Raw genomic sequence first — 60,948 nt, forward strand, 5'->3', positions numbered from 1 at the left:
CTCCGCTGACATCCGACGCTCCATAGACTAACATGGAGCGCCCGTTCAGGTCCGCCGTCAAAACTGACAGGCGGCCCTAAACGGTCCGATTGTGTGAAAGGGGCCTTAGTAAGGAACTGTTGTTAGTTCCGCCTTGGTTATGTATGATATTGCAGCTCTATTGTCTATCCAAATTAAAACGGATTTGTCCTTGATCTGAGAGAGCAAATGCTGTCGATGCAAGATAAGCCACCTGGATTTCCAGGATATTTGCGATGATGTCTGCCGCATTGAACGCCCATCTCTCTTGAACCAACATCTGGTTGCAATGTGCCTCCTAGCCTATTACATTGGCTTCTGTGGTAAATGTGGTCCAGAAGACATGCCTAAGGCCTCTTTCCATGGAGGTCTATGGAGCGTCGGATGTCAGTGGTGACATGTCCGCTGACATCCGACCCGCTCCGATCCGAAAAAGTGTAACGGAGAAAAAACCTACTTTTCCATCCGTTTTCGGATCGGACCGGGTGATGACGGACTCTACGGTCCGTCATCACCCGATCCCCATAGGGGAGAGCGGCACTCTGACAGGTCCAGTGTGCAGCGACGGATCTGTCATCTTCCTGCTCAGCGGAGCGATCTCCGCTGAGCAAGTGGATGTTCACGGGACAGATCATCACTGATCCGCCCCATGTGAAAGAGCCCTTAATGGACATGGCTTTACAGGCATCTCCCTCTTTGTCCACTAGTGCAGACCCCTGTGCATCAAACTTGTTTGATATATGGACAGGGATAGACGGTTTGCTCCATTGCTTCAGGAATTCTAGCTAAAAGGTGCCTGAGGTATCCACGTGTGCATGGAATCACCTGGATACAAAAAGACAAAAATCCCTATTAAGTTGAGTTATCTTGAGGCTGTTATGTAGGACCATGTCCTCACTCTCCTTACTTTCTGAATGATCACCCACTTTCTGAGATGGCAGGGACAATGTCCCTTTTGCGGTGTTGAATAAGGCACCTAAACTGGAGAAAAGATGACTTGTTTGATGATTTACCATCCAACAATCTTGATAGTGTAGGCAACAGCATCCACCTGTGTTCCACTAGCTGGGATGGATCTTTTGATAAAAGGAGGATATGTTCTGGTTAGTGATAAGAACTGAGACCCAGTTCTCATAAAGGAGCTTGGATAGTGATCCAAGCCCTCGTGAGGGCTCTGAGGGAAGTGCAGGGCCCGAAGCGGAGACTCTGGAATTGTAGATGGGTCTGGTCAACCGAAAATCTCAGATACTTCTGTAACAGTTGTAGTATGGGTGCGTGCAAGTAAGCATCCCTGAATCCCCGGGTACATCTAATTCTGCAGTTCTGGGGAATCAAGTCTGACTTTCCTCCTGTGACCTGGGAAATTGCTTTCTGTAACCTTTCTGCAAAGAGTAATTTACCATTAAAAAAAAAAAAGGGTATTTATACTTATTTTGTTTTGACAGAGTCAGCTGCCCGTAGTTCTGACCACAATGCCCATATGGCTATCACAAGTAGTGACATTAATCTTGCGAAGTAACGAATTGTATGCATCGCCGTTTTACTAGTAAAGTCTGCTGAGAGACATAATTCGTCCAAAGCCTTGACTATATTTTCCCTAGGAACATTTTGATGAATCACTGTTTCCAGGTTTTTGGTCCATGCCCACAGGGCTTTGGATACAGATACGGCAATTGCTGACTTCCAGGCATTTAACCACCATTTGGTAAGCTCCTTTAAGTTGGGCTCTATTCATCTGTCTAAAGGATCCTCAATTGAGGCTGAATTATCGATTGGTGAGATGAAATTCTTTGTTATACATACCACTGCTGCGTCTACCTCCAGCGGATCGCCTGGCATTGCAGAATCTCATTCTGTCCGTGGATAAAGTTTTCCTAGGCAACTGAGAGAAATAAACCATTATTTTTCCCTTTCCTCTTCAACAATGTCTCTGATATCATCCATCAGAGTAAGCCTATGTTTCCACTATTGCGACCTGAAAGTTGCACAATTTTGATGCGACTTGAAACAATGCCTGTGTATTCTTGAGGTCTATGGACCTCAAATCGCATCAAAGTGGGGCCAAAGTAGTGCAGGGACTACTCTAAAGTCGCTGCAACTTGAAATCGCACAGATAAACGGTACTCATTGGAGATCATGGGGTACGACTTGTCATGCGACTTTGCAGTCCCAAGTCGCATGACAAGTCGCACTAGTGGAAACCGAGCTTCTTTAGAAATGGGAAGTACATCTTTTGACAACTCAGATGTCGGCTTTCTCCCAGCCAATAGCTGGCTTTACAGGCTGGACATAGGGCTGAACTAGGAAAAAGTTGAACTCCGAGGGCTGAGCTATTCTGAGGTATCCTCAGATGGCCCCCCATCATCCAGATGTCTAGGAGGGATACTTGCTGTGTGGTGAAAGGATTCTCTTGAGCATGGGCCAGAAAGAGTCAACTTCTCTGGAGGAGATTGAGCTAATTGCTGCAATTGAACTGCTTTTGCTCCTTCCACTATGTAACCCCTGCCCATCTTTTGAGTAGGACAGCTTAAGGCTCGGTTCACACATGGGCGGCACGACTTGCAGGTCGCCTCAGCGAGGCGACCTGCAAACGACTGCCGGGGCGACTTGCGAGACGACTTCTGCATAGAAGTCTATGCAAGTCGCCCCAAGTCGCCCCCAAAGTAATATAGGAACCTTTTTCTAAGTCGGAGCGACTTGCGTCGCTCCGATTAGAACGGTTCCATAGCACAGAACGGGAGGCGACTTGTCAGGCGACTAGGTCGCCTGACAAGTCGCCCCAGTGTGAACCGAGCCTAACTGTTAACCCCTTTGACTCTCTGTCTGCTGCATAGACTCTAAAACAGCTTTTGCAGACCAATTGGCTGGTAATGAGAAGACCCCGCATGCTTGGTATTTAGGGATTTGAGAGTTGGTGAATGTGAAGAACTATGGGGGTTATTTACGAAAGGCAAATCCACCTTGCACTACAAGTATGGTTGCCACCTCATCCCTTTAAACCCAAACACATATGAATTACACAGGTTCTGTGGCTGATTAAGGTGGTAATTAAACTCTCTTGGTGCCTTATCTGCTTTTAATTAGCCTCAGAACCTGTGTAATTCAAAGGTGTTTGGGTTTAAAGGGATGAGGTAGCAACTCTAACTACAAGTGCAAAGTGCATTTGAAATTGCACTTGGAAGTACAGTCGCTGTAAATCTGAGGGGTAGATCTGCTGATTTTATTATCCAATCATGTGCAAGCTAAAATGCTGTTTTTTATTTTCCTTGCATGTTCCCCTCGGATATACAGCGACTGCACTTCCAAGTGCACTTTCAGTGCAATTTCAGGTGCACTTTGCACTTGTAGTTTGCACTTTGTAGTGCAAAGTGCATTTGCCTTTAGTAAATAAAATCTATGTCTTTTCACGGATGAACCCTCGCCGCTTGCATGGTATCCTGGTCTGGTTGGGGCCTTCATAGGTTTGTTTATGTCGACTTGATGTCCGCTTGGACTTCTTCTGGCGTACAAGGCTGAAATACATAAACGTACCAGCAGAAGTGCTCTCTTTTTTTTTTTTACTCACCTGGACGACGGTCCCTACATTAAATGTTGGAGAGGGTTTTGTTCTGGTGGCGTACTGCTTATTTTAGGCAACAGACAAAAAAAAGCAGCTAGAGAAAGATAAAGCAGTTAGCGACTGGTATTTCAGCTGGAGCAAGGAAACGGTATTCCTGAGTAAAGAAAAAAAAAAGAAATTACATTTACCGTTGGCAAAAAACAGGGTCCCCTCCAGGGGCTCCCCGCATAGGCAACCTCCTTAGATGACAACAGGCTGCCATGTGGAAAGCCCCCAGTAATAAACAATGGAGAGGGGAGGGGCATCTGTGGAAGATACAACCCTCTTAAAAATTATTTTGACAAGCAAGGGCAAAAAATGTAAAAATTTGCCCCTATTCAAGATGGCCACCGCGACCTCAGGCCAGACCAAGCATGCGCGGCCAGCGGCACTAGGACCTATGCAGCCTGCCCGACTCAGCCCAGCCCACCGAGCCAGCTCCTAACGTCCGCGCATGCGCAGAGCAGGCAGGAAGACGCTGAGGGACTCAGAAAAGCCGCCCACTATAGTAACCATGAATGAAGGTACAATATCACAAGGAGGGGAAGGTGGTGGGGGAGGAAGAAAGCGAAAAAGAGAGAGAAGAACGCAAAGAAAGGAAAGCAAGAGAGAATAGATAACAGGATGAAGAAATGGAAGGATAAGGCTAAGTGAAAAATAGATATAGCTGCTTTCTCTGCTGCAGGCTTGAGCAAATGCCAGTATATAAATGCAGATAGGAGCTCTTAGTTAAGAGACAACTGCTGTCCCAAAAGGCCCACAGAAGGGACTCCCTATCTTATTAGCGCATTTAGCTGCTCAATAATAGGGACTGCACCTGGGAGAGGCTTGAACCCAGCTGGAAGCTCCCGACTGCAGAGGTAAGGGACGTTCACCCACCATTCACTGTCTATGAGGGAAAAAAAAAAAAGGAGAATGCTGGGAGTGCACTAATCCTTTTCTTTTATGATATTCACGGGTCCTGAGGGAGGAGCCAAGGCGGAGCTTGTCACAGGTATGCTGCCTTGGAGGCACCAGGAAAAATAATTGCTTTCAATCTGTGCAAATACTAGCAGAATTTTCACATATTCCTTGTGGGAAATGCCACAAAAAAAAAGACTGCAACTCAAAGAATGGGAACATTATGCCACCTAGTGGACATATTGTGCTCCTAACTGTGGCAGATATGATAAACATTGTAAGGACCTGTGTTGATGGGCTTTTATTTGCTTCAAATAGATTTTGCATTCCCAGTCTATAGGAATGCAAAACCAGCTTAACCACTTGCCCTCTGGAAGATTTACCCCTCTTCACGACCAGGCCATTTTTTTGCTGTGCGACGCTGCATTACTTTAACTGACATTTATGTAACGCCGTACCCCAAAAAATTAATATCCTTTTTTTTCACACAAATAGAGCTTTCTTTTGGTGGTATTTGATCACCATTGGAATTTTTATTTGTTTATTTTGTATACTAGTAATGCAGGTGATCAGTGACTTATAACAGGAGTGCCATTATTACGGTGATCAGTGCTAATAATATGCACTGTCATTGTATTAATGACACTGAGCAGGAAGGGGTTAACATCTAGGGTGATCAAGGGGGTAAATATGTGCCTAACAAGTGTTTGTGTGTGTGTGCTGCTTTTACTGGGGATCTAGTTGTTTTCATCCTCTGCTTAGCTGTGTGGGCCATGCCAATTTTAAATGTAACAGCGGCTGCGGAGAAGAAGAACCCATGCACCCTGTCTCTGGGAGTGGGAAGTGGGTGTCTAGAAACACGTTTCATGTTACACCCTGAATACGAATGTAACAAGTTCCCAAAGGTGAACTTAGCCTTTAAACCCTAAGTTTTTTTTAGGCCAAAAACTTATTTGAAAAATCAGCGCAAATGACAATACTTACATTTATTGAGAGGTGTTCCTTGCACTGCCTGCTGCAGTTTTAGTTGAAATCTCAAGTTCTCTGCCTTATAGCTACAGTAGGGCTTCTATGAATGGAGAAGAGGGGATTTAGGGTGACTGTAGTCAGCACTCTTGATTAGTGCCTGTGACAAGGCTCTTGGTTGCATTAACTGACGTTGCAATGGAAGATTAGGGATGCAGTGATGTCAGGGGTGTCAGAGGACTTCGGACTTTAACTACCACAGCAGCCAACAGCATAGGAGACACTTTTCATTTATTGTAAGCGCTGATTCTTTTAAAAACATTTTTGACTAAATGTAGGCTTGAAAGCAAGTGAAATGAGGGTCAGAAGGAGGTCAACTGCAGCTCAAATGCACCTGTCAATTAATTCTGAATGTAACTGAAATTAATGTTACTGGACTATGCAGGACCCTTTTTTCTCCACAATATGGCAGAAGCTGGGACGCTTATTCTTGGGACTGAATTTAGACTGCAGAACACTGGGAAATGTAGTTTGGGCAGAGAGCAGAGCCGAGCCATTACCACTGCGGGGAAAATAACTACTGTACCCAAGTGTACCTAGGAGCAGGAGGAGCGGACAAGAGGGGGCTATAAAGGGGAAAGCCCAAGAAGCGTGAGGGAGGAGATGGTGATACCCGCCAACTGGAGAGTTGCTGCAGAGTGATAAGTGCTGTTCATAACTTGCTGGGGAAGAAGGAGCCGGCAGGCCGATTCCATGCTGAGCGCTGCTGGGTCATGACACAGACTGCTGGACTAAGCTAGACAAAGTCTGCACTGTCATCCAGTATCCCAATCACCGCCGCCCAGGCCTGCTATAGGAGCAAGTGAGGCCTCCCACTGTTATGGTCTACAGCATCTTTCCTGCGGGAGTAGCACTACAAGAATGATCTCAGAAGAGTGTAGTGTCAATATAGTGTAGTGTAAGTATAGTGTAGTGTGAATATAGTGTATCACTGTATAGTGTAGTGTGGGTTTAGTATAGTGTGGGTATAGTGTGTCAGTATAGTGTAGTGTAGTGTGAGTATAGTATGTGTAAAGTATAGTGTGAGTATAGTGTGTAGTGTGTGGGTATGGGTATAGTGTGTCAGTATAGTGTAGTGTGAGTATATTGTTAGTATAGTGTAGTGTAGTGTGAGAATAGTGTCAGTATAGTGTGTCAGTATAGTGTAATGTGAGTATAATGTCGGTATAGTGTAGTGTGAGTATATTGTAGTGTGAGTGTAGTGTGAATATAGTGTAGTGCGAGTATAGTGTGTCGGTATAGTATTGTGCAGTGTTATGCCGCGTACACACGGTCGGACTTTTCGTCTACAAAAGTCCGACGGACGCCGACGGACTAAAGCTGGCTGACAATCCGATCGTGTGTGGGCTTCCCCGGACTTTCAGCGGTCTTTTCCAGCCTCAAATCTGACGGACTTTAGATTTGAAACATGCTTCAAATCTTTACGTTGTAACTACGCCGGACCCAGAAATCCGCTCGTCTGTATGCTAGTCCGACAGACAAAAACCCACGCTAGGGCAGCTATTGGCTACTGGCTATCAACTTCCTTATTTTAGTCCGGTGTACGTCATCACGTACGAATCCGTCGGACTTTTGTGTGATCGTATGTAGGCAAGTCCGTTCGTAAGAAAGTCTGCCGCAAGTCCGCCAAAAGTCTGACAAAAGTCCGTCGAAAGTCTGTCGGACAGGCTGTCGGACTTTTGTAGCCGAAAAGTCCGACCGTGTGTACGCGGCATTAGTGTAGTGTGAGTATAGTGTGTCAGTATAGTATAGTGTAAGTATAGTGTGGTGTGAGTATAGTGTGGTGTGAGTACAGTGTGTCAGTGTAGTGTAGAGTGAGTATAGTATAGTGTAGTGTAGTGTGAGAATAGTATAGAGTGTAGTGTAGTGTTAGTGTAGTGTGAGTATAGTGTGTCAGTATAGTGTGGTGTGAGTATAGTGTAGTGTGATTATAGTATAGTGTAGTGTGAGTATAGTGTGTCAGTTTAGTGTAGTGTGAGTATAGTGTAGTGTTAGTGTAGTGTGAGTATAGTGTGTCAGTTTAGTGTAGTGTGAGTATAGTGTGTTGATATAGTGTAGTGTCAGTGTAGAGTGTTAGTGTAGTGCAGTCTTTAACACATCATTACATAAATGTAGTATTACATAAGTGTAGTGTAGTGTGAGAATAGTGTGTGAGTATAGTGTGTGGGTATAGTGTGTCAGTATAGTGCAGTGTGAGTATATTGTCAGTATAGTGTAGTGTGAGAATAGTGTGTCAGTATAGTGTAGTGTGTGTATAGTGTAGTGTGAGTATAATGTCGGTATAGTGTAGTGTGAGTATATTGTAGTGTGAGTGTAGTGTGAATATAGTGTAGTGCGAGTATAGTATGTCAGTATAGTGTAGTGTGAGTATTGTGTAGTGTTAGTGTAGTGTGAGTAAAGTGTTATGTGAGTATAGTGTGTCAGTGTAGTGTAGTGTGAGTATAGTGTAGTGTTAGTGTAGTGTGAGTATAGAGTGTCAGTATAGTGTAGTGTGAGTATAGTATAGAGTAGTGTGATTATAGTGTAGTGTGATTATAGTATAGTGTAGTGTGAGTATAGTGTGTCAGTTTAGTGTAGTGTGAGTATAGTGTGTAGAGTAGTGTGAGTATAGTGTAGTGTTAGTGTAGTGTGAGTATAGTGTGTCAGTGTAGTGTAGTGTGAGTATAGTGTAGTGTGAGTAGAGTGTGTCGGTATAGTGTAGTGTCAGTGTAGAGTGTTAGTGTAGTGCAGTCTTCAACACATCATTACATAAATAGTGTAGTGTGAGAATAGTGTGTGAGTATAGTGTAGTGTAAGTATAGTGTGTGAGTATAGTGTGTGGGTATAGTGTAGTGTAGTGTGAGAATAGTGTGTCAGTATAGTGCAGTGTGTGTTTATAGTGTGAGTATAATGTAGTGTGAGTATATTGTAGTGTGAGTGTAGTGTGAATATAGTGTAGTGCGAGTATAGTGTGTCAGTATAGTATAGTGTAGTGTGAGTATTGTGTAGTGTAGAATGAGTATAGTGTGTTAGTAGAATGAGTATAGTATGTCAATAGACGCAGCAGCAGGACACAGAGGCGCCCTGAGGAAGAGCGGCTCTCCAACGGGGCACTTGAGAGGAGGAGGAGGAGGAGGAGCGCCGCTGATTGACCCCAGAAGAGGATAGGAGCCACTCTGTGCAAAACCACCTGCACAGGGGAGGTAAGTATGACATGTTTGTTTAAAAAAAAAAAAAATGAAGGTTTAGTTATCCTTTAAAATGTTATTAAACCCAGGACCCTGCATTCACTATACCTGGTCTCCCACAGAACACAGAACATGGGAAAGGCAATTATTTTGCATCTGACTGTCCTCTGCTGATCACATGCACTCTCCCAAGAAAAAAAAACAAAACCTAACAATACACACCAAACTGAGCATGTGCAGCCTGACTCCATAGACCCTGTGTTATCAGGAAATTATCAGGGGACAGTAAAAGAAGGGGAGGATCAGACAAGACAGGATCAAACAGTCTTTTTACACATCACAGAGGATTAACCCCTTAGGTTCCACAGTGAGTATACCAAGCATGCTATACTGCATATACAGACTGATTTTACTGTTGTGGGTTTAGTAACACTTTAAACAAAACTTTTTGCGCTCATAGTTCAAGGTAATTTTCTAGCAAACACCGCGGATTTGAACATATTTAAAAAATGAAAACATTGAAGAAGTAGAAGTGCGGGTAGGCGTCTGTTGTTTTTCGCCGTGGTCGGTCAGCTAGAAACTTTTGTATAACGTGTGCAAAAATAATTTCAGAAGAAGAATATTTAGGTTGATTTTAGTTGACTGGCTCCGTCTGAGTTCATTCCAGGAATGGATAGTGGTGCTTCAAGCTGCACCTTCCACCTTCCTTCGTGTACCGCCACGTTCCCTTACCTTCCCTCATCCACCACCCTGCGCTGTGTAGTGTACACTGTACAGAGCGGAGCGGACGGGTTTACACGGCGCATGCGCGGAAGTCGCAGTGTGGGCAGAGGAGTCTGGCGGGGCTTTGGCTTCAGGACGTCGTACGTGCGCCGGAAGTGTGGCGGCCCATGCTGAGTGTGCATTGACCTTCCTGCTTTGATGTGAGGAGAGGGAGCAGAGCTCGGGATGATGCTGAGGGGGGTCCTGCTCAGCTGTAGCAGGGGGTCCGGGGTCAGGGTGAGTGAATGGGGGGGATGTACAGTGATCTGCATGTTATATTATTGTGTATATGGTATGCAGGGTGATGTCCAGGGATGAATACAATGTATGGAGCTTCTCCTATGTGCTGTCCTCTTCTCTGATAAAGCTGCACTCTGGACAGTCATTCTGTGAGAGTGTAAAGGTGATTTCTTACCATCAGGGCTCCTATAGACTTGTGATTGGGGTCCATATAAACATGGTTGAGGCGCACACCCCCTCCGGTAAAGTGATATTCAATTCAGACTTGCTGACAGGTCGGGTTTTTATGACAGGAGAGACCCTTTTGGTCTCTCATAAATGCTGCCTGTCAGCTGACCACATTTATGGCACCCGCTCTGTACTGCGATAACGTGACTCCGGTGTGCACGCTCAGCAGTGATGTCATAGCGATCCGGGACATTTAGGCAGCCAGAGAGAGCGAACGTGGAAGGAAGGAGATGGACTAAGGATGAGCTCCGGCGTGTTCGCACAGCCCACACGCAGAGCTCGCCAGGAAGTCGGCGCTGCGCTAATCACAGGCAGTGACACATTTCCTGATCTCTGGAGCCGCGCATCGGGAAATGTCTCACTGCCTGTGATTAGCGCTCCGCAGTGCTGACTTCTTGGCGGGCTCTGCACGTGGGCTGTGCGAACACGCCGGAGCTCATCCTTACTCAGGACTAAGGATGGGCTCAGGCGCGTTCGCAACTCCGTGCGCCCGCCAGGAAGCGGACACTGCGCAACGCTAATCACAGGCACTGAGACGTTTCCCGATCTGTGCAGCCGCCCGTGATTAGCGCGGCGGAGTGTCCGCTTCCTGGCGGGCGCGCAGAGTTGTGAACACGCCTGAGCCCATCCTTACCCGGGACCGGCTGGAGCAGTCACAGCACTGGGGGGGCTCTGTTTGACAGGTAAGTAATGTGTAGTGCATGCTCACAAATGTAACCACTTCAGCACCGCAAGGTTTTACCCCCCCCTTCCGTGACTAGGCCATTTTTTGCGATACGTCACCTGTATTACTTTAACTGACAATTGCGCAGTTGTGCGACGCTGTACCCAAATAAAATGTACGTCCTTTTTTTTTTTTCACACAAATAGACATTTCTTTTGGTGGTATTTGATCACCTCTGCAGTTGCAATATTTTTTACTTTCTGCTATAAAACATATCCAATAAAAAAATGTAAAAAATCGAATTTCTTCATCAGTTTAGGCCAACATGTATTTTGCTACATAATTTTTGGTTAATAAAAAAATCCAAATAAGCGTATATTGATTGGTTTACGCAAAAATTATCATTTCGACAAACTAGGCTAGGGATATGCAATTAGCGGACCTCCAGCTGTTGCAAAACTACAAGTCCCATCATGCCTCTGCCTTTGGGTGTCATGTTTGTGGCTGTCAGAGTCTTGCTATGCCTCATGGGACTTGTAGTTCTCCAACAGCTGGCAGTCCGCTAATTGCGTATCCCTGAACTAGGGGATAGATTTATGGACCTTTTTTATTATTTTTACTAGTAATGGCGGCGATCTGCGATTTTTAGCAGGACTGTGACATTGCGGTGGACAAATCAGACACTAAGTGACACTTTAGGGACCAGTGACACCAATAGAGTGATCGGTGCTAAAAAATGCACTGTCACTGTATAAATGACGCTGGCAGGTAAGGGGTTAACATCAGGGGTGATCAAAGGGTTAAATGTGTTCCCTGGGAGTGCTTTCTAACACTGAGGGATGGCTTAACTGAAGAAAGACAGAGATTTGTGTTCCTGCTTAGCAGAAACACAAGATCTCTGTCTTACTAACGGAACGTCGATCTGCCTTGTTTACGTAGGTAGACCATCGCTCTGCCTCTCTCCAAAGGATCGCCGGGTTTCCAGTGGCCACCGGGTCCGCCGGACCTGCTGATTGGCTCCCGCTGTGTCCAATCACAGCGGGAGCGGGGCTCTGGCTGCGCTCGTGCACCCCCATAGCCAAAGACAGCAATCACATACAGGTTCATGATTTTGCACTTAAGGGCCGCCCTGCCACAGTACTTGTACATGGGGCATTCCTTAAAGGGGCGTTCCACCCAAAAATGGAACTTCCGCTTTAAGTGAAGGTGACCCCCTGACATGCTACATTTGGCATGTCATTTTTTTGGGGGGGAGCCGGTACCCTCTTTTTAGAGGGATCCAGCTCCCACTTCCTCCTGGCTCACTGCGGCACCGGAAGGGAGATCACCCCCCCCCCCCTCCCTCTCGGTAATCATCTGGGACACATCACAGGTCCCAGATGATTGCCCGGCCAGTCATGGCGCGGCTCGCGCATGTGCAATGGGTGCCTGGCTGTGAGGCCACAGCCGGGCACCCACAGTGACAATGCCAGCGCCGAGAGGAGGGGGAGACGAGCAGGCTTCGTTCCCCCGCATCGCTGGACTCTGGGACAGGTAAATGTCCGATTATTAAAAGTCAGCAGCTGCAGTATTTGTAGCTGCTGACTTTTGTTTTATTTTTTCAAGCGGAACTCCGCTGTAAGTGGTTAAATTAGAACGTGTACTCCAGTTCGTTTTTGATGACGTTCCAGTACAGCCCAGTGTGGGAAGCATGTTCCTTTTTTTTTTTTTTTTTTTTTCTGGAACGCACTAGAACTGCAAGCACTGGTGTGAATGATGCCATTGAAAACCATATAGCCTACTTTCCATGCATTTTTGAAGCAGAAACTGTACTGGACTGCATGTGGTGTGAACTGGCCCTAAGGGATGTTTATTATTATTCAGGATTTATATAGCGTTAAGCTTTGACTCCTGTCAATTTTTCTTTGCTATCTGTCTGAAGTTGGAGAGATTTCCCTTCACTTCCTGTTCCATAGCTACAACAGGAAGTGAGAAGAAATCCCTAAAGAGTGAGAGAATCCCTGGTTGTCACCTCAAACTAATGTTCCTCATTAAAAGATGTCCCCTCTATTCCTATTCTGGTGACAACTAGGGATGAGCTCAGACATGTTTGGATCCAAGTCTGAACCTACCTGAGTGAGCCAGGAAGCTGTCATGGTTTATGATGAGGGGTCGATGGAGTGGGCTCCCAATCCCAGTGATCACATGACCAGGAAGCTCGTGTAACACCTCCAATGTTATAAAATTTTGAAGAAAAACTCTGACATATCTGGAGATGTAAATCTGTATTGCCAAATATGGAAGAGCTCTTCTTCATATCAGGATAATGAAGGTTTTTGTCCCATGTTCACAGTCTTTGCTTTTCTCACAGCTGCTGTCTTCCTTTTCAACTGAGCCTCTACTTCCACCCAACCTCATCCTGCCTCCGGGACTAAAAGATGGACCCACCAAAAGTAAGTGAGACAGATATGGCAATGTTTTACTTTTAAAGGAAGCCTGTCATGTGGGAAACGTGGAGTCTGCCATTGCTGGCCTCTTCTTCTCAATATGCTAGTTGCCCGGCTGTCATGCTGATACATTTCTTAATTACACAGACAACAGCTTTTGACTCTTCTCCAGCTATCCTGGTCTGCATACTGATCCTATGTCAGAAACTTCAGAAGGACTGAAGGTTGATTGGGGGGAGAATGACGAGTCTGTGTAACAACCAGGCAAATAGCATTTTCACAAGTATCTCAGAAAGCTAGTTTACCAGGTAAAGTGCTGTCTTGCCTTAAAGGGAGGTAATAAAAGTGATACTAAAGTCTTGTATTTTTTTTTTTTTTGTAAAACTAACAAACATGTTATACTTCTCTGTCCTGTGCAGTTGTTTTGCACAGAGCCGCCCCGATCTTCCTCTTCTTGGGCCCCCCCGCTAACACTCCTAGCCCCTCCCCTCCTGCCAAGTGCTCCCAGAGCAAGCAGCTTGCTCTGGGGGCAGCCGAGCTGTGTCCATTCAGACACAGAGCCGTGGCTCAGCCCCGCCCCCTCTGTCTCCTCATTGGCTCACTGACTTTGACAGCAGTGGGAGCCAATGGCAACCGCTGCTGTGTCTCAGTCAATCAGGAGGGAGTGTTTCCCCGGATAGCCGAGTCTCTTCTGCAACATCGCTGGATGGAGATGGGGCTCAGGAAAGTATTTGGGGGGGGGGTTGCTGCATACAGAAGTTTTTTTTTTTTTTTTACTATCTTAATGCATGGAATGTATTGAGATTAAACTGCTTCTGCCTTTTGAACCACTTAAAAGTGATTCTAAAAGAAAGAATAAAAAAAAACAATAACAAACAAGTTATACTTGCCTGCTCTGTGTAATGGTTTTGCACAGAGCAGCCCTGATCCTCCTATTTTTGGGTTCCCTGCTGGCGGTTCTGGCTCCTCCCCCTGCTGAGTGTCTCTTGCTAGGGGGGCACTCAAGCAGGCTCTCTCACTAGCCACGCTCTGTGTGTCCATTTACACACAGAGCGTGGCTCTGCCCCTCCCCTCGCTCTCTACCTTAATGACTCACTGACTGTCATTGAAAGCAGAAGGAGCCAATGGGGAGAGAGACCTAGGAGAGCTGCTCCTCTCAAGCACATCGCTGGATGGAGGGGGGGGGGAGGGTGAGCTGGGGAGCTAAACCCAGAAGGTTTTATAGCTTAATGCATAGAATAAACCAAACATAAAAAAAACCTTGTGCCTTTAAAACCACTTTAAAGTAGAACTCCAGCATTTTTTTTTGGTGTTCACTTCCCTGGGATGTCCTGACCCCCCCCCAAATCGTTTATTTTGTCTGCACAAGATCTCTATGTAGGACCTGTTGACATCCCTGGAAAACTTTTGCACGGCTCTGGCTTTGTTTCCACTTTCATCAATTTCCTGTCCAGGCCGCTGTTTTGTATACACCCCCCTGTAGTTCTTCATACTAAATGGAAGATGTAATTACTTACCTGATGCTGCCAGTGGGCCTTACTAGTGGCAGGTAATGCCCACATCCAGTGACCTGCCGCAACCTCCCGCAACATGAGTTTCTAGATCTTCTGGGATATGTAGTCCATACCCGGGTGTGTGCTTCACTGACATAAGGATGTTGAGTTCTGCTGCTCCCACCCTCGCTGAGAGAACTACGAGGGGAAGGAGGAGAACCAAGCTGTCACATGACCACAGAATGGAATAAATGTTTCCAGGGGCATGAGTCAGTGACTTGCTGACCAGATTTCGGCTTGAATACTTATTCATCTTACTCCTCGAAGTTGGAAAAAAATCCTAAGGTAAACTAATGTATAGAGTCCACCACAAGAAAGTTGTTGCTCAGAAGTGGGGTACAACAGCCTTGGCAGGCATGTAGAACATCAGGAATAATGTGTCCTCCAATGAAGAGTTTTTGGCTTTGCAACCTGGCTGCTTAACATCTGAGTTCCAGCCTTACGTTTACCTGCACGATTTCCTGGATCCAGTCCTGGAGTTCGCTGGATTCCTTGGATCATCTCTGGAGGTATTGCTGATCGGGCTATCCTTGCATGATTGACTTGTGTCGCTGACATTCGAGTCCACTACTTCCGGTAAGAGTGCATACCCCTCACCTTGGGTGGAGGACACATTATCCCTGATGTTCTACATGCCTGCCAAGGCCGTTGTACGACACTTCTGAGCAACAACTTTCTTGTGGTGGACTCTATACATCAGTTTACCTTAGGATTTTTTCCAACTTTGGGACTTCCCACTTGTGTTTTCTACCCCTTATATACGTGTATTTATACATATTTATTACATTGCTTCCCACCATATGTTTTCACTATTTATATGCAATATTTGGTACATTGTTATTGTTTATTGCTTTTCACTCTTTAGCGCTACATTTTTTACCAATCTTTATTGTATTCTTGTCACATTTCTATGTAGCAGCTGTCCTTTCCTTGTTCCACACTGTGTTAGCACAGTAATATCCTTTATTCTTGCTGCCCGCAATGCCAACTTCTTCTAGGTTGGTGAGGGGGAGATGTTCTGTAGTCTACCAATGAATAACTCAGGATGGGCAGACAACACTGCTTTAGTTTTTTAGCACAGTAGGGGCGTTGTGTTGTCAGCTGTTATCAAACAGGAAATTGGGAGTACACTGGATTTCTGGCCGATTATATTTTTAAAGTGACAAAACACAGAATAATTAACATATATTGCAGAGGCGTGCCAAATAGGGTTTTGTTCTCTATTTTGCTCAGACGTAGGGGAAGGACTTGTATGAAATAAATTAGTGCATTCCTCCAGTTTAAAGTGATTGTAAATGATCACCTTGTAAAACAACCCATTCAATTTGAAATAGAAATGAAAGGCAAAACATTAGTGCATAGATTAAAAAAATAAATAACCCTTTTTCCCTTTTTTATAAGTGATCACATTCCCTCTGTTCTCAGCTGCATAAGAGCTGGGGGGGGGGGGGAGAAGCAGCAGCACACTGAGCTTCCCAGCGAATGGCAGGGGCGTGTCAGGACAAGTTTGATCATTGGAGGAGAGAGCAGGCTGAGTTCCCAGCTTAGCTAGAGAACTGACCACGGTGTACTCACCTGCTTAGCGTGGTCAGTTTTTAATAGGAAAGCAGAGGGACTGGCAGGAACACCAGGGATGTCACCTAAAGGAAGCAATACAAAGAGAACAATACTTTCTCGTACGATTACATGGTACAGCAGGCGTATATCAGGAATATGAAATTTTGGGGTAACAAATGCTTTAACGAACTTTCCTTCATAATCTCACAGTTCACCGGCCTCCTGTGGATTTGTCTCAGCCCGTCGTGAGAACGTGCAAGATACCAGTGCCCTCCCACCTGTCACCCAAACCAGTCTGGTTGGAGTCTATAACTAACCAAGATCAGGAACCGCAAGGGCTGGTGCACCTCCACCCCGATGTGTTTGACATCCCTCCGAGGTCAGTTGTCTGTTTGCGCTATTTTCGGTTAAATTGTTCACTTCTAAAAAATCAGTGCATCCCGTCTTAGTGTGTCACTTGTATCTGCTTTGTTTTCTTCAGAATTGACATCCTTCACCAAGTCGTAATCTGGCAGAAAAACTACAAAAGGATTGTAAGCATTCCAGTTTGATTTATTTAATTCAAGGTTTTAGGCTAAATCTGTTTTAACCGCTTGCCGACTGTGCACTGCAGTTTTACTGCTACGGTGTAGGCTGGCTGCGTAGAAACGCTCACACTCACTCTGTAAAACCAAAAGTATTGGGACGCCTGCCTTTACACACACATGAACTTTAATGGCATCCCAGTCTTAGTCCGTAGGGTTCAATATTGAGTTGGCCCACCCTTTGCAGCTATAACAGCTTCAACTCTTCTGGGAAGGCTGCCCACAAGGTTTAGGAGTGTGTCTATGGAAATGTTTAACAATTCTTCCAGAAGCGCATTTGTGAGGTCAGGCACTGATGTGGACGAGAAGGCCTGGCTCGCAGTCTCCTCTCTAATTCTTCCCAAAGATGTTCTGTCAGGTTGAGGTCAGGACTCTGTGCAGGCCAGTCAAGTTCCTACACCCCAAACTCGCTCATCCTTGTATTTATGGACCTTGCTTTGTGCACTGGTCCAAATCATTTGGTAGAGGGGGGATTATGGTGTGGGGATGTTTTTCAGGGGTTGGGCTTGGTGCCTTAGTTCCAGTGAAGGAACTCTTAAGGTGTTAGCATAGCAAGACGGTTTGGACAATTTCATGCTCCCAACTTTGTGGGAACAGTTTGGGGATGGCCCCTTCCTGTTCCAACATGACTGCACACCAGTGCACAAAGCAAGGCTTATAAAGACATGGATGAGCGAGTTTGGGGTGAAGGAACTTGACTGGCCTGCACAGAGTCCTCACCTCAACCCGATAGAACACCTTTGGGATGAATTAGAGCAGAGACTGCAAGCCAGGCCTTTTCATCCAACATCAGTGCCTGACCAAACTTTTGGTAATACACACACACGCACACACACTCATGCTCAAAAGTTGCATACCTGGCAGGAATTTTCCACTGATCATGCCAAAAAACTGTCTTTTATTTAAGGATAGCAATCACATGAAGCCATTTATTATCACATAGTTTTTTGGATCCTTTTTAAATCATGATAACAGAAATCACCCAAATGGCAATCAAAGGTTAATTTCCCACATTTTGTGGCTTTTTTGATCACAGTTACTGTCTGTGTATAAATAGTCAGTTTGTTAGCTCTCACATGGAGGCACTAAGCAGGCTAGACACCGAGCCACGAGGAGGTAGAAAAGAACAGTCAAAAGACCTGCGTAACAAGGTAATGAAACTTTACAAAGATGGAAAAGGATATAAAAAGATATCCAAAGCCTTGAATATGCCAGTCAGTGCTGTTCAATCACTTAATAAGAAGTGGAAAATTTGGGGATCTCTTGATACCTACCCAAGGTCAGGTAGATCAAGAAAGATTTCAGCCACAACTGCCACAGTAACTGTTCGGGATACAAAGAAAAACCCAAAGGTAACCTCAGGAGACCTCCCAGTTAAGACATAAACACTTGCTAGGTACACAGTTAACCTTTTGATTACCCCAGATGTTAACTCCTTCCTGCCCAGTGTCATTAGTACAGTGACAGTGCATTTTATCAGCGCTGATCACTGTATCAGTGTCCCTGGTCTATAAGTTGGGGAGAGCAGCTGTCTCAGATTGGCAATTTCTTTACCCATTTGGGCTATCGTTGATGCGCCTGGATATTTGTTTGTTCTCGGGTATATTTAAAGCTCAATGTTTAGACGCAGAAAAAAAAACAAAAAAAAAAACTTCTGGTTTGCGTTTCTGATTGGAGCTTTCTGGCATAAAAAAACGCAAAACTCTCCTAAACACGTTTAAACTCTGTATCTCTACATGAGCATTTTTTTTCTGCCAAGGGAACTGGCATTTTTTTTTAAGCCCAGTGTGCATGGAGCCTTAGGCTCCTTCCAGACAGGGTGGGCACTTCCAGGAGTCTGCCTGATTAGTGGGGAATCCGTCTGCTGATCCCTACTGAGCAAGCGCAGGGCTGGTCTGTGCCCACTTCACATAGGCAGAATGGACACGGACACAGCCTGCTCTCTCTGTGGGTATTCAGATGTAAAGGGACCGCCTGTCCATTTGCACCCAACTGCCATCTGACCGACCGTTGAGGATCGGATGTCAGCAGGTGTAAATGGACACCGTCTGTTTACATCCACTGCTCCATAGAGGATAGTGGAGGGTCCAGTCAGGTCCTCCGGAAAAACTGACAGGTGGGTGTGATCGCTACAGCTGTATGAAAGGGGCCTTATTTGCTATGGAAGCTGAAACACTACACAGACAGGGCATCAATGAGCGATTGTTTGTTCTGAATTTTTTTGGTGTTGAATCTAGAGAACACCACTATGTAGCTCTTTTCTAGGATATTGTTTTCCCTGTCACTGTAAGTTTACTATAACATGCTTGACCTGCCTCTTTTTTTAAAACCTTTCTCCAGCATAAATTGGGGAAAAAATTCAGAACCTCTGTCAGTGTTTTATTGCAGTCTTTTTCCAACATTAGGAAATTTCTCATTTCTTTTTATGTATTTGACCGAACGGCTAAAGAGGGAAAATCTCCCCACTTCCTGTCTATTTGATAGATGTATTACTCAACATATTGCTCTCCATGTATGCTTACGCTTTTCCATCCATGCTGCCAGCAGCTGTATGAAGACATAAACCAGAACTGCCTCTGACTGGATGCATTCGCTGTTCGGCTGACAATTTCCACCTGGCCAATTTTTTTTTTTTTTTTTAACCACTTCCATACCGGGCCTATTCTGGCACTTCTCTCCTACAAATAAAAATCATCATTTTTTTTGCTAGAAAATTACTCAGAACCCCCAAACAATAAATAAATATATATATATATATATATATATATATATATATATATATATACACATATATATATATACACATATATATATATATATATATATATATATATATATATACACATACATACATATATATATATATATATATATATATATATATATATATATATATATGTGTGTTTGGGGGTTCTGAGTAATTTTCTAACAAAAAAATGATGCAGGCATCATTCAGATATTCCAATGACGTCTTCAGGCGGGAAGTGGTTACGTTTGTTGAAGTGGGTGGTGCCAACAAGGCCACCTATGGCTTTATTTGTGCAATTTTGTGCAAGAGAGCCGACCTGCCGCAGTAGAATGACGGCGGCTGGTCGGCTAGTGGTTAAATAGGCTGTTAAGGAAAGTGAAAGTTTCCAGTTTAGGAGGGCTGACCTCAGATTTGTTATAGTACAATAGTATAATAGTCATAGTGCCTGTACTGTATAAAACCCAGTAATACACCGTCTCACCCTGCTCTGCACATGTTCAGTTTATTTTGTATTTTTAGGCACTGTGACGAATTTGTAGACGCCAATCTACTGACAGCCTTAAGATTTACTGCTGCTCAGTGGCTCTGGGCTTCAGCAGAATGGCAGCCTCCAGCAAGAAGAAACAGGAACAATGCTGAAATTGCTTACAGCACACACTAATTTTTGTAGCATCATTATTAATGTGGAATATATGTTTCTTGCTAAAGAACATTATTTTTATCAAGATATTACAGGTAAAGCTCCGCATTAAGAACAGATACACGTATTGTCACAGTTGACACTGAAAACCGCTAGAGAGTGAGTGTGAGCTGGCGGGCCACATCAACACTTTTATATTGGGTCCCATGATTCATAGTAATGCTCTTTTATAAAGAAGGATTCGAGTTTTACTGTTATCTGTGTTCCTGCAAGTGTGATTTATTTATTTTTCCCCCCTCACCTCCTATCTATGTAATGTATGTCAGAAAGATCAAAGTGAGAAGAGAAATAATATATAGGGGTCAGGATATTTAAAATCTAACAGAAGTTCTAAATCTTCCCTTCTCTGTCCAAAACTGAAACAAAAAGTTGGGCTGAAATTGAGTTTTAACTGCCAAATAGTTTTACACCTTTTAATAGTTTTAAAGGATTTCTTGGCTTCCCCCAACCATTGCTGAACCTTTCCATTTTTCATACATTTAACCACAACTTGGTGTGGTTTCCTCCCTGCAGTCTTCTCAATTTAATTTCCCCCTCACTGACAGCTGCTTGGATTACACTTTTCCCCTCCCTTAACAAGCTCTGTAGTTGTTATATGAAGTATTTTCTTCTTTCAGAGTTATGCCAAGACAAAGACGAGAGCGGAGGTCAGAGGAGGAGGGAAGAAGCCCTGGGCGCAGAAGGGAAGTGGACGAGCTCGGCAGGGAAGCATCCGGTCACCCCTGTGGAGAGGAGGTCTGTGTTTTGTGTCAAATGTGATTTTACTAAAGTAATGTAGCTCTTTATCCATACCAAATAATTACAGGAACTCTAGGCTGTCTGACTCTTAATTAGAATAACATTGTAGGTTTGTGGGGAAATTCTCACTTTTAACTTACTGATACTAAAGTCTTTTTTTTTTTCTTCATTTATAAATAACAAACATTCTACTTACCTGCTCTGTGTAGTGGTTTTGCACAGGGGAGCCCAGGTCCTCCTTTTCTCGGGCCCCTCCTCAGTGCTCCTTGCTCCTCCCTCCTGCCCCCACAGCAAGCAGCTTGCTATGGGGGCACCCGAGCTGCTTCTCTGTGTCCATTCCGACACAGAGCCGCGCCTCTGCCCCCTCTCTCTCCTCATTGGCTCACTGATTTTGATTGACAGCAGCGGGAGCCAATGACGTCCCAGTGCTGTCTCAGGCAATGAGGAGGGACAGTCGAGACTCTCGTGCAACATTGCTGGATCGAGATGGGGCTCAGGTAAGTAATTAGGGGGTGCTGGGGAGGCTGCCACACACAGAAGGTTTTTTTATCTTAATGCATAGAATGCATTAAAATAAAAAAAAAAAACCTTCTGCCTTTAGAACCACTTTAATCTGAAAAATGTTTTCCACATTATCACAGAGAACTTTATTCAAATTGTATCTATGGTGCTAAGTGCTTATTAAGGTCAGCTGTACACTGTTAGATTTCTCACATTCAACCACGTGGATGGAAGAATCTGCACTGCTGGCTATTCTGCTCAGATGTGGAGGGTCTGCGGCTGTCTGAATACCTGAACAGTGCCTTAGTACAGCTTTTTCTGCTGCCTTGTTGTGAGAGACTGCTATGTTACGGGAGAGCTGAGCATGCGGCATTACAATAAAAAACAGCCATATTCACGGTAGTCTTATACCCCTTCATGGTATAAGACACTTGTGTTCAGATACATGTTAAAAGTGACTCTCACTGCACCTTACACACCATACACTGCAGAATACAATGCGCCTTATTAAGTCATTGTAGAGCAACTATGTTTTAAAGCAATGTAGTGAGACAGCAACTTTGTATAGACTGCAAAGAAACCCTGAAGCTTTGCACCAACTTCCCTAGGGTGCTTTCTCCTAGCTTACAAGCACCATCTTCTCCAGTCCACTACTTCTGCCTTGTAAAAAAATGTAAACTTCTGGGTATGAGGCAAATCTGCACACCCCTACCTGCATCTCACAGGCATTGCGAGGTGCTTTAGTGACCCTAATGCCAGGTCTGTCTGCCTGCTCGCTGTCTTCTGCTGTATGTAAGCTGAGCTTCAGTGAGGACCATTGAAGGAAAGGTACGTTTAGATTGTTTACCTGCTAGTTGCCACTTCAGCTAGGAAGATTGGAGACATACAAAGAACCTCACTTAACGGTTTTACAGGATAGGTTATCCTTATGCCGTGTACATACGACCGGACTTTTCAACCGGACTGGTCGGACGGAACAAATCCATCAGAAAATCCGACCGTGTGTGGGCTTCAGCGGACCTTCAGCTGACTTTTTCTATTGAAAATCAGACGGACTTTAGATTTGGAACATGTTTCAAATCTTTCCAACCAACTCGACTCTGGTCAAAAAATCCATTAGTCTGTATGCTAGTCCGACGGACAAAAAAGAACGCAAGGGCAGCTATTGGCTACTAGCTATGAACTTCCTTATTCTAGTCCCTTCCTACGTCATCACGTTCAAACCAACAGACTTTAGTCCGTTCGTGTGTGGGCAAGTCCGTTCATCCGAAAGTCCGTTGTAACTCTGTTGAAAGTCCGTCAGAAAGACCGTCAGGCCTTTGATGCTGAAAAGTGCGCCCGTGTGTACGCGGCTTTAGGCACCCTATGTACCTTCCCAAAGTATTCTCTGCTTCCTTAGGTTTCAGAAAATTATTCTTTCCACTTTCTGCAGTTCCCCGATGAATAAAAAGAGAAACTTTTTTTTTTTTTTTTTTAGCTTTCTTGATGTCAAAATATGTTTTTTGATATATCTAAAGGTTACAAAGGACTTTAGAAGGCTTAGCCACCTTCTGGTCTTGTAAAGTGGTCCCAACAAAAGGGCTCAGGGCCTCCATTGACAGATGGATTAGAGATGACTATTATTTTAGCATATGTCAGTGGAGGACAGAACCACTTGCTAGAATTAGAGCTCATTCTACGAGGTTAATAACTACATCATGGTAGCAGGTGCTTCATAAAAGGAAATCTCTAGTGCAGTGATGGTGAACCTTGGCACCCCAGATGTTTTGGAATTACATTTCCCATGATAATCAACTACACTGCAGAGAGCATGAGCATCATGGGAAATGTAGTTCCAAAACATCTGGGGTGCCAAGGTTCACTGCTCTAGTGCTACGTTTTGGTTCCCAAGCTATGTGTGGAGCTGCTGTGCAGCCAGAACTTGTCCTTTTTAGAAGTAAGGTTTAGCGGACTGTGTCCCCCCCTAAAGGTATGATTACTTGTATATCCTTTAAAGTAGCTGTCCTGAAAGAGGATTTGGTAAAACTACTGTTAGTATTACAGATATCTGTTACCAAGAATCTTCTAGGACACCCAAAGGTTGTGGGGACAGTTCTATGGTTACTTTTTGTTAATTAAATTTCCCCTTGTGTATTTGTAAAGATTCTTTCCTTTATACAACTGAGGACAAGGGGACAGGAGGGGCTTTTACTTGCCTTCTGTGTTTCCTGTTGAAGGCAGGGTCATTCCTCTCAAATTGTGGTTCTGGAAGATTCTTGGAAATACAGTTACAGTTATGACTAACCATTAGGGTTGCACCGATACCACTTTTTAAGACTGAGTACAAGTACTGATACTTTTTTTTTTCAAATACTCATTGATACCGATTACCAATATTTTTTTTTTTTTTAATGTCATGTGAAAGTGGCACTAATATGCAGCACTGATGACGCATGGACTGTGTCAGTAGTTTTTTTATTTTTATTTTTTTACAATTTATTTTTTTTACAATTTATTATTTTTTTACAATACTTCTTTTTTTTTTTTTGGAGGGGGGGGGAACGGTGTCAATGTTATTTTTATTTTTTTTTACAATTTAACTTTGAATATTTATTACAATTCTTTATTATTATTATTATTATTATTATTATTATTATTATTATTATTATTATTATTATTATCAGCCCTGTTTGAGGGGGGGGGGGAGCTTTGGTGAGATATCAGAGGTCTAAACAGACCTCTGATATCTCCCCTTTGAGAAAGGAAAAGGACAGAGATTCCCTAGTTCCTTTCGCTACAGCCTCAGCTGTACTAAAGATGAATGAACAGGAGACAGAGGCTCCTGTTCAATCATAAACTGAAGCATCGTAAACACACTTGCTCTGCTCATTCAGAAAAGGAAGGAGCCGGTAAATTACATATTTACCGGCTCCTTCCTCCGCTCCTCCATCCTGATAGATCTGGGACAGGGAGGACACGGAGGGTTACCTGGAGGGGGACATGGAGGGGAACAAGGAGGGAGACACGGGACAGTTGGGGGGTAATCGGTGCGGCGGTGGTGGAGTTGGTCACCGATCTCCCAGTTTGGCTTTTAATAAAGCAACAGAAAGCTGCGGGAGGGAGAGGAGAAGGGGCTGTCAGCTGCTTTATTAAACATGGATATCAGTGATTGTAACTCCCCCACCACTGCACCGATCATCTCTGAGGCTGCCCAGGTATCGGATTAGGCATCGGAGCATTTGTTTGAACAAGTACAAGTACTTGTGCAAATGCTCGGTATCAGCAGCGATACTAGTATCGGTTTTGGGCAACCCTACGAACTATGGTTTTTCTTTGAGACACAGCTCCGCCAGTCCTCTTTAGAAGATGCTGGTTATGTGGCTATTACCTGACCAGCATGTTCAATACATTTTGAGTTTCATCCGAGGGTTCCACGTGTATTCTCCCACCAGATATGAAGGACTCCACTAAGACTCTGGCAACTATATAGGAATCTGCATTTCTTTTCTTTTTTTTTTTTTTTTTTTTTTTTTTTTTTTTTTTTTTAGCACAAATCTTGTTTGATTACCACCTTTGTCATTTCCCCCCTGTTAAATTGTGTCCCATTATCTGTATTGTGTACAGGTGGTGTAGCCCATGGTCCCCGTGGCCCCACAAGCTATTATTACATGTTGCCCATGAAGCTTCGAGTCCTGGGATTGAAGATGGCTTTGACTGTAAAACTTGCTCAGGTATAGTACGGTGTCCCCTGGACTGTCCACATAAGCTATGTGATTTTTTTTATATGGTTTTAAAATGGACAACCCTGCCAAGGTGGTGTTTTATTTCCTGTAATCTAATTTTCACTTTGGAAAGTTCTTCATTTCTAACACTGATGCCTATGTGTACACTGTAAAGTGTATTTCGGGGCAAAAAATAAAAGAAAAACACATGGCGTACGTTTTTGCAATGCAGGCACACTTCCTCTTTTTTTATTCCGTTAAATATGTTAGAACGTTCCTTTTAGAGTAAAGAAGGATGGAGGCTAGATGGGTGGAGTAGATAACGCCTCAAAGATTTTATAGTGGTGGGTTTATTTTTGAGGCCTTTGAATTTGTTTGCGCAACATACAAATACCTGGTGATGGTGCCAGAAAACCATAGAGCTGCTAGCTTGCTGATGTCTGACAATGCTGCTTCTGCTGCACGTAATTTCCAAGCAGTGTTGTCTTCTCTGCCTGCCGGTCTACAAACTTCTGCTTATCCCCCACTCTTCTCTTTCCTGCTCCACAAGCATGCATTAAAGGAAGAGTTCCCCTCTGGGAACATGTTACAATTCGCATGACAGGAGATTGTGACCGGCTCTCTATGGAGAGCCACTGATACTGGAGGGAAGAGATCTAGAAATCATGTGGACATCCTGGAGATATCGAATTTGGTACATTTGAGCTGACGAAAGAAGAATCACTTGTGTTTGGAGCAGTTGTTGAATGCACTTGCAATGACGGGTATCAAATAATTAGCAAACATAGAACAAGAGAATGTTTAGCAACTGGATGGACCAATTATCGTCCCGAATGTGAAGCGCTCCATTCTTTTTTTCTCCACACTCTTCTGATTGGATACGAGATCTGGATGCCTCCCACTTGATGTACGGTTCCCTCCGGTTGGTGGATACCACTGCAGCTGTTTCAGCCAAGGGGAGATGTCCTTTGAGATCCGGGACCCCCACCTTTTCCGAGGATAGCTATCCATCTGGATCTCTAAGCCTATTTGATTCGGTGTCACAGGCATCCGAATCCACCTGTTCTGGTAAGAGTGTTTAACCTCTTTCTACTTCAAGATTTCCATGCAGATGAATTACACACCGGAATATTTTTTCACTTGCACTGGATTTTACAGTTTATTGAACTGTGAGACTTTATCACCTATGTTGTCCATATTCATGGGTGGGTTATTACCCACAAGTTATTGAACTGTATTCACCTATACACGTGTTTTTTGGTTATATTTTCGTTTTAGCGCTACGTGTATAGTAGAGTGGCCAGATGGAAGCCAATCCTCTGTAAAAGGCACTTGACAGCCCACCTGGCGTTTGCTAAAAGGCACCTGAAGGACTCTCAGACCATGAGAAACAAAATTCTCTGGTCTGATGAAACAAAGATTGAACACTTTGGCCTGTATGGCAAGTGCCATGTCTGGAAAGCAGGCACCGCTCCTCACCTGGCCAATACCATCCTTACAGTGAAGCATGGTGGTGGCAGCATCATGCTGTGGGGATGTTTTTCAGTGGCTGGAACTAGGAGACTAGTCAGGATCGAGGGAAAGATGAATGCAGCAATGTATAGAGACATCCTTGATGAAAATCTGCTCCAGAGTGCTCTGAACCCCAGACTGGGACGAAGGTTCATCTTCCAGCAGGACAACTATCATAAGCACACAGCCAACATAACAAAGGAGTGGCTATGGGACAACTCTGTGAATGTCATTGAGTGGCCCAGCCAGAGCCCAGACTTGAACCCAATTGAACATCTCTGGAGAGATCTGAAAATGGCTGAATGACTGTCCACCGACACTCCCCATCCAACCTGATGGAGCTTGAGAGGTCCTGCAAAGAAGAATGGGAGAAACTGCCCAAAAATAGGTGTGCCAAGCTTGTAGCATCATACTCAAAAAGAGTTGAGGCTGTAATTGGTGCCCAAGGTGTTTCAACAAAGTATGGAGCAAAGGCTGTGAATACTTATGTACATGGGGTTTTTTTTCCTTTTTTATTTTCAATAAATTTGCAAAGATTTCAAACACTTCTTTCACATTGTCATTATGAGGTATTGTGACTGATGGTAATCAAGTAATCTATAGCGCCCACCTTGAGTACCCACCACTGCGCTTAGGAAAGTGCCTCAAACAATGTGTATAAAACAAAATAATTATATCAAAATGTGTACAGAAGTGTGGAACTTCCAAAGCTGCCACTTTAAATATATAAATGATGTAAACTCTATTAATCCTGTACCAGGATTACCAGGTACAGGAAGGAAGCTCTTTGTGATACGAGGTAGAGATGACGTTGTTGGAAGTGGCAGCAGAGGAGTGAAATGGTATACACACGGATGGAATTTGGATCTTTCGTTTAAACCTGATTGTGAGGTTTGTCACGCTTATTTGCCAAAACACGAGAGTGTGAGGCATATTTATCCGGTGAGTTTTGAATCTGAAGGGAGAGGAATCACTGGCACGTTTGATTTTGGTGGACATCTTTTAGAAATCTGCACATCAGTCACGGTGTCTCTTCTATTGATGGACTTTACTCACTAATTTCTATTATCTACTTTTGTATATATTTTTGTGATACAGGGTGATTATATATATATATTAATTATTGTTTTGCTTGATATATATCATTTGTGCTTCTGATATCACTCAATTTACTGGTCAAACACAGGGCCACTTATCACCACTACTAGCGCCGCTTATATTAATTTTCTGGTACTTGCGAATTAATAGAGTTTACATCATTATGAGGTATTGTTTGTAGAATTTTAGAACAAGACATTAACATGACAAAATGTGGAAAAAGTGAAGTGCTGTGAATACTTTCCGGATGCACCGTAGAATTCTGTTTGTAGAATTTTATAGATAGTTAAAAATAATTTAACATGATGCAGGGCCTGAGGTGTTTCGGACACTTTCAGAAGTCCTAATCACCTGTGTGCCATGTAATGCTCAATATTTCCTCCCGCCAGCCTCTTTGCCACTTCTGTATCCTGCAGTGACGTGGAGGTCATCAGGAGGAACAAGCGAGCAAAATGGGGGAACCAGGAGATTGATATTCCTGGAAGTGTTGATTTCCGTAGAGACTTTAAGCCCGGGTTCACACCACAATGGGCTGCGGATCGCACAGGAGCGCTGTGCGTCCCTGTTCACCGTTTCAGGGCCGATTCTATGCCTGAATTCGGCCCTGAAACGCAGCCAAAGACGCACAGCGTTTTTGTGCAGTGCGCACCGCAGCCGCCCCGGAGATATGTGAACTGGCTCCATAGGGAGCCAGTCACATTCTCCTGCTATGCGAATTAGAGGTGCGGAAACGCACCTCTAATTCGCATAGGTGTGAACCCGGGCTTAAGGAAGGTTCCTCTTGATCAAAGTGGTGTTTAGCAATGGGAGAGGTAAGTATTTACATTCTTCTTCTGCAACAACAGCAGGTTGCCCTTGAAAAGTATTTTCAGTCTCGAGGCACCCCAAACTTAGTTCATGTTAATGTGTGTCGCAGTGCGTTCGCAGAATCGTGCTCCTTCCTGACAGACAGACAAATGCTCTGTCCTTTAGGGGAGATGTACACACGGGCCCAAAGTGGGCAAGTTCCTGCCGAACTGACCATTTTTGTAAGGCGCTCTGGCTGGCGGTCGCACTCGGATGTCATTAAAAACAATACATGAACAATAGCTCTGCATTGTACATGAGGTCAGCAAGGGTTAGTCCCAACACCACCTAGAGTGTCCGATAGAAGAGGAGAATGTTGGAGCCTGTCGGAGTGAGGGATAGTGAGTATTGCTCCTTATTCCTCCATCCCTAGAGTTAACAAACATGTAATCCTTGTAGTGTGGTGGAAGACCCACTGTAAGGGGGATTTTTCTGTAATTCTCAGAGTTCAGCTTTAAGGGATAAAGCATAACTCCATCCATTATGCAATGTGTAGGGTTAACTGCGTATAACATTTGAACTGTATATGTAGGCCCACATTAATCTAACATAATGTCTGCATTATGAGCAAATATGTCAATGTTATGCTTCAGCTGCAGATCTAATCTAAACTATGTCTGACACGAGGTCTATAGAATTGTGGTTGTTTTTTTTAGCAGCATATTCATTTTTACATGTTCCTGTCTCTCTGTACAGTATAACCTCCACATTATTGATTCCACTGACATTTCCAGCCCAGACCCTCAGTACCTCGTTGATCTCTTCAACCAGCGACATTGGGGAGAATCAGTACTTATTGTTGATCTGTAAGTATCTGACCAATATTTTGCTGAAAATGTTGTAGTATGCATATGTGACCACTAGAGGGAACTGATGTGTATCTTCTGGATATCCATTTTCAAAATGAACCTGTACACAGACAATGCGCAGTTAAAGGGGTTGTAAACCCTCAGTTTTTTTCACCTTAACCACTTAAGGACCAGCCTTGTTTTGGATTTTAGGTGTTTACATGTTTAAAGCAGGTTTTTTTTCTAGAAAATTACTTAGAACCCCCAAAACATTATATATGTTTTTGTTTTTCTAACACCCTAGAGAATAAAATGGCAGTTGTTGCAATACTTTTTTTTTTGCACCGTATTTGCGCAGCGGTCTTATAAGTGCACTTTTTTGGAAAAAAATCACTTTTTTGAATAAAAAAAATAAGACCACAGTAAAGTTAGCCCAATTTTTTTTTTATACTGTGAAATATAATGTTACGCCAAGTAAATTGATACCCAACATGTCACGCTTTAAAATTGCGCCTGCTCGTGGAATGGCGTCAAACTTTTACCCTGAAAAATCTCCATAGGTGACGTTTAAAAAATTCTAAAGGTTGCATGTTTTTGCATTACAGAGGAGGTCTAGGGCTAGAATTATTGCTCTCGCTCTACCGGTCGCGGCAATACCTCACATGTGTGGTTTGACCATCGTTTTCATATGCGGGCGCTACTCACGTATGCGTTCGCTTCTGTGCGCGAGCTCGTCGGGGGGGGGGGGGGGTTTAAAAAACATTTTTTTAATTTATTTTACATTATTTTATTTTTACACTGTTTAAAAAAAAAAAAAAAAAGTGTCTCTTTTAGTCATATTACAAGGAATGTAAACATCCCTTGTAATAGAAAAAAGCATGACAGGACCTCTTAAGTATGAGATCTGGGGTCAAAAAGACCTCAGATCTCATATTTACACTAAAATGCAATAAAAAAAGAAAAAAAAAAGTAATATAAAAAAATGACATTGAAAAAAATATGCCTTTAAGAGACGTGGGCAGAAGTGACGTTTTGACGTCGCTTCCGCCCAGCAGTGTCATGGAGACAAGTCAAGTGGGCGCCATCTTAGCCTCACTCGTCTCCAGGCACAGAAGGGAGATGGACGCTATCGCCACCACCGCTACCGACGGCTTCGGTAAGCGGCGGAGGGCACCGGATCACGGCGGGAGGGGGGGCCCTCTCCCGCCACTGATAAAAGTGATCTTGCGGCAAATCCGCCGCAGGGACCACTTTTATCAGAAAGCCGACCGCTGCACGAAAACGGGGATACCGGGGTTATGGCAGCTAGCTGCTGCCATAACGATATCCACCGGCAAAGTTTGGACGTACATCGGCGTGTGGTGGTCCAGAAGTGGTTAATGCATTAAGGTGAAAAACCTTCTGTAGTGCTGCAGCCCCCACGTTTTTACTTACCTGAACGTTGTCATCCTCCGTCCGGGAACAAGCACACCAGCTCTAGCTGGTGTCTTGTGTCCTGATTGGATAGATTGATAGCAGTGCAGCCATTGGCTCTCACTGCTGTCAATCAAATCCAATGATGCGGGGGCGGGCCAAGTCCTGCATTCTGTGTGAATGGACACAGACGCAGGACTCGGGAGTGCGCCCGCACTGGTGTCCACCTTAGGAGAGTCTTCTTCAACATGGACACTCCATGTGGGGAGGAGCCACCTGCGCTGCTGAGGGACCCCAGAAGAGGAAGACCGGGCCACTCTGTGCAAAAGGAACTGCACAGTGGAGGTAAGTATGACGTGGTTTTTTTTTTTTTTTTTAAATAACAGAGGGTTTACATATTTTGAACAAGTGGTAAAAACACTTTAACCGCTTGCCGCCTGCCCACCGTACATTTACTGGTGACAGACGGCACAGCCAGGCTAGGCGAGGCACAGTGGTGCGCTCCTATGACCGCTGTGTCCACTGTACGTGGCGCTTGGTGAGTGGCCAGGGTATGGTTATCACTATGATTGGTCATAGCGATCACAGGATTAAAATGTAAACAAAACAGCCATGAATGGCTTCCATTCATTACTGTTTTTCAACTATTGTGATGCTGTAATTAGAGGTGCACCAAATAAACATTTTGGTGCCGAAACCGAAAATGAAGGATGCACTTGGCCGAAAACCAAAAATTACAGTAATTACATACAATTATAAATAACTTGTATTATATTCAACTTTTTAATTAATATCAGTTTAAATGAATATAAATTTATCGTTGGCCATTATTGGCATCTTTAGCTCAAGAAAAGTGTATCCCTTTAAATTCTATGTATGCCTTCACACTGGTCCATTGGACTTCCATTGTGGTGTTAAAAATCATGCTATCTGCAATTTTTGGTCAGTTAAAAAAAAAATAAATGCACCTCCCAGTTCAAATGCATTGAAAAAGCAGCAAGAACGCATTATTAACACACCCGTGTTACGTTTTTGATGCGGTTTTTAAATCTCATGACCTATGAAAAACACAAATCACGGTAAAATCAGCTCAAATTCATCATAAAATCACATGCGTTTTCGCTGCCATTATCGTCACCTTTTTCTCAAATCAGCCAAATTCCGATAACACCATTTTTGGCTGAAATGTTTCGGGTGGCTAAAATTTCGGTGCATCTCTAGCTGTGATTGGTCCACAGCTATCACATGGTACCTGGGCCAATCACAACACCCTGTATCATATAATTAGCTGTAGCCAATCACAGCATGTCAACAGTAAGCAAGCTGTCATGAATGGAAATTCATTCATGACAGTTAACTATTGATGATCATTGCTGGTATAAGCAATAATCCCTGATCACCTCCCTCAGAGTAGTAGAGTGTCACTATTGAGTTTTATCACTAGACTTGAGCTCATATAAAGAGCAGCATAATCACTATATTACAGAGATAAACAGGGAGTGCAGCACATATAACTGTACTTCTATATTTTCTTTAATTTCTATTCATTGTTTTCACTCTGAATATTCTGTTTAACAGCAATGAAGATATGTCTGAAAACATTCTCAGTGCAACTGCAGATTTGAAGAAGATCACCCTTATCCCAGCTATTGGTAAGTGTAAGGAGTTTGTATTGATGTATAATGAACCATTTCGGCTCCACTCCGGGGACAACCTGACCCTCTGGCTTCAATACTATAAGATATGACTTGACCTTGGGTTTTTAGATCTGCATAAATAATCTGTCTGAGATACTTAGAAACTATTGAAGCCAGAGAATCAGCATTATAACCAAGTAGCTTGCCTTTGATGGGAAGAAATGATGGGATCCGTCTCTCTTTCGAGAAAGGCTTACTCCCATGTATATTTTTACCTAATGATAAGGCTTACCCATAGGTACTGTAAATATCTCCTAAATGTCCACCGTTTAGGAGATATTTACTGTAGATGCAGCCAGTGACCTCACCAACACACGCGCTCTGAAGGAACGGCATACCCGTGTAATTCCTTCAGAGTTCTGTGCCGTCAACGACGGCTCCCGCGCGCACGTGTGGGAGTGATGTCATCGCAGTTCTGGCCACTCACACAGTCTGAGTCCATGAACCTGGAAGGAAGAATGGGTAAAGAAATAAGAGCGCCACTGGAGGGCTTCGTTCTAAGGTAATTTTCATATAATGTGCTAGTATGTGATGCATACTAGCACATTATGTCATTGCCTTGCAGGTATAGAAAAAAAGCCAGTGCTTTAAGATTTATGTGGCTTTAACTAGGCTTTAAATGTCTCGCCAACCTTTGTCTCCAGGAATTAATATGACCTCTTCTTTCCTTCTCCAGGTATAAATGTGTACAGTATGCTAAAATACGACACTGTCCTGTTAACGGTCAGAACTGTGGATTTCTTAGAAGAGAAACTGCTATTTCAAGATATGCGCTACTCCAGTCTGTACAGTTTCAAGTACCCTTACAGTGACTTCCCCTAACTTCTGTGCGATATTTCGTTTTTGTATATAACACTTCTTTTCTGGAATAAAAAACAAAACAAAAAATGTTTCTTGGATTTCTTTTTTTTTTTTTTTTTTAAATTGTACGTTTTGCTTAGGCCTTGTACATAGGGGCTTCAGTGTTTGAAAAACCAATGAGTACAGAAAGTTTCTGCAAAGTATTTCCAATGTTTTTTTTGCTGGCTTTTGACAGTTCATGCCTGTAAATCAAACGGCACTTCCAGTATGGGGATGTTAAACCTAGTGGGAATACTGACTGTCACTTTGAAGAGGCTTCCAGCAATTTAGGCTGAATTCACAGCAAAGACACACAGAAAACAATTGTGTTCTGTGTGTCCCATCCAGATTGCAACACAGTACAGAGCTGCGCTAAAATGCACTAAAATGCAGACACACTGCATTTTTATCACAGCACACTGTACAACATTGCATGGCACTGTACAGCAGCGCATTGTGCTGCAAATTGAATGAGGTGTACACTTCAAAGAGTTTGTACAAAAAAAAGGGGGGGGGGGGGGGAGCGAGTTGTGAATCAAGCACCACACTGCCCCCTACTGCAGTTGGGAATGGACGGTGCCGTGGAGGTAAAGCGCTCCTGCAGCTGTCTGTTCCTGTGTAAACTGGCCCTTTTTGTATAGAATAAAAAATATATATTAATAAATACTTTTTTTTATCCCTTTTTTATAATTGCATTCCCTCTGTGCATAAGAGCTGGTGGAAGTGGAAGCAGCAGCACACTGAGCTTCCCAGTGAATGGCTGTGCGGGGGGGGGGGTGTCAGGACAAGTCTGATCATTGGAGGCGAGCACACTGAGTTCCCAGCACAGCTACAGAACTGACCATGCTGTGTTCTCAATCCTAGTGTAGTCAGTTTTTTTATAATAGGAAAGCAGAGGGACTGACCAGGGATTTTTCACACAAACTGAGGAATACAAAGAGAACAGGAGACTTCTTCATACAAGTACACGGTACAGTGGGCACATATCGGGGATATGAAATGTTAGGGTAACAAACTCTTTAAAGCACAACTCTGGACAACTAAAAAAAAAAATGTATCCATTGCAGCGGGGCTGCACCAGCACTGCAAGAGTTAATTGCTCATTTTTGTCTTGTGGAACAATAAAAGGAGATGTACTTACTCGATCTTCCACTGCTGGATCGGTTTCCACAGTGCCTACTCCCTCACACTCCACTTGGTCTAGAGTCCTGATGTCATCAAGACCAGTGCAAGGTCCACCGCCATATCGTGGGCAATCGCTGCCTGTCAGGGAGTGGAGGATCAGAAATGTAAAGTATTTCTCCTCTCCCCTAGACAAAACAAGCAATTAACGCTTGCAGCACTGCAAGTGATAATTTAACATTTTCCCAGAGTTTGGCTTAACATTCAACCAGTGCTACGCTTCATGAAGCCTACTATCAGAATGTTTAAAATGACAGTCAGGGAAAGTGACAGTGTCTTTGTAAAGGGGCTTCCCAGCCCACTAATACCAGCGCTACCCCACAGCTTCTACCTCCTTTGCATCCGGTGACATTACCCAGTGTTTCCATCCATATGTGAGAGCAGCTCACTTTTCCCTGAATGCCAAGGTTACATAGTCTGGCTGAAAAAAAAAGACCATCTAGTTCATCCAATAGTGACTGTGTCTCTTTAATTAGAAATTGTGCAATATTTGGTGGCAAATTCAAAATATTATTGATCATTAAATAAAATCCAGTCTTGGTGAATTCATTTACATCTTTATTTTAGCAAAGAAAAAAAAAGTGTAGTATATAAATCAAGATTGACAAGGCTTTATAAATTGATTGTAAGTTTGTGAATTTAACATAAGAAGATAATCATTAGGGAAGATTAAGTATTTAAAGCCTATCCCCACCTTTACTGTACAATTAAATAATTAGTTTGAGCCAAACTGGTCCAAACAAACTATTTATTTCACTAATGGATGTCCTTGCTGGGTATGAACCATATGTATTATCGGCTACATACATTAAACAGCGCTGTATTCTGGCAGCGGTATGGGGACTTTCTGTCCCACTCCTGGAACAAAATTGAGTTGGGCTGAGCACTGCTTAGCCACTCATTGGGAAGCATAGTGTTGGCTTCCGCTGATTGGCTGATGTGGAGAGGCGGGCGGCTGACGTCAAGTTCTCTGCCTTAGCCAGTCAGAGGAAGCCTTATATTTATTCATAGAATACAGTTCTATGTAGTCCATGAATGGCTATGTAGTGCCATTTGTTCTGAAAGCAGGACTGGAAGTTCCCTTCCCACTGCCAGAACACAGTGCTGTATACTGTATGTCAAACACAGTCAAATCAGAAAGCACAATAAAGTCTTTAATAGTGAATGACAGCAGCAACTAACCACGGAAGACGTCATGTCACTAAACATGTCGGGCGGAGCTACGTGCTGACGTCATCGCATCCTCCCTGATCCTGGAAGTGCGGATGTTTTACTTGTTTGCTGGCAAACGACCAGTTTTAAATCAAGGCTGTTATTTTACTTGCGGAATGTAAGTGCATTTTTATACTATTTGAATAAAGTAGTTAATACGATATCACACTATTGGAGTTTCTTCTCCTTTATACGAATCTTCACGGCTGTTGTCACGGTTGTCCTGGAGATTAGCGGGAGTTTGGAAATATAGGAAGACCCCCCCACCATTAGTGGAAACCTGGAACTGCAGGAGGACCCCTCCATTCATACCACCCCATAGAGGGTTACTACTGAGCTCGTTTGACTTCTCTAGTGATAGAAGGTCCACATCATCTGGTAAGTGCCCCTATTAACAAGGTGGTGGGTGCCACAGAGGGATTCCTCACTCAAATGTCTGGTGGCGGAACACTTTATGAACTGTCATTTAAAGCGTTTGTCAACCCCCCCCCAAAAAAAGAATCCTGCTCCTTTAATCATTTTATACAGCACAGTGCTTGTGCTGTGTGATTTGGCCCCCTGTAATACCTGGCTGATCCTGCCAGTTTCTGCCCTCTCCTTTGTAAACTGACCACGATAATCATGGCTGCTGACCCCTGACACCGTGCCTCTGTCAGCCGCAGCTCTCCTGTCCTCCTATGTGCTCCTGTGTCCTCCTCCCCTCTCCCCTTCCTGCCCGCCTGCCCCTGTGTCAGTGCCAGCCCCCTCCATTCCTGCTGTGCTCATAACTTTTTAAAATGCATATAATCCTGCTGTTTCCCTAATTAAAGGCGCTCCTGTCTGTGTTTAACTAAAAAAAAAAGCCTTTTTGTAGTTTATGCGTTTAGTGTATTTCAAAGTGGTTCCCCGCGGTCATGTGACCGGCCGGCTCTCTCCCCCCTCCTCGCGTCCCAGGTGACGTCAGCAGGGGAATCTCTGCCCCGCCCTCTGCATCTGTCAGCCGGGCAGAGAGGAGACGCAGCCGGTCACGTGATCGTGGAGAACCGCTGTGAAATCAGATAAGGGAGGCATTTTTTTTTTTTTTAGAAAAAGACAGGAGTGCCTGCCATGGAAGCAGCAGGATTATGTACATTTGTAGGGGTGGGTTAACAAACCCTTTAAGGAACCCTCCTGTGTCTATTTTCATGTGGACTTATATTATTTTTCATTATATATTTTTTTTCCCCACTATTTTTCTACTTTTTTTTTTATATCACTACATCATGTTGATGTGATTGTCCATAATTTGCCATGATCCGTATCTTTTGTTCACTTATTGATCGCATTTATTAGTGCGACTATTTGAATATTTTGTATACTGTATGTAGCTGAGGCTATATACAGTTCATAAAGCACACCCAGCAAATGCATCTGTTAGTACAGTAAGTAGTTCATTCAGTAGTTCAACTATTTAAAGGTACGGTAACAGTGAAGTTAGGCTTCAAAACAGCTAGTCCATCTTAGAGATTTGGCCATCATTTTTAATGATAGCTGCTTTACAGGAAGTAAAGGAAATATCTCCAACAAGACACAGAATGGAACAGGTTGCGACAGTTCCCTGCTCCGTCCAAAAACAATAAAAAGAAAGAACAATTGTCTAGACATTACTTTAACCATAGAGAAGTTACACAAATAAAAGATGTTTACTTTTGTGATTTAAATTTTAAAAATGGGACGCTGTTCCTCATTTCCTGCCTTAAAGGATAAGTTCACCTTTGTTCATCTTTTCACCAGCCCCCCCTATGTATCTATCATGTACTTTGTTTTGCAAAAAAATATCAAAGCTTTCCATTAAATCTAAAGACACGTACTTCACTTGTCAGCATCAATGTATCCATTAGTAATGCCTTACTTCCTGGACAGACTAGCGGTCATGACACAGGAAGGAGTTGACCAGCTGACCCCATTAGCGCACACCATGCATCATCTACCCACCTACTCCCAGCTGCACCCTTTTTTAAAGAAATGCAATCAATCAGTGATCACCCTTCTCACAAAATACACAATATAAAATCAGATTGCATAGTGTATGACCATCTTTATACAAGTACATAGGAGGGAGTGGACAGAAACACTCAGCTGTCAAACACCGTTCACATCTCTGCATAGCAGGAACTCGCATTCCCACATGTTTTTTTTTTTTTTTTTTTTTGCAAGGGGGGGGGGGTTTTGAAGCATTTTCACTCATTACACACCTGAATGGGCTGCCCTACATGCAACAATTGCCCCAAAGAAACTTCAGAACTAATTTTTAGAGCTTGGTGTTCTTTATTACCGTGATTTTTGGTGCAGCGCATTTCTGAAACACACAGATGTGAATGGAGCCTCATTGTGCTTGTGTAAACGCACAAATTTCACTTTCAGGCCCCATTCACATCTAGCATAGTGGGAGCGCACATTTTGGGTCTCGTTTTTCCTGTGACACGCATAGGGCAGCCTGTTGATTTCAGTTGCCTGCACTACATGTGGCTTATGGGACATTTTGGCGTTTTGTGGGTTGCGTGTTTTTTTTACTGTGCGTGCAGCATTTGCCACTTGTTTTCTTCACATGGCAAAATGTATGTTTGCTTCTGTGGTGTGCCGTTAACAATGGCACTGAAAGCGCAACTGAGATTTTTAGGTGTATAAAGGTGGCCACACACTATATACAATCTGATTGTACAAACATCCACGAGGACAGTGAAGTGCAATCACTGATTGATTGCATTTCATTTAAAAAAAATGTGCAGCTGGGAATGGGAGGGCAAGTAGGAGGTTGGATGATGCAGGGTGTGCGCTAATGGGGTCAGCTGGTCAACTCCTTCCTGTGTCATGACCTCTAGTCTGACCAGGAAGTAAGATAAAACTAATGGATATGTTTGGAAACATTGATGAGGACAAGTGAAGTAAGTGTCTGTAGAGTTAATGGAAAGCTTTGATATTTTTTTCAAAAAAGTACATTAATGCTGTATTGGTACATAGTGGGGCTGGAAATTAGAAAAAAAAAAGTGAACAAAGGTGAACTTCTCCTTTAATGCTAGTAACTATGGCATGATTATTGCACAATATATTTCTTTGAGCGAGCGTAGTTAAATTTTGTGTTCAGCAAAAAATATGGAGGAGACAACCTGAAGAAAGGATGCGTTCCCGCCTTACTTTAAATCATCATGAAGCCTCAATTGTGAGTAAGAATTTAGAATCCTGTACATTCAAAGGTATGATAGACCTTGAATGATACAACTCCATACCAAATACTCCTTGTGTTTGAAAGATTGCTAAAGTAGGAGAAATGCATCTAAAACTTTTTAATTTTAAAAGAAGTAGAAAATGGATAAAACCCTAGTTATGTAGTAGTAGTATTATTATTATTTTTTTTTTTTTTTTTTTTTTTGCTATATGTGTCCTGTGAGACTTCTCAGTTTTTCCTGTCCTGTAGACATAACAGGAAGTTAAGCCTTGTACACACGATGAAAATATCAGACAAATGATCGTCCGGTTTGTTTTGCATGCTAGTCTCATATCAAAAAATGAAATTACTCAAATATTCGACTGATTAAACGGAAATCAGATGTGTCAATGTACGGTATGTATGATAAAATTTTTGTAGCCTGTACCTTCAGTTTTTGTCGTCTGAACAGCTGGAATCAGCTGTCGGAAGCACTTTTCTTTCAGTGTGTATTGGCTTTTAGAGGAGATCTCTCCAAAGTGTGAAAAATCCTTCCTTTCTTGTCACCAGAATAAGGAAGATTTCCCCCCTATTCCTACTCTGGTGACGATTTCCCATCACTTTCAGTCTTTTTGAGAATGGTCAGAGGACAAATAAAAAGGGTATATCCCAGCAGGAACACAGATGGCAATGTAAACCAGGCAGAGGTGCTAATCCTTTCTTCACTGTCTAAAACTACAAAAAAAAAAAACTGTGTTGGCTTTTTCCTTTACATGTCTTATTGTGCCCAGTCCTGTGCTGTGTTTTTTTTACCTATCAATAAAGTAATGCATTTAATCTGTTTTCTTGATAATGATAAATGCATATAATATAACTAAAAGCAAAACTTTTTTTTTTTAGTTTTGGTTAGAGTGGAAATGGATTAGAACACGTGTCAGGTTTATTTTGCTGTCTGTGCCCCCATTAGGAAGATTCACCCCTTCTATTTGTCCTGTTTACTGTTATAATTGAAAGTGAAAGTAAAAGAGAATCCCAAATTTTGGGCTATCCCCAGAAAAGTAATAGAGGGAAAATCTTCCAATGGAGACACTAGTTCTGGTGACCTGGGTGGGCTCCAAGAATTCCCTTTATTTGCATGGATTACCCCTCACTTCCTGTTTTGGCTATGGGAGAGGAAGTGAAGTGAAGGGAAATTTTCCCAATGGGACAGATGGCAAAGTAACCCTCCCTTACTCCACCCAAATTAATTTAAAAAAAAAACGTTTTGCCTATAGTTCTACATTAAAACTATATCAATCTGTTCTATGTATACCTCAAGGGTGGCCAACCGGTAGATCACGTCCATGTGACGGGTTGATTGTGATCCAGCTTTCTACCTGCCACTTCTCAGATCTCAGATCAGAATGCCAACCTGAATGCAGAGCTGAGGAAAGCCCTAAGCTCCTCTTAGGCTCTAATGTGTCATATGACACAGCCAAAAGGAGACCTGGGAGGGGACATCCCTCATTCTGCTGGGCTCCTCTGCATCTGAGGTCTTGTGAGTGACTTTTAAGGGATGGGGGAATTTGTGCTTGCTATTGACCTCACCACTTTTCTTTACTAACTACTGAACTCTGAGCTACATACTGATCTCTAAAATCTGTATTACTACTGATTTCTGAACTCTTCAAACCTTCCTTGCTTTTAAATGGGGCCTTGCTAGGTTATCTTCTGTTGATCTTTGGCCTCTTCTATGTTGTTCAGATGGATCTCCTTTCTAATATTGATACCTAAAGAACATTTCTTATCAGTATTTACCCAGTGTTGCCCCAGTTATTGGTCCTTGCTTTTCAATTTAATCCACTTAAGAGGGTAGCTGTACATTTTCTAAGAACCTAGGCATTAGACATCTGTGGTGTCCCTAACTAGATGGAAAGGAGTGTGGCTCCCCACAGTTCTTGTCTTAGGTTTACTACTGTTTACAGTGCTGCTCCGATCATTGAAACCAAGCTGTATCTAGGTCAGTGGTTCTCAACCTGGGGGTCGAATAACGATTTGCCAGGGGTCACTGAATCCTAGGCTGTTCCGGAAGCCCGAACCGCTCTTCCAGCCTTTTCGTAGCCGCCCAGCAGGGCTGTTCCTGGAGCCTGTGGCCTGCCACTCAGCCTCTTCGCAACCGCCCATTCAGTTAACGGCATGGCTGGGGGGCAGAGACTAGAGGTCAGCTGACTGGTGAGGAATGTGAAGTGCGGGGGGCTAGAGGAGACCCTATCTCCTGATTTTGGCATAGGTGTCACTGCTGCGAGACATCACAAAGCTGGAGACACAGTGAGTAACACTACCTGGGATTAGAGTTGCCATTAAAAGTCCCCACTACAGTTCTCAGATCAGCAGATAACCTTGATCAAGAGTACCTAAGTTGGCTGATCCCACCAGCACTGCCACTGATCCCACCCCCCACCAGCACTGCCACTGATCCCACTCCCTGCCAGCACTGCCACTGATCCCACTCCCCACCAGCACTGCCACTCATCCCACCCCCAGCCAACACTGGCAATCATCCCAACTCCCCGCCAGCACTGGCAGTCATCCCACCCCCCACCAGCACTGCCACCGATCCCACCCCCCACCAGCACTGCCACTGATTCCACCCCCCACCAGCACTGCCACTGATCCCACCCCCCACCAGCACTGCCACTCATCCCACCCCCCCACCAGCACTGCCACTGATCCCACCCCCCACCAGCACTGCCACTGATCCCACCCTCCCACCAGCACTGCCACTGATCACACCCCCCCACCAGCACTGCCACTGATCCCACCCCCGCCAGCACTGCCACTCATCCTAACTCCTCGCCAGCACTGCCACTCATCCCATTCTCCCCACCCCCTTCCGCCAAGGAGTAACAGAAGGAATAAAAATAGAGAATACATGGAAGGGAGAGGATAAAAGGAGGGGGAGGAACAAAGAAAAAAGGGAGAGAAAGAATAAGAGAAAGAACAAGAAAGACTGCTAGGGAGAGGGATGGGGGAAAGAAACAAGAAATTAGGATAGAGAGAGATAAAAGTGAAAGAAAGGCGAACAAAGAGACTGGTACATTTTAAATTGTATAATAAGGGGTTTTAATACTGTACGAGTGAAAGGGAGTGCAAATTACTTGTATTGCCTTGGGTGCTGACAACCCACGTTACGAAAATAATTTTACTGTTAGGGGCCCCCGCAACTTGGAAAATTTTATCAAGGGGTCACGGCACTAGAGAGGTTGAGAACCACTGATCTAGGTCATGTAGAGTTGTAGCCAAACGGGCAGGTCCGCCTGTCGCTGGCCATTATTCACATTGTGTCATTGTAAGACAAACATGCTCTCTTGTCCTCATCAATACACAGCCCAGCAACAATAGTAACGTACACATCAGGCTGCTAGGTGCACATTGGTGGTACATTTTTCTAGTAAAGCTGCCTAATGCCTTTGCCTTTATTGTTAAAGCATGTTTAAACACAAAAATAAAAATGTAATACATTGCAGCTTTCCAGTGCTTAGATAGGGGGCCTGTATTACTTTTTTAGGAATTTTTCTTTTTTTTTTGCACCTGATGATTCTGTATATAACACTTTTCTTTCCCTGGGTGGCCATGCTCACTCACCTCACTGTATCCCTGTAGGGAGCCATGGTGGTCAACCAGACTGGACTTTAGATATGTCTTCCTTTCCATTACATGGGGAGTGAGAGGATTAGTAGTTTACAGAAGGTAGATAACATTGTGCTTTCAATTCAGCTGCAATATATACATTTTTGCTCTCAAGCTTAAATATCCTTTAGGTAAATGTACAGATTCCCCTTAAAGTGTATGTATAGCCAACCCCTTATTCTTTTGATTAGAGGATTAGAGTAGCAAAGGGTTAAAACTACTGTCTGTTAATTTTGTGACATCTGTGTTCTGGAGTGGAGATTTCCCTTCACGTCCTGTCCCAGAGAGACAGCTGAAAGGAAGAAGAAAGTGAGGGGAAGTCCCCTTTAAGACAGTTGTCCCCAGAACAGGTAAAGAGTTTCCCTGACCCCTTCATTTGGTAACGATCATGACATTTTGAGGTTGATTTACTAAAACTGGAGAGTGCAAGATCTGGTGCAGCTGTGCAAGGTAGTCAATCGGCTTCTAACTTCTACTTGTTCAATTAAGCTTTGACAAAAAAACTGGAAACTAACACCAGATTTTACACTCTCCAATTTTAGTAATTCAACACCTTTGTGTTTCTTAGCACTTTCTGTGTCTCCGAAAAAAGATCACAAGCAAAAAAAGAGGGCACAAATCTTCCTGATAAGTTCTTATTCTTCCCCACTATATCAAAAATGAAAAGCAAAATGGTTTTGGCTTTAACCCCTTCCCGCCGCCGCCTCCTGGTTCTAAATGCCAGGTGGTAGAGACTGGCATTCCGATCATGTGATCGCTGTGAGCGGCTGCCACAAGCGGTCATCTGATTGGAAAGCTCCTGATTGCAAATATGCATCAGGTGCTTTCCAATGGTTACTGTGCTGAGAGCATGCTCTCAGCATGACAATTTGTTTACATAGGGAAGCATATATGTGGCCGCTCAGCCTTTTAAGCCCACCCAACGAGAGGCCGCATATATGCATACAGCTGGCGGAAAGTGGTTAAGCTAATTATTTCCTAATTCTTATCCAGCCACTGTGCTCTGCATACATGAAAATGTGCAAAGGTTGGATGAATTTGCCATTCATTGAGCAGAGACATCTCACACAGTTGTTGGATACTTGGTAAAAAGACACGACTCCCGTTTCATATTCCAAATACACCCCGAGCGTTTTCACAGGGGCATTGGTCGCCACAATCATTTCCTGGCTGTTATGTACAGCTTTGTATTGCATGTCATCGGTCAGTTGCAAGCACCAGTAATCTGCAGCATATCCCATCGCTATATGGTCTTTATGATAAGACACTCCAACAGCCCAGCGAGGTTTCTCGTTGGTTTCCACCTCCCAGTAATGTTGACCTGATGATAAGCTTGATGCACTGAATGTGAATCGAGGACTGTCAACATTCTGACCATCCAAAGTGAATACTAAGAACGGAGGAACTTTTTTGGTGATTTGACTTAATGGAAGCAGTCTGGAGGTGGCATCTTCAATAGGTATTCCACAATTCTTTAACAGGAATGGCAAGCTCCTTGTGAACCTGTGAATGCTGGACTGTAACATAATCAAGATCGTCTCACCATCCAGATTGTTGAAATGAAAGTCATCTTCTACATTTAATAAAGAATTTGCTTTACTGGTGTTCCAAGCTTTTCTTTCTAACAGGGTAAGTGGATCGGAAGTGTTGCACAGATTCTGGATTTCTTTTATCAGGTTGTTGATTTCCAGTATTTGGCCTTCCAATGATTTCATAGCTTGAGATAACTGGGAATACACCTGGTCCTCTTGAGTTTTGATTTGGCACAAAATTTGACGCTCCATAGATTCCAATTCTTTCTTTATCTCCCCAATCACCCCAGTCACTAATTTTCTCATGTTTTCAGTGTTAGAAGCAGCTTTCTCCTTGTGGCTCTTTACAAGGGCAACCATTTCCTCTTTTTCAGCCTTCTTCCTAGTTATAAGATCGTCTAGTATTTTAAGATCAGACTTTTCTTTATTGGAGAGGTCACTAAGTTTCTGAATTTTGTGATGTTTATGGTCTCCAGTGACCCCGCAGGATGCGCAGATGCTGATGCCTTCCTCCATACAGTAAAATTTAAGGAGTTCCTGGTGGATGGGACACTTTCTGTCCTGGAGTGGGGTGCTGACGTCGGTGAGAACATGTTCTGCTTTGTGTTTCTTGAGGTGGTCACAACAAAGTGGCGTCTCGCAGTCTAGGCACAGCTTTTCTGGAGTCCCGTCACAGTAGGAGCACCCACCTTGGTGCTTTGATCTTGTAGAGGTCAGGTGCTCTATGATGCTGCACATCTTTGTGTTTCTGTTGAGATCCATTCCTTCGGGCAACCCTTGTCTGCATTCTGGACAGGATCTTTGACGGCTCGTCTGAAAAGCCTTCTGGATGCATTGCTTGCAGAATGTATGACCACAGGGCAAAGTGGTGGGCTCAGAGTAGATATTGAGGCATATACAGCATTTCAGCTCCTGCTGGATAGCTGCTGCTGCCATTCTCAGTGTTGAAATATAAGAAACGAAACTAATCTGGATGCCTACTTTTCTTTTTCAAAAGGGGCGTGGAGAAACTAGTTCTTTCACATAACTGTGTTTCATAATTTAGAAGAGATGGTAGCCTCTTGAGCAAATAATACAAAGTAAACTAGAGACTTCCCACTTTTGGACCTGATTTCTGTGAAATGAAACTATGATGATGTTTTGGGCATGTTTATTTAAAATTTTCTGTGAAATTGACATAAAAAAAAAAACTTTTATTTTATATGAATTAATTCATAATTTGCATAAAACCTTTATTCTACAAATCATTTCTAGTCAAAACTTTTTTTTAGTTCTTGATATAGAGCAGGGAAAGAACAGAACCCCATCGGGTTTTTACTGCTTCCTGTGTCACCGCTGTGGAGATTCATCCTCTCTAATTTTCTGGGGACAGTTGTCATCAGGACAGAAAGTGATGAAAATCCAATAACATATGGTTGTCAATGGAATAGAGGAGAAATCTTCCAATGAGGACACCTGTTCTGGTGACAACTATTTAGGTTGGTGGGGGGGAGAATTCCCCTCAATTGGCAGAGATTTACATACATTTTCTGTTGTTTCTCTGGAACAGGAAGTGAAATCTCCCCAATGGAACAGTGAAGCAAAATAAAAAAAACTGGCAGAGATTTTAGTGCATTATGCCACGTACACATGAGCGGTTTTGCCATCGGAATAAACTCTGAAGGTTTCTCCGACGGAATTCTGCTCAAGCGGTCATGCCTACACATGGTCACACCAAAGTCCGACTGTCAAGAACGCGGTGACATACAACACGTACGACAGGACTAGAAAAAGGAAGTTCAATAGCCAGTAGCCAATAGCTTCCGTCTCATTCTTACTTCTGAGCATGCATCATTTTTGGTATATCGGAACAGCATCAGACGAGCGGGTTTCCCGATAGTAATTAGTTCTGTCGGAAAAAAAACATGTTCTCTGAGTCCGCCTGAATTTTTGATGGAAAAAGTCCGATGGGGCATACACACGGTCGGAATATACGATGAAAAGCTCCCATCGGACTTTTTCTGATGGACATTCCGCTCGTGTGTATGCGGAATAAGTGATACTAAACACACACACTTTTTCAATTGACATTGTCCCTTCTATTTCTGTATATAGATGATGGCACTGGAATTTATGTTTAGTACCTTTTTCCTAATCGATATACAGATGTCACGTGACCCAGATCTTTCCCAGACTGTCTGCAGGGAAACATAAGCAGGAGGAGCTTATGCTGTCCTCTGCTGCTGGTCACATGTTCAAAATTTAAAAAAAAAACAGTCTTTGGAATACGGAGTAAAAATAAATAATATCGATAAACTGTTTTAAATTGTCATACAAATATATATTTGAAATCAAATCGTTATTATTTTTTGGCAATATCATAATTTTGCCCGATTTCTGCCAGTCACAGGCGTCACGCCCCTCCAGCCTGTGTCTTAAAATAAGAGGGAGATGAAGCCTCCATCAATCTACATGTAATATCCCACCCCCATTGTGTTTAGCTGGTTAAAGAGAAACTGTAGTCTGCTTACATAATTTGTAATAAAAACATCTTTGCCATTCTGAAGCTTCCCTCCAACCACTTTGCATATTATTTCATATATACTGTCATTCTATACTTGCCAAATATGCTGCAGAAATCTCCCTCCACTGAGTCTGGCTGCAACCATTTTAACTGTGGGAAGCTGAAGCTGCTGCCTGTTCACTTCCTGGATTTACACAGACACACAGAGGCACACCTCCAGCTCTGCAGCTCTCATTGGCCTTCTTATGACTCATCCCCCCTCCCTTCCTGGCAAACTCTCACAAGAGTGAGAGAGAGCTGTGCATGATGTCATAAGCCTAGGCTAATGACCAGACAAGAAACAGGAAGTGGACTGTATAAGGTATTTACTGGCAGAAAAAAAAGTTTTACTATCCAAAGTTAAAACAACAAGGGCATTGTCATAAGAATTCTGCTTTAATACGTTTGTATTCACCAGTGCTTCCTTGAGTGTCATACTGTATATTGCATTACCGCATTACCAATGCTTTATGATGCACCTATATGTAAAAGTTTGTAAAATTTGTGAAACTTTAATAAAAAAAAGTAAGTAAAAAAAAAAAAAAAAAAGAACAATAAGGGCAGAAGACTTAATAGATGGAAAGTTGTAGAAATGACTGAAGGTCCGCTTTAATTGGCATGGAGGAGGAGGAAGGGAGTGCGCTGTCATTTATCACTGTGTATACACCCACATGTGTGCTCAGATGTGACAGGGAGGAAATACTCAGCATAGATATTCACTGAAAACTGAGCATGTGCAGAGCTGCCAACACTGCTCTGCAAAATCCTCAGCTGAATTGGGGACGTGATCAAAAGGTGGAGATAGAAAGCAGCAGGATCAACCAGACTTTTTGCAGAATACAGAAAACAGATTTTTTCTATCATGTGGGTTTAGTGACCATTTAAATACTCCAATATTTAAAAAAAAAATAAAAAAATAGATATGTACTAGGAGAAGTCTGAAATTACTGTTCCCAGTGCAGGCAAGACTTCCTGATAAGAATACCCATGCACTAGCCCTGTACTCACTACCTCTGCCAGGTTAGCCCCCCTATATCAACATTTTTGAAAAAATCTTATGCAGTTTGTTAGATCTTTGTTAGATCAGGTTAGATCAACCGCTGTTTTTTTTAACAAACAAAGGTGTTTTATTGTTGTCATATAGGTTGAATAAAATAGCATATCCATAGGTACAGTACATATCATCACATGGAATACATTTGTGTACATACAGGTCCAGAAAATACAGTGAGCAAGTACAACATGCATCAAAAGCTTGCATACAGGGTAGCATGTGGACTAGGTTAAGACAATCCACACAGGTGACTAGTAGTGTACCTTTTTACATTCACCTATCTTAGAATGTGATGTCCTCACCAGTATGCTAGTCAGAGGTCCATGGAGCCCAAACTTTTTCATATTTCCACTTACAGCCTCTGTTTAAATATGTAATCCTATACATGGGTAATGCAGCTTTGATCAGTGCCTTCCAGGAGGAGATGGAGGGGGGGTCTGGTAGGACCCATTTGAGAAGGATTTCTTTTTTTGCATAAAAAAATAGGTATGCAATTAGTAGTTTTTAAATGATGTGGTTTTTGTTCGTCATCGTGAACTCCCAGTAATGCCAACTCAGGTGACATTGGGAGTGCCAGTTGCAGTCTGGAGTTAACTTCCCTAACTTCCCTAACTTCCCCAAAGACCTTCCTCCAGTAATTGGAAATGACAGGACAGTCCCAGAACATGTGGAAGAAGGTTCCTATATGTGCTTTACATCTGGGACACACGGGGTCTTTGTCTGGGTACATCCTGTGAAGTCTTTGGGGGATATAATATATCCTATGCAAACATTTTACCTGTATTAACTTATCTCTAGAGGAGATAACTAATTTGGGGCCATATTCCAGGAAGTCCTCCCATCCCTCCCTATCTAGTGAGGGTATGTCACTGTGCCATGTCTCCCATAAATATTTTATCTTGGGGGACTCATTGCCCAATAACGCACCATACAGAGTAGAAAGAGGCTTGGTTAGATCTCCTGGAGCCAATAGTTCCTCTATAGGATCACTTTGAGTGTGATCGGCCGAGGGAATTGGGCTCTAGTGGCATGTTTAAGCTGTAGGTATCTGAATACCATCCAGGTTGGTAGATCATATTTAACCTTCAGATCCGCAAACTTCAGTAAGGCACCCTGGGGCATGATGTGGTCCAGTGTCGTAATATCAAACCTGGCCCACATCTGTGGATCCAGAATGGAACGAAGTTGTGATAGGGTGGGGTTGCCCCACAAAGGCTGTGCCGGAGAACACTGATCCGGCCGCAAAAAGCTCGGCCGGGCAGCGGTCCACACCCGCCACGTCACCCTGGTTGGTCCCGGAGTCGTCTCATATGCCCTGGGACCCCTGTATGGGTAGCTGCTGAGCCCAGCAAGGGAGCCCAAGCAGTTCGCCTCTAGGCACACCGCCGCATTAGATCTAGCCCCCTGGCACCACCACTGGACTGTCACTAGCACCGCTGCCCCGTAGTAAACTTGAAAATTAGGTAGGGCTAATCCGCCCAGATGGGCAGGTAGCCAGAGCGTGGATCTGGCCAACCGCGGTATCGCCCCATTCCATATAAAGGAATAGGGATGAGCTTCGAGTTCGAGTCAAACTCACGTTCGACCCGAACATCGGCTGTTCGCCAGTTCGCCGAACAGCGAACAATTTGGGGTGTTCGCGGCAAATTCGAATGCCGTGGAACACCCTTTAAAAGTCTATGGGAGAAATCAAAAGTGCTAATTTTAAAGGCTTATATGCATGGTATTGTCATAAAAAGTGTTTGGGGACCCTGGTCCTGCCCCAGGGGACATGTATCAATGCAAAAAAAAGTTTTAAAAACGGCTGTTTTTTTCGGGAGCAGTGATTTTAATAATGCTTAAAGTCAAACAATAAAAGTGTAATATCCCTTTAAATTTCGTACCTGGGGGGTCTCTATAGTATGCCTGTAAAGGGGCGCATGTTTCCCATGTTTAGAACAGTCTGACAGCAAAATGACATTTCAAAGGAAAAAAGTCATTTAAAACTACTCGCGGCTATACTGAATTGCCGGCCCGACAATACACATAAAAGTTCATTGATAAAAACGGCATGGGAATTCCCCACAGGGGAACCCCGAACCAAAATTTAAAAAAAAAAATGATGTGGGGGTCCCCCTAAATTCCATACCAGGCCCTTCAGGTCTGGTATGGATATTAAGGGGAACCCCAGCCAAAATTAAAAAAAAAAATTGGCGTGGGGTCCCCCTCAAAATCTATACCAGACCCTTCAGGTCTGGTATGGATTTTAAGGGGAACCCCGCGCCAATTTTTTTTAAAAAATGGCGTGGGGTACCCCCAAAAATCCATACCAGACCCTTATCCGAGCACACAACCTGGCAGGCCGCTGGAAAAGAGGGGGGGACGAGAGAGCGCCCCCTTCCTGAACCGTACCAGGCCACATGCCCTCAACATTGGGAGGGTGCTTTGGGGGTAGCCCCCCAAAACACCTTGTCCCCATGTTGATGGGGACAAGGGCCTCATCCCCACAACCCTTGCCCGGTGGTTGTGGGGGTCTGCGGGCAGGGGGCTTATCGGAATCTGGAAGCCCCCTTTAAGAAGGGGACCCCCAGATCCCAGCCCTCCCCCCTGTGCGAAATGGTAAGGGGGTACAAAAGTACCCCTACCATTTCACAAAACAAATGTCAAAAATGTTAAAAATGACAAGAGACAGTTTTTGACAATTCCTTTATTTAAATGCTTCTTCTTTCTTCTATTTTCTATCTTCTTTCATCTATCTTCTTTCTTCTATCTTCTATCTTCCTTCGGTTTCTTCCTCCATCTTCTTCTTCTGGTTCTTGTTCTTCTTGTGCTTCTGGTTCTTCATCCGGTCTTCTCGTCCGGCATCTTCTTCAGCGGTGCCTTCTTCACTTCATCTTCTTTCCTCGGGCCGCTCCGCATCCACGATTGGATGGGAGGCTCCCGCTGTGTGATGCTTCTCCTCCTCCGACAGTTCTTAAATAGCGGAGGGCGGGTGACCTCGCCCCCCTCTGACGCAGGGCGGGTGACCCCGCCCTCTCTGACGTCACGGGGAATGCCACAAGGAAGTCCCCGTGCGTCAGAGGGGGGCGGGGTCACCTGCCCTGCGTCAGAGGGGGGCGGGGTCACCCGCCCTCCATTATTTAAGAACTGTCGGAAGAGGAGAAGCGTCACACAGCGGGAGCCTCCCATCCAATCGTGAATACGGAGCGGCCCAAGGAAAGAAGATGAAGTGAAGACGGCGCCGCTGAGGAAGATGCCGGACGAGAAGACTGGATGAAGAACCAGAAGAACAAGAAGGACCAGAAGAACAAGAACCAGAAGAAGAAGAAGATGGAGGAAGAAACCGAAGGAAGATAGAAGAAAGAAGATAGAAAATAGAAGAAAGAAGAAGCATTTAAATAAAGGAATTGTCAAAAACTGTCTCTTGTCATTTTTAACATTTTTGACATTTTTTTTGTGAAATGGTAGGGGTACTTTTGTACCCCCTTACCATTTCACACAGGGGGGATGGCCGGGATCTGGGGGTCCCCTTGTTAAAGGGGGCTTCCAGATTCCGATAAGCCCCCTGCCCACAGACCCCCACAACCACCGGGCCAGGGTTGTGGGGATGAGGCCCTTGTCCTCATCAACATGGGGACAAGGTGCTTTGGGGGGCTACCCCCAAAGCACCCTCCCAATGTTGAGGGCATGTGGCCTGGTACGGTTCAGGAGGGGGGGGCGCTCTCTCGTCTCCCCCTCTTTTCCTGCGGCCTGCCAGGTTGCGTGCTCGGATAAGGGTCTGGTATGGATTTTTGGGGGTACCCCACGCCATTTTATTTTAAAATTTTGGCCGGGGTTCCCCTTAATATCCATACCAGACCTGAAGGGCCTGGTATGGAATTTAGGGGGACCCCCCCACGTCATTTTTTTTTAAATTTTGGTTTGGGGTTCCCCTGTGGGGAATTCCCATGCCGTTTTTATCAATGAACTTTTATGTGTATTGTCGGGCCGGCAATTCAGTATAGCCGCGAGTAGTTTTAAATGACTTTTTTCCTTTGAAATGTCATTTTGCTGTCAGACTGTTCTAAACACGGGAAACATGCACCCCTTTACAGGCATACTATAGACACCCCCCAGGTACAAAATTTAAAGGAATATTACACTTTTATTGTTTGACTTTAAGCATTATTAAAATCACTGCTCCCGAAAAAACGGCCATTTTTAAAACTTTTTTTTGCATTGATACATGTCCCCTGGGGCAGGGCCCGGGTCCCCAAACACTTTTTAGGACAATAACATGCAAATTAGCCTTTAAAATGAGCACTTTTGATTTAGAACGTTCGAGTCCCATAGTCTTCAATGGGGTTCTAACGTTCGTGCGAAGTTTTGGTCTGTTCGCAAGTTGTGCGAACCGAACAGGGGGGTGTTCGGCTCATTCTTATAAAGGAACCTATGCATTTATTTATCACTTTGAAGAAGCTGACTGAGATCCATATCGGGCAGTTTCTGAATAAATAATTACATTTGGGTAGTATGATCATTTTTGATAGGTTAATGCGGCCTATCAAATTTAGTGGCAAATTTGACCATGTTGAACACTTGGATCTAAGGGTCGATAAAACAGGCATCAGATTTTTCCCCAAGAAGTCTGAGTGATGTTTCGTCACCTGGACCCCCAAATAATGAAATTCCTCAACCCAGCGGAGAGGAGTGGAGGCCGCCCCATTGATGGCTCCCTCATCTAGGGGGAAAATAATTGACTTGGCCCAGTTAATCCTTATACCCGAGTACCCTCCAAACGTGTCAAAAATGCGTAGGGCAGCTAAGAGCAAAGGCCACGCGTCGTTAAGGTATAGTAATGCGTCGTCCACATACAAGGACAGCTGCTCTTCCAGCTTACCCTGCCGCAAACCCAGCACATCTGGAGCACTGCTGACCAAAATGGCCAGGGGCTCCAGGGCCAAGGCAAAGAGGCCGGGGGAGAGTGGGCAACCCTGTCTAGTGCCATGGAAAAGGGCGAATGGCTCTGACAGCCAGTTGTTTGTGCGAACCCGTGCCCTTGGTGCCCGATATAGGAGCTGGATACCATGTATAAATTTAGGGCCGAAGCCAAATCGACGCAAGACCTCCCACAGATGGGTCCATTCAACAGTCGAATGCCTTTTCAGCGTCTAATGAGGCGATTACCCTGGTGCCTTGTTTATCATGTGTTATGGATGTGTTAAGAAAGAGCCTTCTAATATTGATCCCTTCCCAGGCATGAACCTTGTCTGATCAATATCCACCAGATCACCTGAGAGAGCCTATTAGCAAGGATTTTTGCAAAGATCTTTGCATCCACGTTTAAAAGGGAGATAGGCCTATATGACGAGCAGTCTAGAGGATCCTCACCCGGCTTAAGGACAAGAACTATGACCAGGGCCGACGCTCCCACTAGGCGAACTAGGCAGTCGCCTAGGGCGCACTGCCGCCTAGGGGCGCAGCCATAGCCGCTGGGTCCCCTCCAGAGGATCAGTTCCCCCTTGCGGGTGGTGGCTGGTGCAGAGTGTAGCAGGAGGTGCTATATGGCTGGCTGCAGATTCACTGGGTGGGGAGAAGGAGCAGGCAGATCTCCCCCTTCCCCAGACTAAGCCAGGGGCGAACATGCTGATGTCCAGCAACTGTGGGTGTCAGCTCTCTGCCCGCCCCGCCTCCCTCCCAGGGTGATGTGCAGCCATTGGAGGAGCAGGGCGGGCGGCATTGTGCAAGACAGGGATGGATCCACCCAGGCCACAGGACACACGCTGGGCCGAGGCCGCCGGGCCACTTGTCCTGGAGGAGCGAGGAGCCAAAAGCAAAGCTGCTCCTGCAGCTTATCCAGCCTCTCCTCGGCCAGCCACCGGAGCCCGGGGGGAACCGAACGATCAGCTGAACGGGGGTGGAGCTGGAGGAGGTCTCCGTGTGTGACTGGTGACACAGACTGCCGCCCGCTGCCTAACATGTGGAGGGAGCTGGAAAGAAGTGCCCCAAGGTAAGAACTTGTCAGACCTTATCATTGGTGTGTGAACCCCTCCACTTGGCTGCACCTGCCCTCCTTTTCACCTTGCTCCATCCCTCCACCTGGCTCCATCCCTCCACCTAGCTCCATTCCTCCACCTGGCTCCATCCACCTGGCTCCATCCCTCCACCTTGCTCCATCCCTCCACCTGGCTCCACCCCTCCACCTGGCTCCATCCCTCCACCTGGCTCCATTCCTCCACCTGACTCCATCCCTCCACCTAGCTACCCCCTCTCCTGTCCACTTTGCTATATCCTCCCTCCACCTGGCTGCACCTCCCCTCTCCTGTCCACCTGACTCCATCCCTCTACCTGGCTGCACCCTCCTCTCCTGTCCACCTGGCTATATCCTCCCTCCACCTGGCTGCACCCCCTCTCCTTTCCACCTGGCTATATCCTCCCTCCACCTGGCTGCACCCCCTCTCCTTTCCACCTGGCTGCACGCCCTCTCCTTTCCACCTGGCTGCACCCCCTCTCCTTTCCACCTGGCTGCACCCCCTCTCCTGTCCACCTGGCTGCACCCCCTCTCCTGTCCACCTGGTTGCACCCCCTCTCCTGTCCACCTGGTTGCACCCCCTCTCCTGTCCACCTGGCTGCATCCCCTCTCCTGTCCACCTGGCTGCACCCCCCTCTCCTGTCCACCTGACTCCATCCCTCCACCTGGCTGCACCCCACTCTCCTGTCCACCTGGCTATATCCTCCCTCCACCTGGCTGCCCCCCCTCTCCTGTCCACCTGGCTGCACCCCCTCTCCTGTCCACCTGACTCCATCCCTCCACCTGGTTGCACCCCCCTCTCCTGTCCACCTGGCTATATCCTCCCTCCACCTGGCTGCACCCCCTCTCCTGTCCACCTGGACCAGTTCTGGTGCTAAAGTTATTGAATTAATTTTTTTTTGCGTGGGGGGGGGGCGCAAGTAGCTGGTCTCGCCTAGTCTAGCACCGGCCCTGACTATGACAGCCTTATTCATTGAGTCTGGTAAGGCCTCAAGAGAATCAATGTTGGAGAATAATGTCTGTAATTTGGGAGCTAGGAGTTCTGTGAAGTTAGAATAGAACTCATAGGGCAACCCATCCGCCCCCGGAGCCTTCCCACTCTTCAGCCCTCCCATGGCCATCTGGACCTCTTCCAGCGTAATATTCTCCTCCAACCTCTTCCTGTCCCCCTCAGACAGGGCGGGAAAGGACACAGAGTCTAAAAAGGTCAGTAGGTCAGATTCTGTATAGTCAGCCCTAGATGTATATAGTTCTTCAAAAAAATCTTTAAATCTAGTATTGATGGTGGGGGGGGGAGGTGAGAAGCTGGTTCCGGCTGTCTTTAATGGACCCAATAGGAGTAGAGGGGATGCTGCCCCTTACTAACCAAGCCAGGAGCTTCCCATTCTTCCCCCCGAACTCAAACACCCGTGGGGCCGAGTAAAGGAGGGCCCTATTTGTATCCTTAAGTCTAGCCTCAGACAAATCACGTAGCGCCTGTTGCCAGGCTTGATAGTGAGCCACAGTCTGGTTAGAAATAAATTCAGCCTCTAGTTTGATGGACCTACCCTCCAGCTCCTCCTGGGCCTGGGCTCTTTCTCGTTTAGTGTGTGTTATCTTGGATATAAATTCTCCTCTAACCCAAGCCTTAAAAGAATCCCAAAGTACTGGGGGGGGGGCTGAGTCAGTATTTTCAGTCCAGTAGTTGCATGTGGATGCTGTAATAGGCTCCTGGAGCTTCTCCTCTGCTACCCAATAGCTAGAAAGTCGCCATAGACGGGGCCCAGAGAGAACAGTTAGTGTTAAAGAAAGACACAGGGGAGCATGATCAGATATCCCTCTGGGAAGCATAGAGATATCCTGGACACATTGTAGGACCGATCTGGAACCAAACGCCAGGTCAATTCTAGATAGTGTTTTAAAGGTGGAGAAGTAGCAGGTATATTCTCTTTGTGTTGGGTGTGTGTGTGTCCACACATCCGTAAGGGCGAACGTGTCCGCCCACTGCCGGAGGTGAGGAGAGTCACGGGTCGACGCACACATCCTATCTACATCAGAGCATGGAACCATATGAAAATCACCCATCAGAAGTACTAAGCCGGTGTCTAACTGGACCACCTCCTGCATAATGTCATGAAGGATTTGGACCGATGCCGGCGGGGGGAAGATACAACCCAACCAGTACAATATCTCTATCATAAATGTTTGCGTGTACTATGACATACCTGCCCTCCTTTTCAGTCTTTATAGCAATGGGTTTCAAGGGTAGGGATTTCCGGACCAGGATGCTGACCCCACGAGCATATGTAGAATAAGTGGTGTGATAGTTTAACCCCACCCATGGTCTTTTCAATGAGATTGTCTTATGGCCCTGAAGGTGGGTCTCTTGTAGAATGCAAATGTCAGGATTATGTTTCTGCAGAAAACGGAACACCAGGGATCGCTTAACCACTGAGTTTAGGCCCCTAACATTCCAAGAAATTACTGTAATTGGAGCCATTTGAGGTATATGGGAGAAATCAGTGTAGGGGTAGAAGGCTCGCGGGGCAGCATCCTGGTCCCATACATGAGAAGCACTGTAGACATATGACACTGTACCAAATTACCTTAAGTTCAGACATCACAAAACACCTTAGGGGACAAAAAAACACCTTTAACATTCCCAACCCTTTCCCTAACCCTCCCCGCATCCCAATCCCCAACCTAGGAATGCTTAGAACCCCAAACATTATACACCCAATGCTAGGGGGCGTGTACCAGTGGGCGTATATGTACACTGAGGGGGGAGCGACCCTACAGATCGGGAGAGGCTCCACTGCCAGTGTAGGAGAGGATCAACACAATTATTAGGTATCATCTCCATCCGTCAAATGCGCACCAAGAGATAACAAAACGTATATCCGCTACGCATTTAAACATGAGCAGGGGGGAATAGCATACGAGTAGACCCCAAGAGAAAAACAATCCCATCCCCCTAAATATCAGTCCTTTAGGTCAGGGCCAAAGAATAAACCATCTGCATCTATATTACACAGTCTACACAAGAGTACAGGGCTACAGTACCTCTTACCCGACACTAGAGTCCGCTAGGGAGCCAGAAGTTAGTGCAACATAAGTCTGTCCGTTTTGGTTACTCTTCAGCAGAAGGAATAAGACTCTGTGCAAGCAAAAAGAAAAAAACAGATAAGGCAAACTCTGCATCAGGAAGTGACATCTTGGTAGATCAGGGGAAGCTCTACCTCCATTGTAGGAGAATATAAATAAAAACGTTAGGTCTCATCCGCTCCCGGCAGACATGCAAGAATTATTAGAACAGAAACCCTTTCTGCATATAAACATGAACAGAGGGGGGGGGGGGAGGACAGCTCGAGAGCAAAGTCACGAAGCAACCCCCCCCCCCCCCCCCAATCCCCCTGAATACCGACCCTGTAGATCAGGATTAGGGAGTAAACCTTCTGCAGCTGCACTTCACAGTCTGCACAGAAATGGAGGCTGCAGTACCCTTTACTGGACACTAGAGTTCGCTAGTGAGTCAGAAGTTAGTGTAAAGGAAGTCTTTCCAGTTTGGCCACTTTGCAGCAGGAAGAATGAGACTGTGCAGGCAAAAAAAAAAACAAAAAAAAACAACATATACGGCAAACCCTGCAGCAGGAAATAACATTTTGGCATGAGCCATAAAAACTGGAATACTTAATGGTGAGTGTGCATAGCGGCACAAGTTCACCTGGTCTATCCAGGGGCACTTTCTTCAAACGTTGCAAACAAGTAGGTCAGGCACAACAGGTGCAACAGAAGTAGAAGTCAACCTCACACCTGGAGGATGATCTCCCCAGATATCTGCCCCAGAGTCCTCCCGCCAGGTAATCACGAACAGGAGAGGGGGCTGCAATACTGGGGTAAGAGGTTGCTAAATGTGGGGAGATCAGCAGCCATCAGCGGTGCGGGGGGGGAGGGGCTCTAGCCAGGCGGATGCATCCCTGGGAGAAGTAAAAAATCTCGAGGTTTCGCCATGTTGAACCCGCAGTCTTGCCGAGAACAGGATACTATACTTGATGCCCTTTACTCGCAAAGCAGCTTTTACCTGGTCAAAAGAGCACCTCATTTTTTGCGTTTCCACTGAGTAGTCTGGAAAAATCAAAAGTTTTCTGTTTTGATATGTCAGTTCCCCCTGCACTCTGGCCGCACGGAGTACCTCATCCCTATCCCTGAAGTTCAGGAATTTAAGTTAAAAAGTGCGCGGTGGGGATCCCAGTGGGCCCAGTTTAGGGGGGATGCGGTGTGCACGTTCCACTGCGTAGAAGGGTGAAAATTGTGCCAGAGGCAGGAGGGTTTTAGGTAGATTTTCCGCAAATTCAGTCGGGTGTTAACCCTCCAGACCCTTCGCCATGCCGACAATACGGAGGTTGTTTCTCCTATTGCGATTCTCAGCATCTTCTGCTTTATATGCAAGAGCTTTAATTTTAGTGTGCAGCATTCGCAGGTCAGTGGTATGGCCCTCCACCGTGTCTTCCACATGACTTATGCGCTGTTCTGCTGTATGGATTCTGGAGCACATTTTGTTCATGTCCTGCCTGATTAACCCCACATCAAGCTGCACTGCATCTACTTTAGTGGTTAGGGAGGTTACAGAGGCATAACAGTTTGTAATGGCAGCCAGGACCTCCGCAAGACTAGTTACAGGTGGCAAGGGCTGCTCCTGGCTCTCCGCCTCGGACGCCATGGTCGTGGATGGGCGCCTACCAGGTCCCTGCAGACCGGGACAGATTCCTCTGGCACGGGGGGGAAGTATACTTCTTACCCCATCCTCTCGATGCCCGGGATGAGTAGCGTCTCATGGAGATGTCCACTGCCTCTGCGGGTGTACTCTGGCCGCCAGGAGGAGGGAGGAGAGCCTATGAACCTTGGCAGAGATTGCAGGCAGTCCGGAGGCCCTTCCAGGAGGGGGTGGATTGCAACACAGTCAGGGAGGCTAGGAGAACTCACCAGGGCCATTGTCGGGTAGAGCAAGATGGCCGCCGTTCCAGGAGGTAGGCCGGAGCCGCAGCCTGTCCCCAGGGAGATACAGGGCACAGATACACAGCAATAGCAGCCTCAGGTAGTCCAGAGGTGAATCCAGAAAAGGAGCAAGCTCTGTACAAGCAGGGAGGCCCGAAAAACTTGCCTGGGCCTCCGCCGGGTGGAGCAAGATGGCCACCACTCCGGAGACTAGGGGCCTTTCCTAGGGCCAGTGCTGAGCCAGACATCTTCACCGTAGGGGTCCTATGAGCTAACAGGCTCCAGAGGAAGCGGGGAGAGCAGGACAGATCCCCAAGTGCAGTGGATGGTGTCCGATGAGCAGGATGCAAGTAGGATGGTCAATCAGGAGTATTGGGCAGTGGAGCTCACACAGTCTGTGACCTACTCCATTGCTCTCCAGGCCACGCCTCCCAGATCAACCGATGTTTACGTTGGATCTCACACAGAAGAAGCAATATTAACAGTTATTTGCTGGGGGGGCTAACCCGTCATCAGCCCCCCCTTATCAAAAAATTGACCAAGCAGTTAGCTATTTTGGAAGCTATTTGTTAGATCCGGTAAGATCAAGTGATTTTAACGTTAGATCTCACATACCGTCAGGTCCATAAATATTGGGACATCGACACAATTCTAATCTTTTTGGCTCTATACACCACCACAATGCATTTAAAATGAAACAAACAAGATGTGCTTTAACTGAAGACTTTCAGCTTTAATTTGAGGGTATTTACATCCAAATCAGGTGAACGGTGTAGGAATAGTTTGTATATGTGCCTCCCACTTTTTAAGGGACCAAAAGTAATGGGACATTTGGCTGCTCAGCTGTTCCATGGCCAGGTGTGTGTTATTCCCTCATTATCCCATTTACAAGGAGCAGATAAAAGGTCTAGAGTTCATTTCAAGTGTGCTATTTGCATTTGGAATCTGTTGCTGTCAACTCTCAATATGAGATCCATAGAGCTGTCACTATCAGTGAAGCAAGCCATCATTAGGCTGAAAAAACAAAACAAACCCATCAGAGCGGTAGCAAAAACATTAGGTGTGGCCACATCAACTGTTTGAAACATCCTTAAAAAGAAAGAATGCACCGGTGAGCTCAGCAACACCAAAAGACCCGGAAGACCATGGAAAAGAACTGTGGTGGATGACCAAAGAATTCATCAAGTCCAACCTATGTGTGTGATTATGTGTCAGTATTACATTATATATCCCTGTATGTTGCGGTCATTCAGGTGCTTATCTAATAGTTTCTTGAAGCTATCAATGCCCCCCCCGCTGAGACCACCGCCTGTGGAAGGGAATTCCACATCCTTGCTGCTCTTACAGTAAAGAACCCTCTACGTAGTTTAAGGTTAAACCTCTTTTTTTCTAATTTTAATGAATGGCCGCGAGTCTTGTTAAACTATCTTCTGCGAAAAAGTTTTATTTCTATTGTAGGGTCACCAGTACGGTATTTGTATATCGAAATCATATCCCCTCTCAAGCGTCTTTTCTCCAGAGAGAATAAGTTCAGTGCTTGCAACCTTTCCTCATAACTAAGATCCTCCAGACCCTTTATTAGCTTTGTTGCCCTTCTTTGTACTCGCTCCATTTCCAGTACATCCTTCCTGAGGACTGGTGCCCAGACCTGGACAGCATACTCCAGGTGTGGCCGGACCAGAGTCTTGTAGAGTGGGAGAATTATCGTTTTATCTCTGGAGTTGATCCCCTTTTTAATGCATGCCAATATTCTGTTTGCTTTGTTAGCAGTAGCTTGGCATTGCATGCCATTGCTGAGCCTATCATCTACTAAGACCCCCAGGTCCTTTTCCATCCTAGATTCCCCCAGAGGTTCTCCCCCCAGTGTATAGATTGCATTCATATTTTTGCCACCCAAATGCATTATTTTACATTTTTCTACATTGAACCTCATTTGCCATGTAGTTGCCCACCCCATTAATTTGTTCAGATCTTTTTGCAAGGTTTCCACATCCTGCGGAGAAGTTATTGCCCTGCTTAGCTTAGTATCGTCTGCAAATACAGAGATTGAACTGTTTATCCCATCCTCCAGGTCGTTTATGAACAAATTAAATAGGATTGGTCCCAGCACAGAACCCTGGGGAACCCCACAACCCACCCCTGACCATTCCGAGTACTCCTCATTTATCACCACCCTCTGAACTCGCCCTTGTAGCCAGTTTTGAATCCATGTACTCACCCTATGGTCCATGCCAACGGACCTTATTTTGTACAGTAAACGTTTATGGGGAACTGTGTCAAATGCTTTTGCAAAATCCAGATACACCACGTCTACGGGCCTTCCTT

General features: G+C 44.7%; 2 protein-coding genes across 2 annotated transcripts; one reads left to right on the forward strand and one right to left on the reverse strand.

The window, feature by feature from the left end:
* Positions 1-9,540: 9,540 nt before the first annotated feature.
* Positions 9,541-33,342, forward strand: MRPL4 (mitochondrial ribosomal protein L4). Its single transcript, XM_073622550.1, has 9 exons — positions 9,541-9,708; positions 12,954-13,035; positions 16,350-16,518; positions 16,621-16,672; positions 20,790-20,907; positions 25,015-25,121; positions 29,265-29,374; positions 32,348-32,421; positions 33,143-33,342. Exons 1-9 carry the CDS (start codon positions 9,658-9,660, stop codon positions 33,286-33,288), a joined length of 909 nt encoding a protein of 302 aa, XP_073478651.1. The 5' UTR covers positions 9,541-9,657; the 3' UTR covers positions 33,289-33,342.
* A 10,161-nt stretch (positions 33,343-43,503) lies between these two features.
* LOC141134045 (zinc-binding protein A33-like) lies at positions 43,504-45,000 on the reverse strand. Its single transcript, XM_073623633.1, has one exon. It carries the CDS (start codon positions 44,998-45,000, stop codon positions 43,504-43,506), a length of 1,497 nt encoding a protein of 498 aa, XP_073479734.1.
* Positions 45,001-60,948: the final 15,948 nt, after the last annotated feature.

Source organism: Aquarana catesbeiana, linkage group LG03 (assembly GCF_042186555.1).
Source record: "Aquarana catesbeiana isolate 2022-GZ linkage group LG03, ASM4218655v1, whole genome shotgun sequence".
NCBI classification, from domain to species: Eukaryota; Metazoa; Chordata; class Amphibia; order Anura; family Ranidae; genus Aquarana; species Aquarana catesbeiana.

Coding starts and splice junctions, on each gene's coding strand:
- LOC141134045 (XM_073623633.1), bottom strand. CDS start 45,000: ATGGCAGCAGCAGCTATCCAGCAGGAGCTGAAATGCTGTATATGCCTC.
- MRPL4 (XM_073622550.1), top strand. CDS start 9,658: ATGATGCTGAGGGGGGTCCTGCTCAGCTGTAGCAGGGGGTCCGGGGTC. Junction 9,709..12,953: donor GCAGGGGGTCCGGGGTCAGG/GTGAGTGAATGG, acceptor CTTTTCTCACAG/CTGCTGTCTTCCTTTTCAAC. Junction 32,422..33,142: donor CACCCTTATCCCAGCTATTG/GTAAGTGTAAGG, acceptor TTCCTTCTCCAG/GTATAAATGTGTACAGTATG.